Source organism: Hyperoodon ampullatus (genome assembly GCF_949752795.1).
Source record: "Hyperoodon ampullatus genome assembly, chromosome: 2".
NCBI classification, from domain to species: domain Eukaryota; kingdom Metazoa; phylum Chordata; class Mammalia; order Artiodactyla; family Ziphiidae; genus Hyperoodon; species Hyperoodon ampullatus.
Genome location: NC_136915.1, coordinates 136467964 through 136540052, shown reverse-complemented (window position 1 = coordinate 136540052; position 72089 = coordinate 136467964).

The window sequence follows — 72089 nt, the reverse complement described above, 5'->3', positions numbered from 1 at the left end:
TTAAAATTACATCAAAAGGAATAAAATGCCTAGGAATAAATCTAACTAAGGAGATAAAAGACCTGTACTAGGAAAACTATAAGACCCTGATGAAAGGAAATGAAGATGAAACAAATAAATGGAAAGATACACCATTCTCATGATTGGAAGAATTAATATTGTTAAAATGACTATACTACCCAGTGCAATCTACAGATTCAATGTAATCCCTATCAGAATTGCAATGGCATTTTTCACAGAACAAGAAATCATAATTCTAAAATTCATGTGGAAACACAAAAGACCTTGAGTAGCCAAAACAATACTGAGAAAGAAAATCAAAGCTGTAGGCATCATTTTTCCTAATTTCAAATTATACTACAAAGCTACAATCAACAAAATAGTGTTACTGGCATAAAATAGACACAAAGATCAATGGAACAGAATAGAGTCCAGAAATACACTGATATTTATATGGTCAGTTAATCTATGCAAAAGGAGGAAAGAACACACAATGGGGACAAGACAGCCTCTTTAATAAATGATCTTAGGAAAACTGAACAGCTACATGCAAAGGAATCAATCTGGACTACTTCCACACACCACACACAAAAATAAACTCAAAACTGATTAAAGACTTAAGTGTAAAACCTGAAATCATAGAACTCTTAGAAGAAAACATAGACAGTGAACTATTTGACATCTGTCTTAATATTTTTTGGTATTTGTTCCTCAGGCAAGGGCAACAAAAGCAAAAACTAAGCAAATGGAACTAATCAAACTAAAAAGCTTTTGCACAGTGAAGGAAACTATCAACAAAATGAAAAGGCATTCTACTGAATAGGAGAAGATATTACAAACAATACATCTAGTAAGGGGTTAATATCCAAAATATACAAAGAAGTCATACAACTCAATATCAAAAAAGAAACAACCTGATTAAAAAATTTTCAGAGGATCTGAATAGACATTCTTCCAAAGAAGACATAAAGAAGGCCACAAGCACGTGAAAAGATGCTCAACATCACTAATCATCAGTGAAATGCAAATCAAAACCACAATGAGATATCACATCATACCTGTCCGAATGGTGATTATCTGAAAGTCAACAAGTAACAATTGTTGGCCTGGATGTGGAGAAAAGGGAAACCTCATGCACTGTTGGTAGGAATTTAAATCCATTTAGCTTCTATGGAACACAGTTGAAGGTTCCCCAGAATATTAAAAATAGAACTACCATATGATCCAGCAATTCTACTTCTGGGTATTTTTCCAAAGGAAACAAAAACACCTATTAGAGAAGACATATGCCCCTGACCAATGTTCACTGCAGCATTATCTACAATAGCCAATAAATGGAAGCAAACTAGACTGTGTCTATGGATAGATGAATGGATAAAGAATAAGGATAGATGAATGGATAAGAATATTACTCAGGGGCTTCCCTGGTGGCGCAGTGGTTGAGAGTCCGCCTGCCGATGCAGGGGACACGGGTTCGTGCCCCGGTCTGGGAAGATCCCACATGCCGCGGAGCGGTTGGGCCCGTGAGCCATGGCCGTTGAGCCTGCGCGTCCGGAGCCTGTGCTCCGCAATGGGAGAGGCCACAACAGTGAGAGGCCCACGTACAGCAAAAAAAAAAAAAAAAAAAAAAAGAATATTACTCAGCAATAAAAAAAGAATGAAAACTTTCCATTTATTACAGCATGGATGGACCAAGAGGTTAATATGCTAAGTGAAATATCAGACAGAGAAAGACAAATACCATATTTCGCTTATGTGTGAAATCTAAAAAAAGGCAAATGAACAAACAACAAAACAGAAACAGACTCATATATGCAGAGAACAAATAGTAGTCGCCAGAATGGAGCGGGATAGAAAAATAAAAAGAAAAAAAAAAAAAGTGAGGTAGTGAATTCTAATTAGTTTGATTTTGGTGATCATTTCAGAATTTATATTTACATAAAACCATCACATTGTACACCTTAAATATTTACAATATTTGTCAGTCATACCTCAATAAAGCTGCAAAAAGGAAAAGAATAATTATCTCATGGCTTTTAGCTCATCCACAATATTGTGCAACCACCACCCTATACATACTTAGAAAGTATTTCTCACAATATTTTGATTTATTTGAAACATACAGTAGTCTATTTTCAATACTATCATTTTAGAATTTAAATAACAAGGAGAAAATTATGTTAAAATCATCACTGATTAAGATATGTTTCATAAATTTTTATTCTATTGATTATCATCACTTCTCATTAATATGTAGTAGCAAAAACTTTTTTAATTTGAAAGTAAACTAATTATATGCAATCAGTCAATTTAAGGAAGTACGTTTTCTCATGAAAAATACTTAAACATAAAATAAAAATGAATTTAGAAGTGAATCACTTGCATGTTATATCAACAGTATAGAAATATTAGCATTTATTTCAAATTTAAGATCAAATTCAATCATCAATATATTTACTCTAAAATATGGCATAGGAAGTTTTATTTCCAATGCATTTTGATCTCTATGACTTTTTGTTGCCTGTGCAATGTGTGATTACATTCTTGATACATTTTCTCTTTCAGTATCTGAGGAATTTGCCTCTGGGAAATCAAGTGTAGGGGGAAAGTGTCCAGGGATATTTGCTTTTGTACGATAAAGTAGGTAGACCATGACTTGAGTACATTGATTATAAAGTTGTAAGAAAGGAGTTAAGAAATAAAAGCAAAGTGGGGGTTAAAGGCTTTTGTTGGTGGTAGGTGTCTTTGCTCTGGAAGTTGATGTTTTCTGGCATTGGGTACAGGATGATATGGTTGGTTCATGATGATTATGTGCTTTGTTTCCTTTGTTGTTGTTGTTGGATGTGATCAAAAGATTATGGACAAAGGGAGAAAAGATAATACAAACTAGGAGAAAAAATAGGGTCTCTGGATAGCAAGAATGTTATAGACTTGGAAAATGAACTAAGGGCAACTGAAGGGATAGGAAAAATTGACTAAATTCTAGGTGGTTTGTAACCAAACATACATTATACAACTTCTATATAATTTAAGAAGTGGAGTTATAATTCAAGGAATGGATAAAACTAAAACAGGACTTGAAGGTGAGTCCCTCTTTTGCTGTATACAAGTATCTTAAACTAGGGCATCCTCCAGATGAGAAAAATATGTATATTAAAAGAGTACCAGGACTCCAAGCCAGCAACTGCATAGCATACACTTTTAGATTATAGTGTATTAAATATGGGAATACATTCTAAAATTAAGGGCAGCTATAGAAAAACTCACTATAAATAGTTGAAAAACTGTTCTAGTAACTTGCAATGTTAACTGCTGAATAAAGGACATTTTAAAATTTAATCTACATTTGCACACTTAGCACACCTCCTAGGAATAATAACGGCAATTGTTATATTATTTAAACAAAACTGAAGATAACTTTAATTTATTATAATCAAACCAAGTGTTGCTGCTGTTCAAGCTTTATTATGTAACTGGCTATTCATTATGCATTTTCTTATTCTGTAGAATAAAAGAGAGCACTCTTTGGGTGAATGAATTTTGCTTAGAGATGCCAATTTCGTTCTGCAGCAAAATTAAACTCTGCCAACACAGCAAAATCTGTGTTTTCTATTGCTGGGCTAAATGACCCACAATTCTAACTTTGATTTCACCAAAGTTCTTGTGACTTAAAAATGTTTTAAATGTTATTTAATTAATTTGAGGGTTTTTTTTAAAATAGTAGAGGTATATTTGTTTTGCTGAAATGAATAAAACCATGTCCTAAATAATATTTTTAGAAAATTGCTTTTATCATTTGACATGACCATGGTAAATTTCTAAGAGTATACTTAAAAATCTTCCTTGCTCATATTTAATGATATTATAGTATTTTACTTATTTATATTGCTTCACTTAATTTTAATAAGTTATTCCTTATGTGATATCTTATCTATATAAGTACACACACATACGTATACATATGCCCCACTCACACACTAACATGCTCAGCAATGGATCAGAAAGGAGAATAACTACCTCAAATTTGGGATAGAAGTAGTCTGTAAAACTGTCTGGGTCTGGATTCCTTTATGGTGGTCATCCTTGTAAATTTTTCCAGTTTATTTTCATTTAAACAGCCGGTTCAAGTTTTCTAAATGTTTATGAGTTACACTTTGCAATTTATATTTTGATAGAAAAAAATGCCCTCCATTGAATATACTTGTTGGGATACATTTTGGATTTTGTCTTTAAATTCCATTTATCTACTTTAGTGTTTACAGCCCTGTTGTTTTTCTTTGAACATTTTGTTTCATTGCAAAACTTTTAATTTAAATTGTTCAAAGATAATTCATTATGTAGGTTATCAAAATACTTTGGTATCCATGTTTAAAAATAAAGTTAAACTAAAATTTTTTTTTTAATTTCCTGCCACATGGAGCCTATGCTCTGACAACAAAAGATGGAAAATAAAAATCAGGTAAAACAGTAAATATATATTTTGTGGTTCATGTATATATATATTTACTTTTTTACCAGAAAGTTTTAGGGAAAAAAATCCAGAGCAATTACTTAGAAGAAAAACTGGATAGTCATTTCTAAAACCATGGTGAGTACGTACTATGTTGTTTATAAATTATGCCTAAACTAATTTGTATAAAAGTGTTCTAACCCCAAAGAGTGGGGTTATATTATTCTCATTCTCATTTTGTTACTATCCTTTGTTGGTTCTAAACTTCTGGGTGTTTCCAGAAGGTATCTCAGTGTACCTTTAGATATAGAAACTTAAAAAGCAAAAAATGAAGTTCTGTTATGGTGTCATCTGATTGGGCTAAAGCCGGGCATTTATCCACCTACATTCCCGGTAGCATTGCTTTGACCTAATGACTATCTTTTCTCCTTTATTCCTGACCAAGTATCTCAAAATTCTATAGTCCAATGATCTTCCTTATTTGTCTCCCTCAGTGTATTCTAGCTCCATCCAAACACTCGCCTCACAATAGCTAGAATTATCTCTTTATATACCCTTTGTCCCATAAACACTCAAGTAAAATGCTACTGAAAGCCCTCTTAGAGTTTCTTAAATCTCCTGATTTAGAGACCAGAATCTTGAAAGTGACCAACCAGGACCTGAGTAATAGTTTCCTTTTCAGCATCTCAAGCTTTATCTCCCGATTCTTTTCCTCTCTTTCTTCAATTTTATCAAGTGTTCCTTTCCAAATCCTTTGTACTTGCTGTTGCCCCTGCCTAGAATGTGTTTGCCTTCCCCTCTCTGCATTCTCCCATTATAACTTTTCAAACCATTGAAGTCTTCTTCCTAGCATTTACTGTATTAAATAATTATACATTGTATGTATGATTATTTGATTAATGCCTTTCTTCTACTAGACCATAAGCTCTCTGAGGGCAGAGGACATGGCTAATTCCTCTTCATCGTAACATAGCAGTTTTGTCACATCACAGCAGCCACTAATAAATTTTTGAGGAATGAATAAATGACCTCCTTGCAACTTCTAATTTGTTCACATCACTTTCTCTCATCTTGTAAGCCTTTTCTTGTCTTTACTTAGCTTCTTATCTAGTAGACTTTTTGAACATTACTGTAATTAGTTCTAAATTACTCAAATCCTTCCCTCCACCATGTTTTTCTGCCCAGTCTTCAGGGAACCTGCCTGCTCCATTCCTGCACATGTCCTGTAAGGCTTTCCTAGAGAAAAAACACAAGCCAGGCAGTTTAGCAAGACTATAAATTCAGCACCACCTACCTCAAGAGTTGCTGCAATCCTATTGCTCCCCTTTATGGGGATTGCTCTCTCGTGCTATATTGGAATGACTGTCGCTATGTGGTTATTGCCTGGACTTCTACTCAACTCCTGGGGTCTAACACATAAAGAATAAAAACAGGATTCACCAGTAAACTGAGAAGATCAGAAAGATCTCACTATTTCCCATCACAGGGTTCTCTGGTAAGCTGAGTGGAAAACTGAGTCCAGTGAGACTCTTCCTTCTTACTAGCTGAACTGGAGACAGTAGGACGTGTAGCACTGGAGTTGCCTGATTTATCCTCTCCTGCCCCCATCACAGGAGGGAAAGCTGAAACAAGGAGAGAAAGGAAGAACGGCTTTCCTCCCCACTAGTGCTCCTTATCCTCACCCTTTCTCTGCCTCATATTGAGAACTTAAGTCCAGTACATCATTCTACCGTGCAATTTTCTGTATGACCTTTATTATCAAACACAGTGCTGTATGCTTGCAAGCCTTTTTGAATAAATGTTAGTCTTTAATAAATTAAATTTCCTAAAGGGTGAAATACCTTTTTTTCATGATCACTTTTTGATGTGTTCTTCATCTATTAAAAAAATTAAAATCCTGAGTACATGGCTTTGCTGAGTAAAATATAAATAAGATACTAATTTTAAAAAAAGTAAATATATACTAGGTGAGGGAATGACAATATATACTGAGAAAATAGCTTGAAAGAGAAAAAACAAAACAAAACAAAACTCTTGAGGGTAGGTTGCAACCTTAAATAGTGTGGTCAGGGAAGACCTCAGTGAACTGTGTAGATATTAGCTGAAAATTTTCATAGTAGTATCCCTAGCACAAAAATTGGAGTCTAGGATTAGACCAATAATGATACTCTACATTTATGTTACTTAAATAACTGTGCTAATAGAAACAGTTCATTAACAATTTTTCTTTATAATAAAAAATAGTACCTTTATTTCTCAAATTTTGGCATCCTGTAACTTTGCTTTAATAAGGTTGTGTAATAACATAGTAACACTCATTAAATATAAAACTTATAGCAATAATACACATAATGCATTATTAACCAATACAGAGAAAACTAAGAAATGGGTAATGAGTTGTTAAATGCTAATTTATCAAAATAATTATAGGTGATGACAAGTAAATAGTGGAAAGAAGCAAGAGTAAAAGTATTTCAGGTCAGAAACTAAACATAAAACGCTGCGCTTAAATTAAACAAAAACTAATTCAGATGTTCCATTTCCTTTCCATAGTTTCTCCTGGACTTACTATAATTTTGAAGGGAATTATCACATCTATTTTTACACAGTTCTTCTACAAACAAAGTCCCGAAACATTATTCTTAATGTTATGTTTATGCTGATGTTTGTACACTTGTTAAATATTTTGGTTGGTTACACTGAATAAGCATTTAATGATATAAAAATGATCTAGAGAAGTAGTTTATTTTCCTGAAAGCTGCACTGAATATAAACCATTCTGATGACTATGACACTTCTTTTAAAGAAAGAGGAGGAATCCAGCATATTAAAGTGAATGAATCTGAAAAAATTTTTATCACAGAAACCAAATGTTCAGTTTTCAAAAGCCACAACAGAATGCAGGCATAGGAAAATCCACTGTGAACTAGCAACTCAATTTTGAAAGTTTTACTAATCAAGTACATTAAATATATATTTAGAAAACTGGTGTTGAAATGCATGTTAACTGCACTTATTGTGGTGACCATTTCAATATAAACAAATATTGAACCATTATGTGGTGCATCTGAAACTACTGTAATATGTCAATTATACTGCAATTAAAAAGAAAAAAGAGGGCTTCCCTGGTGGCGCAGTGGTTGAGAGTCCACCTGCCGATGCAGGGGACGCGGGTTCGTGCCCCGGTCTGGGAGGATCCCACATGCCGCGGAGCGGCTGGGCCCGTGAGCCGTGGCCGCTGAGCCTGTGCTCCGGAGCCTGTGCTCCGCAAGGGGAGAGGCCACAACAGTGAGAGGCCCGCCTACCGCAAAAAAAAAAAAAAAAAAAAAAAAAGAAAATTGATAATTTAATGATTTTCTCAAAGTTCTATTGAATGTATAAAATAATGCATGCATTTCCCTAAGCATCATGCTACATAAAATGTCAATTTTACTAATTATATTTCAAAGAAGTACAAATTGTAGATAAAATTAAAAATTCATTTAGAAACATCTGTTTATTTTAATAGGATATATCTTTGAAACTTAATTAAATTAATGAGTTTAATATAATAATCAATATATTTAAGCATTTGTCTATTTTTTAGGGGAAAAATATCCCTTCTCCAACATATTGAGACTTCTCCCAAGGGGATTATTGAGAAATATCCTGATTAATTTAATTTTAGGTGATTTTTTAATTCTTACAGATTTTTTAAATTGAAATTTGTAGTTTCACATAATTGTAAATTTACAGTTAATGGAAAAAAGTTATTCAGAAACTAATTCTGTGCACCTTTACAGTTTCCCCTAATAGTAACTTCTTGCAAATCTGTAACACAATTTCACAAACAGGAAGTTTACACTAATACAGTAAAGAGGGAGAACATTTCTATCACCACTAGGGCCCCTCACGCTGCCCTTTTATAATCACACCCACTTCCTTTCCACCCAACGCTTAATCCCACCCACCTCACTTAATCCCTGACAACCACTAATCTGTCCTCTATTTCTGTAATTAGGTTGTTTCAGGAATTTATATAAATGGAATCATGGAGGATGTAGCCTTTTGGGGTTGGATTTTTTTCACTTAGCCTAATTCTCTGGAGATTCATGCAGATTGTGGTGTGTATGAACAATGTGTTCCTTTTTATTGCTGAGTAATATTCAGTGTTAGGTTATGTGCCCGAATTGCTTTCATCATTTACCTGTTGAGACTATTTGGATTGTTTCCAGTTTTGGGCTATTTCAGTTGAAGCTGCTGTAAATATTTTTGTAATTTTTTTTGTGAACTTAAGTCTTTGTTTCTATGCAATAAAGACCCAGGATTTCAATTACTACATGTGTTAGCTGCAGGGTCAGTCTTTTCAGAAACTGCCAAAGTGGTTTCCAAAGTGTTTGTGCCATTTTACATTCCCACCAGCAATATTTTAAGTGATACTCACCAACAGCTAGTGGTATCAATTTTTTCTAGCCATTCTGATACGTGTGTTTTGGTATCTGATTGTGATTTAACTTTGTTTTCCTCTAATGGCTAATGATATTGAATATCTTTTAATGTACTTATTTGTCATCTGTATACCTTCTGTGAAATGTTGCTTCATTTCTTTGTCCATGTTGTAGTTGAACTGCATAGTTTGTTAAATTTTACTTTCAATTTTGAGAGTTATTATCTCCTAAATGCTAGGCCTTTGTTGTATATGCTGTGTGCCGATATTTTCTCCCAATCTGTATCTTTTCTATTCATTCCCTTAACAGGATCTTTCACAGAGGAAAAGTTATTTTGATGAAGTATAATTTATCAGATTTTTCTTTTATGGATCAGGCTTTCAGTATCAAGTCTAAGAGCTCTTTGTTGAACCCTAAATTTGTTCTTTTTTTTTTTCTAAAAAAGTTTCATAGTTTGACATTTTACACGTAACTCTGTGAACTATCAGGAGTTAATTGTTGTACAAGATAAGAGGCTTATGTTGAGGTTCAGTTATTTTTTATTTTTTTACCTATAGATGTTCAATTGCTCCACCACCTCTTGAAAAGGTTGAAAAGTCTATCTTTCATCAGGAATATTTTTGAAGGTCTATTTCCTATTTGGTTCCTTTAATCTATGTGTCTATCCCTCTCACATTATCAGAGCCTTGATTACTGTAGCTATATAGTAAGTCTTGAAAACAGGTAAAGTGATTCCTTACACTTAATTTTTATCAAAACTTTCTTAGCTAATCTAGTTCCTTAGCACTTCTATTAAAAATAGTATAATCTGTCTCTGTTTACAAAAACTCTTGGGAATTTTGATAGAAATTCCCTGTGATGATTAATTTTATGGTCAACTTGATATATATCTGTGTTATGTCTATGTATTGTGTACATCATATATATATATACATACCTTATAATAGTCTAAAAATGAATAAAAAATCATTTCAATTACAATTTAAAGAAAACTATGATTTTAAAATGTTTTATCTAAGATCACATAACTAGATATTGGCAGAACTGGGGCTGAACTCTAGATCTCTTTTATGTCAAAGTGCATGTGCTTAATCTCTACATTTGCCTGTCTAAAATATATCCCATACTGTTTCCCTGAGGTGGACATGGTCTCGTATGTGGTTGGCTGAATAATGTCCGCCAGCCAAAGATCTCTGTAACCCATTAAATGTATCACCTTATATGGTAAAGGGGACTTTATATGTGTGATTAAATTAAAGATCTTGAGAAGGGGATTACCCTGTTTTATCTGAATTGTTCCAATGTAATCAATCAAAAGGGTCACAAGGGAGGCAGAGGATCAGCATCAGGGACTATGTAAGCAGTGAGGCAGAAGTCAGAGAGGAGAGCAGATACAACACTGAAGGCTTTGAATGTTGAGGAAGAAGCCAGTAGCCAAAGAATGTAGGTGGCTGCTTGAAGCAGAAAAAGACCACTGTTCTCCCCTGGAGCCTCCAGAATGAAAACAGACCTGCAGACACTGATTTTAGTCCAGTTAGTCGGATTTTGCACTTCTGATTTCCAGAACTTTAAGATGATAATTTTTGTTGTTTTAAGCCAGTATGTTAGTGGCAATTTATTACAGCAGCAATAAGAAACTAATATATCATGGTAGCCCTCTTTTCTATTACATGAAGTTCAGCTTTCTTGGGCTGGCATCCAAATGCCACCACACTCTAGTATCATATGTATATGATGTTTTATCTTCTATAAAATGTTTTCAGTGATGCCTTCTATTCTAAGCCAGATTAAATATTCACCATTTCTCGAACTTTTTCAGTGGAGTCTTTGCTTACATTCATCCTTAACCTTACCAACAGCCCCATCTCTGTTTCATAATCATTCATCGAAGTCCCAGTTTATTTTTTTCCTTCCTTAGGTTTATTTTATTAGAAAAAAAATTTTTAGTTTATATTGGAGTATAGCTGATTAACGATGTTGTGTTAGTTTCAGGTGTATATATACACTACTATATTTAAAATAGATAACCAACAAGGATCTACACTATAGCACAGGGAACTCTGCTCAATATTCTGTAACAACCTAAATGGGAAAAGAATTTGAAAAAGAATAGATACATGTATATGTATAACTCAATCACTTTGCTGTACACCTGAAACTAGACTGGTTTAATTTATAATTCACACTGATTTTTTTTTCAAACACCCTGATGTTTTTATTTAATGTTTATTGATGTTATCTGTTTTTCCCATTCCAGTAATGAGTCTCATCACCCAGTTGCTTAGGCATCTGCTATAAATGGTTTTCTAGTAAAGTCTTCTGTGAACTTCTTGCATACCACTCTCAATATAAGATGAATTGCAAATGTTTGAGAGAAGTCTTTTTCCTAGTTTAGCTTTTAAGAACTTCAGCAATGCCTCCAAATACAGCGTGACTATTGTAAAGAACAGAAATCACTAAAATTATTTTGAGTAAAGGGGGATACTTATGTAAATAAATATTTGTTTAAATAAAATCCAAGTGAAAAAAGAAGGGAAAAAAATAGAGTAAGGACAAAAAGGAACTAAACTGAGCACTGGAATATTAGGAAACAAGAACATTTTCTTGAAACTCTGAAGTGTTTGCTTTGCTCTAACATTACCGGGTACACTATTCTCAACCTAACTTTAAAAGACCTTTTAGTTCAAGTGTATCTAATTGTAGGTTCTGTCTTTTAGTTCAAATTATCATAAGGTTAAGAATTGGACTGGTCGATAACTTGAGTGTTTACAATAACCTACCACCCTTGGTGCAATAGTTTTTCATATGGCTGGGGATGGGGCTAATACATAACATAGTACAAAGTTGTACATGAACTTGAGTAGCAAAGTTTAACAGAAAAGGAAGGTGTGAATACAGGGAATTAGGCAAATGTCTACTGCAAGGCACAAAATTAAATGAAATAAAAATAGCACCTGACCTTGTAAGACACTGTCATCCCTACTTTAAGGCTGTGTAAGTCTGTGCATCGGTTTTCAATTTAAGATGTTAAATAGGTGAAAATGTCTGTTCATGTTATCTTGCCTTTTTAGCCACCATGAAAAACTGTGCATATAAGGTTAGTGTATTTAAGCCAGAATTTAGCAGTATAATCTACGGAGTTATATGAGTTTATGACAGAAGTAACTGTACTTTTATTTGCTTTTTAGGTTTATTGGTTTAATGGTTTTATTGGTCTCTATTTGCATAGTTATTTTATATTACTGTGATATCAATAAGAAAATAGATTAATAGAAATTAATCTCATTCACAGGCATCCTTATAACTAAAATGTAACCAAAATCTATGAAAGGGTTTATGTGCATTTATTTAATTCAACTGCCTCCATTTACTACCCGTACATTGGATCATTTGGAACCTTTTTTAGGTTTATAAAAGATATGTGCAATACAAGTAACAGCTTTTAAAAATATAAAGGCACATTTTTCTCATAAATCAAGGGATGGAGGAGTCAGTTTGAGTTACAGAAATTTATTAAAAATAAAATATTTAAGATTTTTCTGAAATACTACGCTTAAGAACTTTTATTTCAAGTTGCAATGTATATCTTACTATCATTCATTTATTCTAATTTCAACAAATAGAATAAAACATCATTAAATTTGTACTGAATAAGTATCAAAATGAATTATAACTCCTATTTAAATATCAAAGTTCTGGCATTTGAATAAAGCTAAGAATGGGAATCCTGGTTTTGTCTTTAACTATCTTGCTAACTCACAATTGGGTTCCCATGCTCTTCTTCCTTTGTGCTTAAATATTAGTATTTGCCACAATATCATTAGTCTGTAGATTGTTCCTTGTTGAATTCACCTAAACCACAATGACAACTATTACATTTATAAATCTAAAATCTATACCTTCAGTCTAAGTTTCTCTGTTGAGATCTTGAACCATATCTACCTTCTTCTAGTTCATATACATTCACGACACTGCATAGTTAACTCTGAAACTAAGGTATTAAAATGGAACATATATGGCAATCCCCTGGCAGTCGAGTGGTTAGGACTCCATGTTTCCACTGCCAGGGGCGGGGGTTTGAGCCCTGGTCAGGAAAATAAGGTCCCTGCAAGCGTCGTGGCATGGTCAAAAAAAAAAAAAGAACACACACAATGAACATATAATATTTTCTCTTCTGCTTACATCAGCACTGTAGGTAATCTGTTAAACACTCCCCTTAACTCTCTCTGATGTGGATTATTTGATGCACCACCACATCTAGCACCAAGACTGAGAGTTTATTTCCTCCTGATCTGCAAGTATCGCTAGCGTCAGTTCTCCTTGGAAAATGCCTCCTCTGAAAAAAGCCATTTGATCAAATGTCACTTCTTCCTGGGAAGCCCACACCTACCACTGTTGGATCTGGGAGTGTGAATATCTGCCTCCTTACGGAAAGCAGGGTCATTCTAAATGGGTTTCTCAGCTCCAGAGCTCCCTGTGGTGTCAGCATAAGCCTTGTTTGGAATGATAACTTACTCCAGCTCCTCTCTCTGTCCAAACCTGTTCCCAACTCATCCTGCAGCAGGATGTGAAGGCAGATGCTAAGATGGGATGTTGGAGTTGCATCATCTACTAACTCACTGGCCATAAAGACTCCATCATCACTGACATAGAGAACATACTGTAGATAGGACCTGGTACAAGGAAGACTTGCAATTGTAATATTTTTAGCTGTGGTAAGGTGAGATGGAATTCCAGTGGAGGGCAGTGTGCTACTGGTACAATGTATTAGATTTTTGAAAAATATGGGGGAGATTGAGTAACTATAACCCTTATAACCCACTAAGGTAAAGTGAGTATGTATTATCAGTGTTCTACTGCTACTATAACACATTACCGTAAATGTAGTGTGTGAAACAACACTCATTTACTATTTCACAGTTCTGTAGGTCAGAAGTCTGGGATTGCATGGTGAGGTTCTCTGTTCAGCATATCATAAGACTGAAAATGAGGTGTAGGCTGAAGCTGCAGTTCTCATGTGGGGTTTGGAGTTCTTCTAACTTCACTGGTTGTTGTCCAAATCCAGTATTTTGCAGCTCTAGGTAGAAGGTCCCCATTTCCTTATTAACTGTCAGCCAGGCCACTCTCTGCCCCTAAGGGATGTCCACATTCCTCTCACCTGGCCTCCTCTATTATCAAAGCTGCATCAGTATGTGAACCCTTATCAAGCTCCTAATTTCTTTGGCTTTTTCTCCTGCTGCCAGCCAGAGAGATCTCTGCTGTTAAAAAGATTTCTGCAGTTAGATTTGGTCCACCTGGATAATCTATCTTAAGGTCAACTGTGATGCAAGAAGATTTCTTTCACAATTACAAAAACGTATATGTGTGTGTGTGTATATATATATACATATATATAACAACTTTATAGAGAGACATAATCTTGTATGGGAGAAAGAAAGTATAACTGTTAGAAACACAAGCTCTGAAGACAAACTGCATGGTTCAGTCTCAACCTCCCCTAAGAGAGAAATTATTTGTTTCATGTGCCTTGACTGTTCTCACCTATAACAGGAAAAAAATAACAGTACATATTTCACAGGGTGGTTTTGAGTACTTAATGAGCTAAAAATGCACTTAAAACATCATAGAGTAGCTTCAAATTAATTTGTTAAATGTAGTACAATTTTATTTGAAATTACAATGTGAACTTTGGGTCAACTGTCAAAGGTTATACTTTTTTGTGAAAAATTAAATGCCAAAGAATAATCAACAACCTTTTGAAAAGAAAAAAAATGTACTTCTGTTAGCAAAATACACTATCAAACACCAAATGACATAATTCTAGCAAAGAAAAAGACAAATTCATTCATTTATTCACTCTACAACAGGAACTTATGTAGGCACAACAAACAGATAAAGCAGTAACAGAAAAGACAAAAACCCCTGAATGGAACTTACATTTAGAATAAATGGAAAAATGTCATTTACAGCGTTCTAAAAGGACTCTGAGCCTGGCAATAATAATCACTGCTTTAGGTACAAAATAGACCACTAGTCATGACTTATTTTAATCTGAGAACATGATTTGGTGAGTTAATTCCTACATATGTCAATTGATGAACAAAATAGAGCATAAACTCTTTGAGAATAGTTGATTTACTCAGCTTTGTACCTTCTGTAGCATTTATCAAAGTAGCAGAGTATAGAGTACCTCATATTATCTGAATGCCTGAACAAAAGAATATGTGAGACAATAACTTTCTATAAATCTTTCCAAAACTATGAGTAAAAGGTAGGATTTTTAATTTATTTGCCCTTTTATTTATTTGTTTATTTTTTTGCGGTATGCGGGCCTCTCGCTGTTGTGGCCTCACCCATTGTGGAGCACAGGCTCCGGACGCGCAGGCTCAGCGGCCATGGCTCACGGGCCTAGCCGCTCCGCGGCATGTGGGATCTTCCCGGACCGGGGCACGGACCCATGTCCCCTGCATCGGCAGGTGGACTCTCAACCACTGCACCACCAGGGAAGACCCCTGCCCTTTTATTTTTAATCAATATTCACTGAATAAAGAAAGCATAGAGAAGCAATTTTCTTTCATTGTAATTGAAATACACAAAACAAAACTGCTTGCAAGAGTGTCAGAGAAATAATGAAGTGAAATAAACATTACATTAAGAGAAGAACTGGGGACTTCCCTGGTGGTTCACTGGTAAAGAATCCTCCTTACAATGCAGGGAACGTGGTTTAGATCCATGGTCAGGGAACTAAGATCCCACATGTGACAGAGCAACTAAGCTCATGTGCCAGAAATACTGAGTTCGTGTGCCTCAATGAGAGAGCCCACATGCTGCAAACTACAGAGCCCACACACTCTAGAACCTGTGTGCCACAACTAGAGAGAGAAAACTTGCAGGCCACAACTAAAGAGAAGCCCACACGCCACAATGAAAAACCCCTCATGCCTCAACGAAGATCCCGTGTGCCGCAACTAAAACCAGACTCAGCCAAAAATTATAAATAAATAAATAAATAATAAATCTTAAAAAACAAGAAGAATTTAATGAGAAACAATTATATATCCAAGTTCTTCTAATGAGTAACTATTATAAAGCAAGCAAATTCATATTGCCGATTTTTATATTAATGTGTTTAAATATTAGGGTGTAAATTGTCTAGAGTTCGCATAATTATATTTTTACACAATAATTCCAACATTGTTTTTATGGAATAAAAATAGTGATATCTGAAAGAGAAGTGTTGGCTCTTAGGTTGACACTATATTAGCAGCTCTATGTTCATTTTCTCCGTTCAACTTCAAAATACATTTTGAAGGAGTTCTAGTTCACCAAGGTCAAGCTATTGGCCCCAAACTACATATTTATGAAGTTCTGAGTTCTCACTGAATGCAAATTTGTATTTCTCTAAAGCCTATGCTTCTTAGCATATGTTTTTCATAATTGGAAAAGGAAGAGAGAAGAGAGGGTGGGAGAGAGGGAGGAAAGTCAAGTATAATTATTAAAATATTTTAATTTCATTGAAATTAAATTATATAGTTAATGGTTTACATATATATTTTATCTTTATATCATAGGTACTTTTAAAAAACTATGTCAATACGTTACACATTTTAAAATGTTATTTGAGTAGTTTCATATGGTCTCTATTCATAACATGTTGAATTCTCAGACCATATTAGTGAGGTTCATCTTTGCTGATATGCTTGGCTCTACTTCATTAATTTTTCTGGAGGCTAGGTTATTTTAAGTTTTGATATTAGAAAATACGGCTGCACTAAACATTGTTGTCCTGTGCCTCTTTGGGCACAGCATTAAGAGTCTCTGCAGGGTAAACAACGAGTGTAGAATTGCTGTGGAATAGGCTGTCTTTAGTTTTTTTTTTTTTTGGTACGCGGGCCTCTCACTGTTGTGGCCTCTCCCGTTGCGGAGCACAGGCTCCAGACGCGCAGGCTCAGCGGCCACAGCTCACGGGCCCAGCCGCTCCACGGCATGTGGGATCCTCCCAAACTGGGGCACGAACCCGTGTCCCCTGCATCGGCAGGCGGACTCTCAACCACTGCGCCACCAGGGAAGCCCGGCTGTCTTTAGTTTTGTGCAACTTAATTTTGTGAGGTATTGTCAAAATGAAATTAAGATTGTTTTGGCAGATTTGCACTCCCACCAGCATGCAGACGTTTCCTTTTTTCCACATTCTCAGCACCAGTTTGTAGTATCGGAATCTTATTCTTTTTCCAGTATGAGAACACACAGATTTGTGACATGTATTGATTTCTGCCAGTTGCCATTTCTACAGGATTCTTCACACACACCCAAAAGAGAGCATTCTATTTGGAGCTCTCCTTTCCCTGAGAAACAAAGATGAACCATTTTAAAGTCATGAAAGAATTAGATGAAAGGTTAAAAAGGGTCAACATACGAACATATGACTTTACTGGAGGCAATCCGCTAAAGGAAGCCTATTATCTAAACATAAATGGGGGAGGAGGTTCAAGATGGCAGAAAAGTAAGAAGACATAGAGATTACCTTCCTCCCCACAAATACAACAGAAATACATCTACATGTGGAACAACTCGTACAGAACACCTACTGAACGCTGGCAGAAGACCTCAGACCTCCCCAAAGGCAAGAAAATCCTCACGTACCTGGGTAGGGCAAAAGAAAAAAGAAAAAACACAGAAAAAAGAATAGGGACGGGACCTGCACCAGTGCGAGGGAGCTGTGAAGGAGGAAAGGTTTCCGCACATTAGGAAGGCCCTTCGCGGGCGGACACTGCGGGTGGCGGAGGAGGAAGCTTTGGAACCACGGAGGAGAACGCAGCAACAGGGGTGCAGAGGGCAAAGCGGAGAGATTCCCTCACAGAGGATCGGTGCCGACCAGCACTCACCAGCCCGAGCGGCTAGTCTGCTCACCCACCAGGATGGGTGGGGGCTGGAAGCTGACACTCGGGCTTCGGACATCGGATCCCAGGGAGAGGACTGGGGTTGGCTGCATGAACACAGCCTCAAGGGGGTAAGTGCGCCACGGCTAGCCAGGAGGGAGTCCAGGAAAAAGACTGGAGCTGCCGAAAAGGCAAGAGATTTTTTCTCGCCTCTTTGTTTCCTGGTGTGCGAAGAAAGGGGATTAAGAGCTCCAATAAAGGAGCTCCAGAGACCGGCGCGAGCTGCAGCTATCAGCACGGACCCCAGAGACAGGCATGAGTTGCTAAGGCTGCTGCTGCAGCCACCAAGAAGCCTGCGTGCAAGCACAGGTCACTGTCCACACCACCCCTCCTGGGAGCCTGTGAAGCCCGCCACTTCCAGGGTCCGGTGATCCAGGGACAACTTCAGGGAAAACACACGTTGCACCTCACACTGGTGCAACATTACACTGGCCTCTGCTGCCGCAGGCTCGCCCCGCATCGGTACCCCTCCCTCCCCCCGGCCTGAGTGAGCCAGAGCCCCCGAATCAGCTGCTCCTTTAGCCCCGGCCTGTCTGAGCGAAGAACAGACGCCCTCAGGCGACCTATACGCAGAGGCAGGGCAAAATCCAAAGCTGAACCCCAGGAGCTGTGCGAACAGAGCAAGGGAAATCTCTCCCAGCAGCCTCAGGAGCAGCGGATTAAATCTCCACAGTCAGCTTGATGTACCCTGAAGCGGTGGAATACCTGAATAGACAACGAATCATTCCAAATTGAGGAAGTGGACTTTGGGAGCAATGATATATATATTTTTGCCACTTTTTCCCTTTTTGTGAGTGTGTATGTGTATGCTTCTGTGTGTGATTTTGTCTGTATAGCTTTGCTTTTACCATTTGTCCTAGGGCTCTATCTATTCGTTTTGGGGGTTTTTTTTTCTTTCTTTTTAGTATAGTTTTTAGCACTGGTTATCATTGATGGATTTGTTTTTTCAATTGTTTGCTCGAATTTTGCTTTTTTTTATTACTTAAAATTTTTTTAATAATTATTTTTTATTTTAATAACTATTTCATTATTTTATTTTATTTTATTTTATCTTTTTCATTCTTTCTCTCTTTTTTCGCCCCTTTCTTCTGAGCCGTGTGGATAAAAGGCTCTTGGTGCTCCACCCAGGCATCTGGGCTGTGCCTCTGAGGTGGCAGAGCCAAGTTCAGGACATTGGTCGACCAGAGACCTCCCAGCTCCACGTACTATCACACGGTGAAAATATCACAGAGCTCTCCATCTCAGTGCCACGGCCCACATCCACTCAGTGACCAGCAAGCAACAGTGCTGGACACCCTATGCCAAACAACCAGCAAGACAGGAACACAACCCCACCCATTAGGAGAGAGGGTGTCTAAAATCATAATAAGGTCACAGACACCCCAAAACATATCACCAGACGTGGACATGCCCACCAGAAAGACAAAATCCAGCCTCATCCACCAAACACAGGCACTAGTCGCCTCCACCAGGAACCTTACACAGCCAATGGAACCAACCTTAGCCACTGGGAACAGACACCAAAAACCACGGAAACTAGGAACCTGCAGCCTGTGAAAAGGAGACCCCAAACACAGTAAGTTAAGCAAAATGAGAAGACAGAGAAACACACAGCAGATGAAGGAGCAAGGCAAAAGCCCACCACACCTAACAAATGAAGAGGAAAGCGGCAATCTACCTGAAAAAGAATTCAGAATAATGATAGTAAAGATGATCGAAAATCTTGGAAATAGAATGGAGAAAATACAAGAAACGTTTAACAAGGGCCTAGAAGAACTAAAAAGCAAAGAATGATGAACACCACAATATGAAATTAAAAATTCTCTAGAAAGGATCAGTAGCAGAATAATTGAGGCAGAAGAACAGATAAATGGCCTGGAAGATAAAATAGAAGAAATAACTACTGCAGAGCAGAATAAAGAAAAAAGAATGAAAAGAACTGAGGACAGTCTCAGAGACCTTGGGGACAACATTAAATGCACCAACATTAGAATTATAGGGGTCCCAGAAGAAGCAGAGAAAAAGAAAGGTACTGAGAAAATATTTGAAGAGATTATAGTTGAAAAATTCCCTAATATGGGAAACAAAATAGTTAAGTCTAGGAAGCACTGAGAGTTCCAAATAGGATAAATCCAAGGAGAAACACACCAAGACACATAGTAATCAAACTATCAAAAATTAAATACAAAGAAAAAATATCAAAAGCAGCAAGGGAAAAGCAACAGATAACATACAAGGGAATCCCCATAACATTAACAGCTGATCTTTCAGCAGAAACTCTGCAAGCCAGAAGGGAGTGGCAGGACATATTTAAAGTGATGAAAGGGAAAAACCTACAACCAAGACTACTCTGCCCAGCAAGGACTTCATTCAGATTTGACACAGAAATTAAACCCTTTGCAGACAAGCAAAAGTTAAGACAATTCAGCACGACCAAAGCAGCTTTACAACAAATACTAAAAATCTTTTCTAGGCAGGAAACACGAGAGAAGGAAAAGACCGACAAGAACAAACCAAAAACAATTCAGAAAATGGTAATAGGAACATACATATCGATAATTACCTTAAATGTAAATGAATTAAATGCTCCAACCGAAAGACATGCACTGGCTGAATGGATACAAAAACTAGACCAGTATATATGCTGTCTACAAGAGACCCACTTCAGAACTAGGGACACATACAGATTAAAAGAGAGGGAATGTAAAAACATACTCCATAAAAATGGAAATGAAAAGAAAGCTGTAGTAGTAATTCTCATATCAGACAAAATAGACTTTAAAACAAAGACTATTACATGAGACAAAGAAGGATACTACATAATGAACAAGGGATCAATCCAAGAACAAGATATAACAATTGTAAATATTTATATACCCAAAAAAGGAGCACTTCAATACATAAGGCAAATACTAACAGATACAAAAGGGGAAATTGACAGTAATACATTCATAGTAGGGGACTTTAACATCCCACTTTCACCAATGGACAGATCCAAAATGAAAATAAATAAGGAAACACAAGCTTTAAATGATACATTAAACAAGATAGACTTAATTGATGTTTCTAGGACATTCCATCCAAAAACAACAGAATACACATTCTTCTCAAGTGCTCATGGAACATTCTCCAGGATAGATCATATCTTGGGTCACAAATCAAGCCTTCCTAAATTTAAGAAAATTGAAATCGTATCAAGTATCTTTTCTGACCACAACGCTACAAGACCAGATATCAATTACAGGAAAAGATCTCTAAAAAATACAAACACATGGAGGCTAAACAATACACTACTTAATAACCAAGGGATCACTGAAGAAATCAAAGAGGAAATCAAAAAATACCTAGAAATAAATGGCAATGAAAACACAAGGACCCAAAACCTATGGGATGCAGCAAAAGCAGTTCTAAGAGGGAAGTTTAGAGCAATACAATCCTACCTTAAGAAACAAGAAACATCTCAAATAAACAACCTAACTTTACACCTAAAGCAACTGGAGAATGAAGAACAAAAAAACCCCAAAGTTAGCTGAAGGAAAGAAATCATAATGATCAGATCAGAAATAAATGAAAAAGAAATGAAGGAAACGATAACAAAGATCAATAAATCTAAAAGCTGTTACTCTGAGAAGAAAAGCAGAATTCATAAACCATTAGCCAGATTCATCAATAAAAAAAGGGAGAAGACTCATATCGATATAATTAGAAATGAAGGAGAAGGAACAACTGACATCGCAGAAATAGAAAGGATCATGAGAGATTACTACAAGCAACTCTATGCCAATAAAATGGACAACCTGGAAGAAATGGACAAATGCTTAGAAATGCACAAACTTCTGAGACTGAACCAGGAAGAAATAGAAAATATGAACAGACCAATCACAAGTAATGAAATTGAAACTGTGATAAAAAATCTTCCACCAAACAAAAGGCCAGGACCAGATGGCTCTAGAGGTAAATTATATCAAATATTTAGAGAAGAGCTAACACCTTTCCTTCTCAAACTCTTCCAAAATATAGCACAGAGAGGACACTCCCAAACTCATTCTGTGAGACCATCATCACCCTGCTACCAAAACCAGGCAAAGATTTACAAAGAAAGAAAACTACAGGCTAATACCACTGATGAACATAGATGCAAAAATCCTCAACAAAATACTAGCAAACAGAATCCAACAGCACATTAAAAGGATCATACACCAGGATCAAGTGGGGTTTATAGCAGAAATGCAAGGATTCTTCAATATACGCAAATCAATCAAGGTGATACACCATATTAACAAATTGAAGGAGAAAAACCATATGATCATCTCATTAGATGCAGAGAAACCTTTTGACAAAATTCTACACCCATTTATGATAAAAACCCTCCAGAAAGTAGGCATAGAGGGAACTTACCTCAAGGTAATAAAGGCCATATATGACAAACCCACAGCCAACATCCTCCTCAATGGTGAAAAACTGAAACCACTTCCACTAAGATCAGGAAGAAGACAAGTTTGCCCACTTTCACCACTGTTATTCAACATAGCTTTGGAAGTTTTAGCCACAGCAGTCAAAGAAGAAAAAGAAATAAAAGGAATCCAAATCAGAAAAGAAGAAGTAAAGCTGTCACTGTTTGCAGATGACATGATACTATACATAGAGAACCCTAAAGATGCTACCAGAAAACTATTAGAGCTAATCAATGAATTTGGTAAAGTAGCAGGATACAAAATTAATGTGCAGAAATCTCTTGCATTCGTATACACTAATGATGAAAAATCTCAAAGTGAAATTAAGAAAACACTCCCATTTACCATTGTAACAAAAATAATGGAATACCTAGGAATAAACCTACCTAAGGAAACAAAAGACCTCTATGCAGACAATTATAAGACACTAATGAAAGAAATTAAAGATGATACAAATAGATGGAGAGAACTACTATGTTCTTGGATTGGAAGAATCAATATTGTGAAAATGATTCTACTACCCAAAGCAATCTACAGATTCAATGCAATCCCTATCAAACTACCACTGGCATTTTTCACAGAACTGGAACAAAATATTTCACAATTTGTATGGAAACAAAAAAGGCTCCGAAGAGCCAAAGCAGTCTTGAGAAAGTAAAACGGAGTTGGAGCAATCAGGCTCCCTGACTTCAGACTATACTACAAAGCTACAGTAATCAAGATAGTATGGTACTGGCACAAAAACAGAAACATAGATCAATGGAACAGGATAGAAAGCCCAGAGATAAACCCATGCACATATGGTCACCTTATCTTTGATAAAGGAGGCAAACATATACAATGGAGAAAAGACAGTGTCTTCAATAAGTGGTGCCGGAAAAACTGGACAGCTACGTGTAAAAGAATGAAATTAGAACACTCCCTAACACCATACACAAAAATAAACTCAAAATGAATGAAAGACCTAAATGTAAGGCCAAACACTATCAAACTCCTAGAGGAAAACTTAGGCAGAACACTCTATGACATAAATCAAAGCAACATCCTTTTGGACCTACCTCCTGGAGAAATGGAAATAAAAACAAAAGGGACCTAATGAAACTTAAAACCTTTTTCACAGGAAAGGAAAACGGAAACAAGACGAAAAGACAACCCTCCGAATGGGAGAAAATATTTGCAAATGAAGCAACTGACAAAGGATTAATCTACAGAATGTACAAGCAGCTCATGCAGCTCAATATCTAAAAACAAAAAACCCAATCCAAAAATGGGCAGAAGACCTAAACAGACATTTGTCCAATGAAGATATACAGATTGCCAACAAACACATGAAAGAATGCTCAACATCATTAATCATTAGAGAAATGCAAATCAAAACTACAACGAGATATCATCTCATACTGGTCAGAATGGCCATCATCAAGAAATCTCCAAACAATAAATGCTGGAGAGGGTGTGGAGAAAAGGGAACCCTCTTCCACTGTTGGTGGGAATGTAAACTGATACAGCCACTATGGAGAACAGTATGGAGGTTCCTTAAAAGACTGAAAGTAGAACTACCACATGACCCAGCAATCCCACTACTGGGCATTTACCCTGAGAAAACCATAATTCAAAAAGAGTCATGAACCACAACGTTCATTGCAGCTCTATTTACAATAGCCTGGACATGGAAGCAACCTATGTGTCCATCGACAGATGAATGGATAAAGAAGATGTGGCACATATATACAATGGAATATTACTTGGCCATAAAAAGAAATGAAATTGAGTTATTTGTAGTGAGGTGGATGGACATAGGGTCTGTCATACAGAGTGAAGTAAGTTAGAAAGAGAAAAACAAATAGCGTATGCTAACATATATATATATATATATATATATATATATATATATATATATATATATATGGAATCTAAAAGAAAGAAAAAAAAAATCTGGCGATCCTCAGGGCAGGATAGGAATAAAGATGCAGATGTTGAAAATGGACTTGATTACACAGGGAGGGGGAAGGGTAAGCTGGGACGAAGTGAGGGAGTAGCATTGACATATATACATTACCAAATGTAAAATAGCTAGTGGGAAACAGCTGCATCACACAGGGAGATCACCTAGGTGTTTGTGACCACCTAGAGTGGTGGGATAGGGAGGGTGGGAAGGAGACACAGGTGAGAAGGGATATAGGGATATATGTATACATAAAGCTGATTCTCTTTGCTATACAGCAGAAACTATGACAACATTGTAAAGCAATTACACTCCAATAAGGATGTTTAAATATGAACTAAGGAAGATATTCAGCTGTCTTGGCATTATTGGCTGGTGTCTGGGGAGCAGCACCAGCTTTCTTCCAATTAATATATGACATAAATTCTTGTTTTATTTTAACCACCACCAAATGAATAAGAATAAATTGAGAATTTTGTTTTTACATAAATGGAAATCTCTCTCTCTCTTTTGAAATTATTCTTTATGTCTCTTCTGAGTGGTGGTTTATTCACAGCCCAAGAGAGGTGCACTGAATTTGAGCCATCAAATATAAAAAGCAAATCTTCTGGAGTCAAGTGAACTACTCATGATGTTAGTAGTTTGTGCTGTTATTATTTATGATATATTTACCACTTTTCCTTCTAAGAGTTCAGTAAGCCATTAAAACTACCCATCGTCTATCAACACATTTCCCAGAAATGAGCATTTAATATAAACTTGATTTCCCTTGTACCTTTTGAGCAATTTTGGACTCAATATGTTTTTCTGATGAAAATACCAAAGTATCTTATTTTAAATAATTTTTAATGAATATTAAAAATATCATTCCTCTATGGAATAATGAAATATATGTGTTATCTTCATGAAACAGGTAAAAACACAAAATGCCTCATGCAACTAATACTCAAACCCAACTATTTTATATAAAATTCATCTGGATTCTCAAAAAATGTCCATTTTAATCCATCTAATTTTATTTATTTATTTTTAGTTTCTGAATTTATTTTTTTATACAGCAGGTTCATATTTGTCATCAGTTTTATACACATCAGTGTATACATGTCAATCCCAATCGCCCAATTCATCACACCACTGTCACCATCCCCCTGCGACTTTCCCCCCTTAGTGTCCATACGTTAGTTCTCTATATCTGTGTCTCAACTTCTGCCCTGCTAACCAGTTCATCTGTACCATTTTTCTAGGTTCCACATACATGCGTTAGTACATGATATTTATTTTTCTCTTTCTGACTTAACTTCCCTCTGTATGACAGTCTCTAGATCAATCCACGTATCAACAAATGACCCAATTTCATTCCATTTTATGGCTGAGTAATATTCCATTCTATATATGTACCATATCTTCTTTATCCATTCTTCTGTTGATGGGCATTTAGGTTGCTTCCATGACCTGGCTATTGTAAATAGTGCTGCAATGAACACTGGGGTGCAAGTGTCTTTTTGAATTATGGTTTTCTCTGGATATATGCCCAGTAGTGGGATTGCTGGATCATATGGTAATTCTATTTTTAGTTTTTTAAGGAACCTCCAAACTGTTCTCCATAGTGGCTGTATCATTTTACATTCCCACCAACAGTGCAAGAGGGTTCCCTTTTCCCCACACCCTCTCCAGCATTTGTTGTTTGTAGATTTTCTGATGATGCCCATTCTAACTGGTGTGAGGTGATACCTCATTATAGTTTTGATTTGCATTTCTCTAATAATTAGTGATGTTGAGAAGCTTTTCATGTGCCTCTTGGCCATCTGTATGTCTTCTTTGGAGTAATGTCTGTTTAGGTCTTCTGCCCATTTTTGGATTGGGTTCTTTGTTTTTTTAATATTGAGCTGCATGAGCTATTTATATATTTTGGAGATTAATCCTTTGTCCATTGATTCATTTGTAAATATTTTCTCCCATTCTAAGGGTTGTCTGTTTGTCTGGTTTATGGTTTCCTTTGCTGTGCAAAAGCTTTGAAGTTTCATTAGGTCCCTTTTTTTTTTTTTTTTTTTTTTTTTTACTTCCATTACTCTAGGAGGTGGATCAAAAAAGAGCTTGCTGTGATTTATGTCAGAGTGTTCTGCCTATGTTTTCCTCTAAGAGTTTTATAGTGTCCGGTCTTACATTTAAGTCTCTAATCCATTTTGAGTTTATTTTTGTGTATGGTGTTAGGGAGTGTTCTAATTTCATTCTTTTACTTGTAGCTGTCCAGTTTTCCCAGCACCACTTATTGAAGAGATTGTCTTTTCTTCATTGTATATCCTTGCCTCCTTTGTCATAGATTAGTTGACCATAGGTGTGTGGGTTTATCTCTGGACTTTCTATCTTGTTCCATTTATCTATGTTTCTGTTTCTGTGCCAGTACCATATTGTCTTGATTACTGTAGCTTTGTAGTATAGTCTGAAGTCATGGAGTCTGATTCTTCCAACTCCGTTTTTTTTTCCCTCAAGACTGCTTTGGCTATTTGGGGTGTTTTGTGTCTTCATACAAATTTTAAGATTTTTTGTTCTAGTTCTGTAAAAAATGCCATTGGTAATTTGATAGGGATTCAATTGAATCTGTAGATTGCTTTGGGTAGTATAGTGTCATTTTCACAATATTGATTCTTCCAATCCAAGAACCTGGTATATCTCTCCATCTGTTTGTATCATCTTTAGTTTCTTTCATCAGTGTCTTATAGTTTTCTGCATATAGTTCTTTTGTCTCCCTAAGTAGGTTTATTCCTAGGTATTTTATTCTTTTTGTTGCAATGGTAAATGTGAGTGTTTCCTTAATTTCTCTTTCAGATTTTTCATCATTATTGTATAGGAATGAAAGAGATTTCTATGCATTAATTTTGTATCCTGCAACTTTATCAAATTCATTGATTAGCTCTAGTAGTTTCCTGGTGGCATCTTTAGGATTCTTTATCTATATTATTATGTCATCTGCAAACAGTGACAGTTTTACTTCCTCTTTTCCAATTTGTATTCCTTTTATTTCTTTTTCTTCTCTGATTTCTGTGGCTAGGATTTCCAAAACTATGTTAAATAATAGTCGTGAGAGTGGGTATCCTTGTCTTGTTCCTGGTCTTAGAAGAAATGCTTTCAGTTTTTCACCATTGAGGATGATGTTGGCTGTGGGTTTGTCATATATGGCCTTTATTATGTTGAGGTAGGTTCCTCTATGCCCACTTTCTGGAGAGTTTTTATCATAACTGGGTTTTGGATTTTGTCAAAAGTTTTTCCTGCATCTATTGAGATGATCATATGGTTTTTCTCCTTCAATTTGTTAATATGGTGTATCACATTGATTCATTTGTGTATACTGAAGAATCCTTGCATCCCTGGGATAAATCCCACTTGATCATGGAGTATGAAATCCATATAATTTTAAAAATTGAATGATGAGAAGCACATATGTAATCAGCTTCCCCATGAGAAATAAAGTCTTGAAAAATTACTTCTCTAAAACTAGCTTCTTTACATTTTGATGTCTACCAGCAGTTTTATTTCTCCTTTAAGGGGATAAAATACTAGAAGTTTATGTCCCTACAGCATAAAGCAGGTCTATTACTGGATTGGATTTTTTTAGATTGTATTATTAGATACTTTTGAGTGACAGTGTTGTGACCTAATGATGTAAATTAAGATATCTCAAATTTAAAATGTTGAAGCTCCTTAAGATGCATTATTAGAATCCAAGTTAGGGTTAAGTAAATTTAAGGTGATGTGCAATTGTAAAGAAAAATATATTAGGAATTTAGGAACTTCCAAATAGCATTATCTATATTGCATCACAAAAAAAAGCCACTTAAGACTGGAAAGTCTTTCTTATGTTTTATCAGATTCAAGTAAGCCAAGATGACTGACTGTCAGAATAAAACAACGCAACAAAATAGCCTTCTCAAGATAAATGACCTGTTGACAGTCTTAGAGAAACTAAATATGATGCTTGAAAACTATCAGTGCTTACTAAAATCTTCACTTTCATCATAAAGGCAATCATTGTATAACTGTTGATAGAATTATTCTGAGGGAATTGTCTATGCCCCTTTCACACATGAAATGTCTCAGTCAGTGAATGTTACTGATATTCACTTGTCAGTGGCAGGGTATTTCACTTGTGACTATGAGAAAATAAGAAGTGGGGACCACACTAAAATGCTATGATGCATCAAAACAGTATAAACCATGACTTGACTCATGTTAGTAGTGTTTTTGAAATAGAATATTTGATTAAGGGAGGTATGCTTCCCAGTATTTGGTCTGTACATGAACAATATTTTGGGGTGTTTATGAAACATTCATTTTAATTGGGAGAACTTGACGTTTCTTATTATTTTTCATTCATAATGTTGCTCTAGAAATGTGTAGAGAAAAAAAATGTTTCCTTCCATTCCAGTTCTACAAGGATCAATCCATTAACCACTGCAGTTGCCCAGGGACAGTGCACCCTGAGGGGAATTCATAATGGAGAAAAAAAAAAGGAAGCATTCTGTACATTACATATACTGGCCTCTGGATAGTTGAATATGCATATCTAGTGAAAAAAATTCAAACAACCCCAGATTCTTGCAACTTCCCATAAACAGAAAAGCACTGAAATCTTTAACTTGAGATGTCTGTTCTTTGAGATTAGAAGTAAACTTTTGAGGTTTGACTACATGGTTTTTCCAGCAAAAAAAAAAAAAAAAAAAAAAGTCATATACATCTTAGCTCCTCCTTTACCTCTGCGGAGCATATCCTGAGAGCTACCTGAGAGTCTTCCAGGTTATAGTGTTCAGTAAGGTCCCCAAATATAACTCAACTCACAACTTTTTCTTTGCACATTTTTATTTCAGTCAACGAATGCATTCCCAGTATCTTTGGTGAGATTTGTGGATGAATCTCAATTTACTAACACATAACATTCTGTGTTAAAATGTACATGTGGGGCTACCCTGGTGGCGCAGTGGTTGCGAGTACGCCTGCCGATGCAGGGGACACGGGTTTGTGCCCCGGTCCGGGAAGATCCCACATGCCGCAGAGCGGCTAGGCCCGTGAGCCATGGCTGCTGAGCCTGCATGTCCGGAGCCTGTGCTCCGCAACGGGAGAGGCCACAACAGTGAGAGGCCCACGTATCAAAAAAATAATAATAATAATACATGTGATGGGGAATTATTATTCACTTAGAACTAATTTTTTTAAAAGGAAATTAAAGAGAAAATGAGAACTTGAGTTTTAGTTTGTGAAAACTAAAATACCAGATTATACTTGAGTGACTGTAATCCAAACATAGGCATCATAATAACACACACACACCCCTACATTGTGACAACACACAAGAAATAGGCTTGATGTGGATTAAAATTATTGTATTGAAAACATATATTGACAACCTTATAGAAGAAAAATATTTCTCCTCAGAAGTAGTTACCACTTTAAACACTTAATTAGTTGATTAATTTATTTATTAAACAGATGTCTTCCTTTCGTATTAATGAAGTTAAAATTTGATCACTTGAGAACATTTTGGTACCTTAGTTCTCCCTCCTCATCTTTTTTTAAAACCTTTTATTTTGAAATAGTGTTACATTTGCAAGAAGTTGCAAAATAGTACAGATTTCCCATGTGTCTTCCATCCAGCTTTCCCTGTTGAAAAGTGCTGGTGTGAAGATTCAAATGAATGATTTTGTTCTTTTCCTTTTAACGAATTATGCATGAGTTGCTGGGATAGTAACAAAATTCGTTTTCAAATGATTCCAACAAGAACTCTCTGTGTCAGATTATATCAGAGCAAAGCAAAATAATCAGTTGGTAATTTTATTTCCAGTGCCAGCAGCTTCTGTACAATGCTTATCCAGTTACTTTGACTTCCTCTCAATGGGAATAGTTTTGGCGCAGTTACATACTAAATGTCTTTTTTTGTCTAACATTTTCCCAATGTAGTTCTTTGGTGAACTGTGTAGTAGGTTGCTACCTAAAATGACTGTCTAGTATCCCCTTTCCCGTGAAGGAGTCTAGCCAAAGACCCTCTAGAACAGATAAGAAAAATCCAATACAGAAATGTGTCAAATCGTATTAAATATACATTGTTAAGTGCCAAGTCTTACACAACTAATTCACAAGGAAAAATTAACTCTTTCTTTGTGGGACATAAAGAGTTCCTCTGTACACTTTAGTGAAGAATTAATTCTGAAGAGTTATATTTTTTACTCACTTTAATGTCATTTTTTCTTATTTTAACTTCTGTTTGAAAACATTTATGGACCATGATTTACTTTGCAGATACTATGCTACACTTGGTAGTGTAAAGCTAAATGACAATAATTTTACCTAATAGGAGCTCATAATTAAATGAAGTGATTTGGCCTCCAAGGATGTATGTTTTGTCATTACTGGGAACTACATGAAAATGACCTAAATAATGGTAAAATGGTAGAAATTGTACTGCTTTCTTACAGTTAAAATTATAAAATCAACACATTAGTAATAAGAACATAGATGTTGCAAAGTCGCCCTACATGACTGACTGCCTTTGGATTAAATTTATTAACACAGATAAAAATGAAGTGCAAGAATCCAATCAAGGATTATCGAACTTGACAACACAGGGAAAACAAAAAAGGATTTTCACTGCGCAAACTTTGTCAGTGTTCATCCCGGGGCTACTTAGAGGCCAGTGTAACACAATCTAAGAATCAACTAGCCTAGTTTCACAGTCAGCTGCTCTCCTATAATGGAGGTAGATGCATATAACTGTTCCATTTTTTGTATCATCCAGTCTAATCAACACTCTGATTATAATAATTTTAATATATGACATATTGAAAGAAAAACTAGCTTCTAAACTGACAATATAAGCTTGTAGGATTTCAACAGCTATGCTACGCTTGGCAAATTAAATGTGTAACTTTTAAAAATTAACTGATGATACTTTTTAGAGTTTTATATTTCCAAAGAGTTGTCATACAGTGCTTCCCTTGTCACAATTTTCCCTTTTTTAGCATTTTTCATTAGTGATACATTTGTTAGATTCGATGAACCAATACTGATGCATTACCATTAACGAAGTCCATAGTTTACATCATGGTTCACTCTTAGTGTTTTAAATTTCAATGGATTTTGACAAATGGATAATGCTGTGAATTCACCATTATGATATCACACAGAATAGATTCACTCACTGCTGTAAAAATGCCCTGTGCTTTACCTATTCCTCCTTCCCTGCCCTGATTTTACCTTATCTCTACAATTTTGCTTTTTCAAAAGTATCATATAGTTGGAATCATATAGAATGTAGCATTTTCAGACTGGCTTCTTTTGCTTAGCAATAATCATTTAAGATTCCTCCTGTGACTGAATCAAATTCAGGTCCAGTCACTTGATCCACAGCAAAGCCAATTTACAGATGCCAGGTTTTAGTGAAGGAAAGTATAGCATTTATTGCAGGGCACAAAGCAAGGTTAAATGGCAGCTCATGCTCAAAAGAGCCAAACTCCCCAATGGCTTTCAGGCAAGGGTTTTTAAAGACAGTGTTGGGGTAAGTGTGGTAGGATGCATTATCAGCTTGTGGACAATTTTCTGATTGGTTGGTGGTGAGGTAATAGGGTGATACTGCGGAGATCTAAGTCATCAGTCTTCTGGCACCAACCAGTTCAGAGTGTATGTGCTGTGGTCAGAAGTTTCCAATTGGTGGGGCCCTGGTTCCTGTAAAAACAACTCAAGAATGTGAGAGGGATTGTTATGTATATCCATCCAGGAGAAACAAAGGGTCCTGTGAGTCTGTTTTATGGTTGATATCGTTTTAGTTATTATTCCTTTTCTTGCTTGACTGCTTTTTCTTTGTTTCTGTTTTTTTCTCTTCTCTAATCATTAAATGCTTGAGTTTGTGCTTTAGAACACAGGGAAGGAAGGTCTAAGAGACTCAGGTTTTTTCCTACAAACAAGAGGTAGGGGACACAGAGGGGCTTGTGTCCAAGAGGCCCAGAAGGTCCTGGTCAGTTTTACTCCATGTCTTTTTGTGGCTTGACAGCTTATTCTGTTTTTGTTTTTGTTTTTTTTTTTATATAACCGAATAATATTCTAATGTATAGATTTATCACAGTTTTCTTATCTTTCAGTTTTCAGCAATTATGAATCAAGCTACTACTAACATTTTAATGCAGGTTTCTATGTGAATATAAATTTCAACTCATTCAGATTTGCTGAACCATATGATAAGACTGTTTAGCCTTGTCAGAAACTACCAAACTGTCTTCCAAAGCAGCTGTACCATTTGCATTCCTTCCAGTAATGAATGACAGTCCTGTGGTTTAATTGTCATCAGAATTTGGTATTGTCAGTTTTGAATTTTAGTCATTCTAATAGGTGTATAGTGATACTCATTGTTTTGATTTGTAATTTCCTAATGATATCTATTCTTTATTCCTAATTTGTAATTTCCTAATGATATCTATACTTTATTTATAAATTTATTTCTTTATTTCCTAATGACATATGTGTATGTATAACTGATTCACTTGGTTATAAAGCAGAAACTAACACACCACTGTAAAGCAATTATACTCCAATAAAGATGTTTAAAAAAAAGAGCAAGCCACAGTGAATCGTTAATGAACATTGAGAGGACAAAGGTGGCGCCCTCAGAATAAGTGAGATTATTGCAGGGACGTAAAATGTAGGTATCTTTGATTGAAGTTTAATGGAAACTATTGTTTAATTTAATAACAGAACTTTACGGCGATGAAGAGTGGCCCCCGCTCACCACAACTAGAGAAAGCCCTCGCACAGAAACAAAGACCCAACACAGCCAAAACTAAAATAAATAAATTTAAAAAATAATAATAACAGAACTTTATTGTTAGCTGAGATGTCCTTTAAAATCTGATGCCTATAAACTTCTGATTATGCTAATTCAAACTTGTATCTCTCTTTCTTGAGCTTTCTCACCCTGTGTGACAAAGAAGGAGGATATTTGAGTTTGAGGATCATACAACCTCATTTTCCAGAACAGTTTAAATTTAAAATTATCTTTCTTTTATTTTCATAAACATAATTAAGGAAAGTTTAAAACATTCTTAAATGTGCCAGTGATTCATGGCAGATGGAAATTCAGTCAGGAATGGATTCTTTTCCTTCTCGTTTCATGACGAGTTCTTTTGCGTAGCTGCTGTCTGTTTACAAGTTGTAGAGGGGACTATGTAACTTACTTCTATGCCTAAAGTGTTTTAACCCGTATGTATCTTTATAAAGTTGTATAAGTGTTGGTGAAGATAAGCAGTGAAGCAGAAGATCGGTTCAGGTAAACATGAAAAGGATTTGTATGTTGCAATAAAGAATAAGTTTTCACTGCCCTAAGTTGATATGTATATATCAGTGAAGATCTACATATTCTAAAAGGCAACATTACTTTATCAGTGAAAATACAGGGCCTTAGATTCTGACAGATCTGGTAGCAAACTTCAGCATCTTCACTTGACACTTTGTGTTCCTAGTCGACTGCAGTAAATTTTTGAGACTACCCTACTCATTTGTAAAATAGGGTTATTGATGCCTCCTGAACAGGGTATTAATGTGGTGTCATATTAATACGATATTGATAGTACACTGTAGATGCTCAATTGATGAGAGGAATTAATGTTACTATTTCAAGAAAAATGGAGTCGATGACATTTAAAAACCTGTTTTTGTTTGTTTTCATTTATATGTAAAATTTATCATTACTAAGATAGTATTCTAACTCATTAGGATAGAGTAATATAATTAGAGAGATTGAAATACAGAAATAAGCAAATGACTAAGAGATCATGAAGAAGAGATTAGATGATTTGGGACCTAGAATCTGAGCATTTAAGCCAGATCTTTAAAGATGAGCAAATCATATTTGGTTTGGAATGGTAACAACTAGACTTTTTGTTTGTTTGTTTGTTTTTTTGCGGTACGCGGGCCTCTCACTGTTGTGGTCTCTCCCATTGCGGAGCACAGGCTCCAGACGCGCAGGCTCAGCGGCCATGGCTCACGGGCCTAGCCGCTCCACGGCATGTGGGATCTTCCCGGACCGGGGCAAGAACCCGTGTCCCCTGCATCGGCAGGCGGACTCTCAACCACTGTGCCACCAGGGAAGCCCACAACTAGACTTTTTAATATGACCAGGGACGATATGATAGTTCCAGACGTATTCAACATAATGTCCTTTATGGACTTATAAAATCCTACATTTCATAATATACATACATCAATGTGATTTATATTACAAATGCATAGAAAAACAAACAAAATACTCTTGCTTCAAAAATATTTATATTTCTTAAAATTTGCCCATGACATTTAGTGACTCTAACCATGTAAATAAATTCCTATATCCTATTAATGCTGGTAAACACAAATGAAAAGAGAGAGATTAGTGCATTTAGTTGATGTGTGTTTCTGTGTTTATATACCATTATTAGGTACCATGAATTACCTGTGAAACTCATGAGCATTCTTTTCTACTTCAAGTAATATATATACATATGTCATTTTGTCTGGAGGCTTTTTTTTTTAAACTTTTCCCAATAAACAAGAGCCTTTGCAAACTAAGAGCCTTCAAAATGACCAGAGGGTCAAAGAATGTAACCCCTAACAGGTCATATGGTGCAACTATGATTTTCTCTTACAGGTGGCATTTAAACTATTATATTCCAATGACAAGAACCTCCTTGGAAACAGAGGAAAATGGCATAATGTAAGCTATTTCTGTGACCAGGATTTTGGCTCTAGAACGTGAAATAGTACATTTCTTCAATCTTAACTTACAATAAAATATGGTTTTGTTTGTGATAATAAAACAGACTACCCAGCAATAGTTGTTAAGGTTTTGGGAACATAGTTTATAGACTTATACCTAGCAGGTAATAAACTTTTTTATACAACCTGCTGTAATAAACTGGTAGATTCAATGGGGGTTAAGTCTAAACAAGCCAATATTTAATGAAATGTGATTCATAACATACGTGTAATATTTCAAATGGCTATTTCATTACTAGGTAGTTAAAATTAATTACAATTACACATTAATGTCTAGAATTATCTTAAAGGTTTGCTAGGCAGTACATTTACATATATGCCTGGAATTGGCATTTAAACAGGCATAACAATTTAATTCATTAACAGATTTTTAAGAATAAACCTTTTTGTCAAATATTATTCACTCATATAAAATCTGAACAGACATAATGGGGACATATTTTGTAATTGAGAGAAAGAAAAGGAAACACAGCTGAGATTAGCAATACTCACAACCTTTCCAAAAAAATGAGAAAATTTTGTCTTTCTGATAATAAGTAACTAACTGACAAAAAAACCATCCAGAGGTGTAGTATTTTATGGCAACTGAATGTCATTTTTGTTTGTGTCTGCTGATAGCTGTGTAAATTAAGTCCTATGTTGATCACCAATACAGAAGAATATATTAAGACACATTGTTAAAAGCCCCAAACTCTCTTCAAATCATTTAAATATTGTTACTCCTTTGAAAGTTGTTATATGCATTAGTTTTTTAAACAGGAAATGTGTGTGTGTGTGTGTGTGTGTGAGAGAGAGAGAGAGAAAGAGAGAGAGAGAGAGAGAGAGAGAGATATTAATTACAGTAAATAGCATTGGTAGTATTGTCCTAATTCACCTCTTTCTGTTTCCATGTCCTATAGCACGAGGTGTCCTATACCTTCCACTAGAGACTGGATTTACTTCCCACCTCTTGACGTTGAACTCACTCCTCTGACTTGCTTTATCCACAGGGATATTAGCACACATAACACAAGCATGTTTGTTCGGTAGACTTTCTCTTTTAGGCTTCTGTTCTTTCTATAAGAATATAAAAGTCACTTCAAGAAGAACAAGAATCATAAGAACCAAACTTGAATCCAAAACTAACCTACATCTCCCAAACACAAGCCAAACGAGATATGTGAGCGAGATAGACAAAAGTGGATTTTTTTGTTTGATTTTGGCTACAGAGTCTTATTATGAAGTATTATTGTGGCTATAGCTTACAACTCTGTTGTTTAGGTTCTGGTCATGCCCCAAGCCTTTGGTTCTGCGGCGGGGGGAGGGGGGGAAAACTTTGGTTCCAGGTGTTCTTCGAGGTAAAACTGCCTCCTTTGCTCATGCTTCAGCTGCAGGACTTGAGGTTTTGTTCTGTTGTCTCTGGAAAACGACTCATTATCTTGTTAGAAAGAGGAGAGGGCCAGTTTGGAGCTGGTTCTGAGGTTAGGTTACAGGTCTATCCATATTATTGCATGTATCATGTTTCATTACTGCCCAATAATATTCTATTGTTTGTGGGTCCTTTCAATAGTTGATGGACATTTGAGTTCTTTGAGCATTTTTTCTATTAAAAATAATGCTGCTATAAATATTAGTCTATACAAGATTTTGTGTGGGCATATGTTTTTATTTCTCTTAGGTATATACCTGGGAATGGAACTGTTGGATCATGTGGCAACTCTATGTTTAACCTTTGGAGAAACTGTCAGACTGTCAAAGCTGTTGCCTCATTTTACAGTCCATCAGCATTGTATGAAGGTTCACGTTTCTCCACTTGGTTGACCATCCTACTGACTGTAAAGTGGTATTTTGGTATGGTTTTGATCTGCATTTCCCTATGGGATAGTGATGTTTAATTGAATATCTTTTCATGTTTCTATTGGTCATTTCCACATCTTACAGAAATCTTTACTAAGATCTTTTGCTGATGTTTTATTTGGGTTGTCTTTTATTACTGAGTTGTAAGAGTTTTTATGCAATCTGGCTGGACACAGGTTCCTTTTTAGATACATGACTTGAAAACTGTTTCACCCATGCTCTGAGCTGCTTTTCAATGTCTTGGTGATGTCATTTGAAGAACAAAGTTGTTTTGTTTTTTTTGGTGAAGTCCAATAGATCTGTTTTTGTCTTTTGCAGCTTGTGCTTTTTTTTTCTTTTTTTTAAGGATAATCGCTTTACAACGTTGTGTTAGTTTTTGCTGTACAATGAAGTGAATCATCTATATGTATATATATATTCCCTCCCCTTGGACCTCCTTCCCATGCCCCCCATCCCACCCATGTAGGTCATCACAGAGCCCCGAGCTGAGCTGCCTGTGCTTTATAGCAGGTTCCCACTAGCTATCTATTTTACACATGGTAGTGTATATGTCTATCCTAATCTCCAAACTCAACCTACCCTCCCCTTCCTGCCACCCTGCACCATGTCCACATGTCTGTTCTCTACATCTGTGTCTCTATTCCTGCCCTGGAAATAGGTTCATCTGTACCATTTTTCTAGATTCCACATATATGTGTTAATATATGATATTTGTTTTTCTCTTTCTGACTTAGTTCACTCTGTATGACAGACTCTAGGTCCATCCACATCACTACAAATGACCCGATTTCTTTCCTTTTTATGGCTAATATTCCATTATATATATATATACCACATCTTCTTTATCCATTCATCTGTTGTTGGTGTCACACATAAAAGGCCTTTTTCTAGCCAAGTCCAGGAAGAGATACTCTGATATACAGGCATACTTCATTTTACTGCCTTTTGCAGACACAGTGTTTTCTACAAACAGCAGGTTTGTAGCTACCCTGTGTCAAGCAAGTCTACAGGCACCATTTTTCCAACAGCTTATTTTTAATAAAGGTAAGTACATTGTTTTTTCAGACATAACCCTATTGTACACTTAATAGACTATAGTGTAAACATAACTATTATATGCACTGGGAAACCAAAAATTGTGTGTGATACACTTTATTGCAGTATTTGCTTTGTTGTGGTGGTCTGAAACTGAACCTGCAATGTCTCTGAGTTCTGCCTGTACTTTCTGAAGTCATACAGTTTTAGCTCTTATATGTTGTTATTTTTCTCTTCTTGTTCTTTTGGCAATATGACAATGTACTTATTAAGAAAAGTTTATAAAATAAGTCCTACTATATGGAGATATAATCTCCCCTGCTTTGTTTATTTTCCTGATTTTTTTCTGCTATTGTTGGTTGATTATTTGTTTTCTATGAAACGTTTTAAATTAGTTTGATGAAGAACTCATAGGATTTTTATTTGAGATTGCAAGAAAATTAGAGATAAATTTGTGAGAAATTAGCATATTTAAGTTATTTAGTTTTTTTAATCTACGATAATAGGCTATGGACTTTTCACCATCTTTGACTTCTCTAAACAATGACTATACAATCTCTGTTAGATTCTTGCACATCTTTTCAAATATTTACTCACAAACAATGTATATTTTTGATGCTATTGTAAATGTCATTTGTACTTTTAAGACAGTTTCTAATTGTTTGGTAACAAAATACAGTTTTTTTAATATTGAACACATAGCCATAAACTTACCGAATTCACTTATTTATGTCAATAATTTTCCTGCAGGTTTCTTTGTATTTTTTATATACACAATCATCTCAAACAAAAATGAGGGCACTTATTTTTTTCTTTCTAATCATTATTCATTTTCTTTCTTTTTCTAGACTAATTTTGTGAGCTAGATCCTCAAGTACAATGATGAATGGCAACAGTGATAGTGACCTTTCTTGTTTCTAATATCAGTATTTCACAATTCTGTAGAGATTGGCAGAAAATCTTAAGTAATTAAGTTCCATTCTCTTCTAAATAAGCGTTGAGTTTTTCAAATACTTATTAAAGTGATAAGATCACATGATATTTCTACCTCATTCTTCTAATGGGGTGAATTGTACTTTATGGTTATAAAATGCTAAAACAAATTAAAAGAAAACATCACTTGTTCATGAGGTATCCTCCTTAATGTTTTATTTAATTTATTAACTGTTTTAAGATATCTGCATGTAAGTTTATGAGATCAGCCTATAATTATTCTTTCTTATAGTGTACTTGCCTGACCCACTTGAAACATATAATTGTCATTTCTTATAACAGTGAAAATGAATATGTTTAAAACATATATTTTAGGGTAGGAGTAGATGAGAAGTCTGTTTGGGGGCTTGTTAAGTCAAGTACTCTTATTACTCATCCAAGGGGAGGTGGCAAGTAGGAAATTGGATATATAAGTCTCAAGTTCAGACTTGGTGTGAGCATCAGTGTTTGAAATTGGGACTATTTGCAATTCGTAGGCATTTATGGTATTTAAAGGCAGGACACTCCATTCATACACCACTATTAAAGGAAAGAAGAAATTTAAGGACACATCCTTAATAAGATGACATGTAAAGTTCAATGAAAGGAGGAGGAACTATAAAATGAATTGCCAGTATGATAGGGAAAACCCAAAGGATGGAGACCTCAAAGTCAAGTAAAGAAATTGCCAGGTGCTGCTGAAAGGCTCATGTAGATGAGGTCTGAATTGACCTAGGAACTGGGAGTATCCTGGTCAGCAGTAACTTTGAAGAAAATTGTTGAAGTCTAGTTATGGGAAATAGAACAGAAAATATAATTAGATTTCAGTTGAGATGTTTGAAATAAAGTAACTGAAGTAATTAGTAAAGAAATGCTTTGAGGAGCTTTGCTGTAAAGATAAGGAGATAAACGATGATATCTCTGAAGGAAGATCTGAAAATAATAAAAGCTTTGTTTTGATTTGCTTTACTTTATGATTATAGTTAACATATCTGTATTTGTATATCAGTGAGTCAGTATGGAGGGAAAATTGTAAGATTAGTGACAGAAGGGGGGCAATTGTTGGTTTGATGTCCCTGAGTGCTGAGGAGTAGATGGAAATGGGGTTATTAAAATGTCAAGTTAACATAGTATTCAACTCATCCCTAAATTCTGTATGAACTGCGCTATGTTTGATATTCTACGCTAAATTCAAGCAAAAGGGACCACAAACATATCTCTATAATTTCTGTTTCTGGGATTTCCTCGTGGTCCAGTGGTGAAGAATCTGCCTTCCAATGCAGGGGATAGGGGCTCGATCCTGGGTCAGGAACAAATATCCCACGTGCCACGTGGCAACTAAGCCTGCACACCACAACTACTGAGCTCACGGGCCTCAATAGGAGAGCCTGTAAGCCGCAAACTACAGAGCCCATGTGCCCTGGAGTCTGTGCATCACAACTAGAGACAGAAAACCCACATGCCACAACTAGAGAGAAGTCCATGCGCCGCAACGAAGATCCTGCATGTGGCAACTAAGACCCGACACAGCCAAAATAAATAAAAAATAAATAAAATAAACATAAAAACAAATTTCTGTTTCTGCTGAGGTCATTGATTATGCCATGTTTCAAACTTTTCTATATGCAACTGCAAGTAAGATACTTATCTCAGGATTTATTGTAGAAGAAAGGTCTCCTTTCAAAAATTTGTTCCCCTTTTCCTTGGAAATTCTTATTCTCAAAAAGAGAAATTTTTATAGGTAACTATATATTTTTCTCCTAATACCATGTTCTCCTTTTACTTTTAAAAATCTCCTGTGTGTATATATATATATATATATTTATTTAATAAGTTAAATTAGGCAGGAATATACTTTTTAAATGAATGGAAGCAGCATGATTAAATAACATGATGAGCTAGAATTCTAATGAATAGCTTTATCATGTCAAGCAGAAAAGTAAGAGTAGCTTTCAAAATGTTTCACTATCGAAGAACCATTTTATTATTTTTCTAAAATAAACCTCCTATTTATAGATACTATGCTTAGTAACTATACATTTGAGTGAACTTAACTGTCAAAGCCTCCCCAGTCACTACTGCCATAGGGCTTACAGTCCAATTAGTTCTGCCGTGGAATGTTTTGGGGGCAGTCATGGGGGCATATACAGAATTCTAAGGGATCCCAAGGGCAGATTTATGTATATACTACACTAAATAAGATGAAAGAAGACATCTAAGAAAAGTGATGATTAGCCTAAATTTTGAAGAATGAGTGTAGGAGTAGGTAAATAACTAAGGGAAAATGAATGTAACTCACCAGGGAATGCCTTTATATTCCCTCAAAGTGAGTATTTTACAATTAAATTCATTTTAACTAAATCATTCATAGTGTAAGTAGAGACATAAAAGAACCCCAAATTGATTTTGTGACATCTCAAATATACAAAACTTTAGACGTTGGAAAGTGTGTAGATATTCCAAGAAAAAAGCTGAGGGATTAAATATCTCCTAAAAGAATGTAGGTACTGCATAGGAAAAGGACAGTGGTATTTGGCAAATGTGTATAAATACAGAAAAAAAAATTAAAACACAGCACCAGTAACTTAAAATAAAAACTCCATAGTTTTTTGTGTAACTGTTTACAAAGCATATTAAATCGTATTTAACCACATGATCATATGTAATTGATAACAATTATTCTTCCTTGTATGTAATAGCCACACAGTTTTACTCAGAGATTTCTAAAACCTATTTTAAAATAAAATCTATTGCATTTATCTTGTTTAAATAAAAGTAAATGTTTAAACATGCTTAGTCTCATGCAAAACTATTACAATTTTTTATCATTTTGTAAGTACCCAATAATGCAGGTCTGATTAGAATGCTAGATGTGTGGAAAATGTGGAAATGAATGAGACAATTGCTATAAAGGAGATTTAATAAACCATAATGTGTGTGTGTGTGTGTGTGTGTGTGTGTGAGCACACACATGGCGAACGCTCAAAGGTATATATTATATTTGTTAATTCTTCTAAGCAAGACTATAAACAAGTTCTTATGGTGATAATCACTTTGGGTTTTCATGGAGGAAAAGATTACAGCAGGTGGTAGAGAAATTTAGAAGAAGCTTCAGAAAAGAAAAATAATTTGAGATTGATCCTGTTGATTTGATTTTGATAAACAATAAACGAGTGGATGAGAGAGGAGAGGAAAGCAGACTGGTATGTGGAGTCATGTGATTGATGTCACAGGGGAGAGGTCAAGCAAGTGTCCTCAGGGAGCAGAGAGTCCAATTCTGCCAGTAATTGGATCATGTGAACTGTCAAGTTTTAATCCCTCTCACAAATATACTGTTTCATTTCCATAATTCTATTCACTCACTAATTCCACAAGCATTTATTGATTTATTATATTCCAGAAAGGGCAGTACAGTCTGAGATGAAAAAGGTAAAGAAGATATAATTTATCACAAAGAAACAGAAATTAGTAGGAAAAAATGACTCATTAACAATTTATTGATCTGTGATAATTCCCATGCAATAACAATATTGCAAGTTAAAATGGTATTTGGATTAAAAGAATAGAGAGGGTGGCATTGGAAAACACATCCTGATTTTGGGTTCTGAAGTTGAACTACAGGAGTATACTGGAAAGGACACTGAACTGGAATTTATAAACCTACAGTTCAGATACTAGCTTGTTTATTCATTAGTTAAATCAATTCAGCCTGCTGAATTGACTGAGACGTGAACAGATCCAAGAAGAATTTATGTTTTATTAAATCAGCAATTGGAGTATTAGGGCCCTGTGGTTAACAAAGCCACATTTTGTTAATATGGCAGCCTAGGCATATTTAACACATTTTCAGAATTCCTGACGGCATAGCAAATATCATCCAGATATGTGTGTTACCTTTAATTATATCACATGTGACATTCATGGTTTCAAATATTTTACAGAGTCTTAATTTTAATCTGTATAGTTTTAAATTGTGTGAGAAAATCAAGAGTTATTTTTATGACAGTTCAAATTTTGCAGACATTGAATTTTAGGGCTATTTCAGGAATTTTTAATACTGATTAATAGTTTTAAAACAGCACTTTTATTTTCATGTTCAATGCCATTATATTTTTATTTGTTTTTTTCCTAAGAGTTCAAATATTAATGCAAATAAATTTTTAAAAACTATTGAATAATATTCTATAAAAGAATTGAAGTCTAATATTCCTCAGTTAATTTTATATTTCAAAAGTATGTCCTAGAAATACTATTGTATGGAGTCATTTTGTGTTAAAATTCTTTCCACCTTCAGATCTATTATGAGTCTATGAAATATATATTTTATTTAAGAACAAGTGGTTATATTAAAAAATTATATATTTTATGTTTAAAAACCTATAGAATAAAAATGTTTTTTGCCATCACTTTTATTATATTAAATTATATTATATTTTATATTATATTTTATATTTTAATCCTCATCATTCAAATTTGTGCAAGTTATTTTCCCACTACACTTTAGAACAAGTCATTAACACTGACTATAAAATAAATAAGGAGAAGAACAAAGTCACCTATATAGTCTCAGAATATGTAGACACGCAAAAAGTCATAATTAGAACTATATCATAAATCACCAACTTATGCAAAATGTAATCTATTTATTGTCAGCCTTTAATGTTTCTTTAGTAACATAATTATTAATTATAAAACTGATATCAAAATGGATTTCTTTTCTAGTTATCTTCTTTATTGTTAAAACATAAATTTTCGGGCTTCCCTTGTGGTGCAGGGGTTAAGAATCCACCTGCCAATGCAGGGGGCACGGGTTCGAGCCCTGGTCCGGGAGGATCCCACATGCTGCAGAGCAGCTGGGCCTGTACACCATAGCTGCTGAGCCTGCACTCTGGAGCCCGCGAGCCACAGCTGCTGAGCCCATGTGCCACAACTGCTGAGGCCTGCGGCACCTGGAGCCTGTGCTCCGCAACGGGAAAGGCCACCGCGATGGGAGGCCCGTGCACCATGGCAGGGAGTGACTCCCGCTCGCCGCAACCGAAGAGGGCCCGCCTGCAGCAGCGAAGACCCAACACAGCCAAAAATAAATAAGTAAATAAATAAATTAATTTAAAAAACCACTAGAGTTTAAAATAATAAATAAATAAATTTTCCTGCTCAGTTCTCTATAAATCAATGGATTATTTTACTGGTTTCAGAACCTTTCTCTAAAGGAGGTAACATTCTAAACTGACTGCCACTGACTTTCAAAGTTTTTTATCTGCCACACAAAAATGTTACATCTCTCTGTTTCTGTATATATGTCCCTAGAGGTTCTCTGCAACATCTGATCAACTTGGTCCCTAACCAAAAGGTGACATGAAGTACATTTGTGTTGTTACTTCAGTTTTTCACCCATGGGGCATAGAAAGAGCAATACAAATCCCATTTGTAACCTTATTCAATTGTGAGAATCAAATGAAATAATATTTGAAAGTGCTTTGAAAACTAGAAAGCACTGTGAAAATATAAGGCATTGTTATTGGTATTAGGAGAACGACATTTTTCGGTCTGCATTATTTTTCCCTTCATCCTTGAAAAGTTATTACTTCAAATTGTATTCTCACAACCTCTGATTTCAATTCATCTTTGAAAATGTACACTGGATTGAAAGCAAGTTCTAGAAGAAGAGACACAATCAATGGGCTCCTTTATTTCCAGTTTCAGAGGTATTTACAGATGTTTTGCATATTGCAGTAGAGGAAAGGGAATAGAAATTTTACTCATTTTGATTGATTTGACTTAGCAGTCTCCACAGAAAGTGTGCATTGGTTATCACCTGGGTGTTCGCTATAATATAGAATCCTGGGCCCCCAGAAGATCTACTGAATCAAATTCTCAGGAGATAGGGCCAAGAAATAAATGTTTCTTAAGGTCCCAAGATGATTTTTTTAATACTAAGTTTGACAACTTTTGTGCTAGGGAAAGTTAGTATTGGATAGTATGAGAATAGTAAGCATTTGGTACAAGCCCAGATTTTAATAAACTGTAGCTATATTCTAATCAAACACGTTTTTAGTGGAAAAACATATTGAAGTAAGTTTTGTGATTTCAAGATTAAGCAATTAAAAAATATTTTCACTGAAAACAGATTTCAACATACTAAACTAACTAAAAAAGTTACAATTCCCCAGGTTTTATTATGCTTATTTCTTGTTTGAAATATAGCCACTGGTATAACAAATCATATTTGAAGGTCAAATTTTAAGGATTGTCTAAATAACAGGGGATACAGAATGATTAAGCAGTAAAATCCTGGCATGCAGGAGCCAGAGGGACATTTAATATAATTTTTTAAAATATCTTTATGGGAGTATAATTGCTTTACAATGTTGTGTTAGTTTCTGCTGTATAACAAAGTGAATCAGCTATATGTATACATATATCACCATATCTCTTCCCTCTTGCGTCTCCCTCCCGCCTACCCTCCCTATCCCACCCCTCTAGGTGGTCACAAACACTGAGCTGATCTCCCCGTGTGATGCAGCTGCTTCCCACTAGCTATCTATTTTACATTTGGTAGTGTATATGTCAATGCTACTCTCTCACTTTGTCCCAGCTTACCCTTCTCCCTCCCCATGCTCTCAAGTCCATTCTCTATGTCTGCGCCTTTATTCCTGTCCTGCCCCTAGGTTCATCAGAACCATTTTTTCCTTTTTTTTTTAGATTCCATATATAGGTGTTAGCATACAGTATTTTTCTCTTTCTGACTTACTTCACTCTTTATGACAGACTCTAGGTCCATCCACCTCACTACAAATAACTCAATTTCATTTCTTTTTATGGCTGAGTAATATTCCATTGTATATATGTGCCACATGTTCTTTATCCATTCATCTGTCAATGGACACTTAGGTTGCTTCCATGTCCTGCCTATTGTAAATAGTGCTGCAATATCATTTTAATAGTAGTATCATAATATTCATGATTACAGCATGAAATAGACTCATCCTGGAAACTTATTCTTTTTCATAAAAGGTAGAGCAGAATTAATCTGTATATGTCCTCCCCTTTTCTACCCACTGCAAAGACACATGATTATGAAATTCAGAGATGAGATGCCATAGAAAACTGGTGACAGAGAAGTTGAATTTGGGGATGTTGGTTGGTGTTTGATCAGAGAATTAGAACCACTTAGACTGATAGGGAATAAAGAATGTATTTCATATAATATGCCTTATATAATTACAGAAGTTGGTTAAGTAATCTATGTAAGGATGTTGCTTCTGTATCTGGTGTTGGGCTTGAACCAAACAGAGCCAGTAGGTGAAAAGGGAAGATGGAAATAAAAACCAGAAGAGTAAAGACACACCAGAACTCACAATGACAATCTGGAAACAAAAAGAACAGACTGAAATATGCATCTGTCACTCATCATCTTCAACCGCAGTGGTACAGGTGACCCATAAACTAAATTGGTAACCTTCACCACTGCATTGCCCATGTGGTTGGCCAGGATTTTGGAGAAGCCAAAGAAAGAGATCTGCTGGGATCTATGGATTTGTGAGTATGGCAGGTACCCCATAGCAAAAGTTTAGCCAGCAGATGAATGACAATGCATGGGAACCAATGTAGGATCTGGCCTTCACCAATTTTTAGAATGCAAACATGCTGCTACTTCAGGTCCACATTCTAAATCTCATACAAGCTTCTTTTTAGCCAATTCTAATACTGAGACTTGTGAGGGGAGAATTCTGGAAAATGTGTTTCCAGCTTGGCTAACTTGACAAAGTACAAAGCCAGAAAAGTCCATACTTGTCAACCTGGCACCAATACCCACCAGTTTTAAATATAACTTAATGTTCAAAGGAGAAAATAGAAGAATTATGCTTCTGCTTAATATTACACAGCTTGGCTACACATAACCAAAACATAGAAACCCACTCCTCACAAAAAATACAAATTCCCATTCTTTTCTTTAGGTGATAGTCAGATGTTCATTTCTCTGCTGAGTTACATTTTCCCTTTTAATAGCCTATAAGTTCAATGCTTGATATAAAATTACCTAACATTTACAGTTTTAAATTAACTGGTCAATGGAAAGAAAAGAAAAAAGGGGGGTGGTTAGAATAAATACATTCAAATCACAATAAAGAGGAAATATTCATAACAATTACTGTCCTCATCCTGCAACTGGACATATGATCATATCTGATATTTATGACATTCTTCTTTTACTACTCTATATATTCCTTCTGTTCACAGCAAGGAACTCAGTGGTCATGAATACTTGCTTGGTGGGCTGACCCAAAGCTTCATTCCTAAAGAGTCTGGGCCATTATCTGTACTCCTGGTATTGGTTTGTTGTAGTTTACCATTTTCTCTAATCACAGGGCATGGTATTTTTTTAGAGACATTCTATGGATCTTCTGAATTCCAGACATACTCCTTCTCATTTCTGATGTGTAATAGCAACCATTGCCCTTTAGTTGGGATAAGTCACTCTGCCCAGTACAGTAGTCAACGTTTTGCCTGCTGATTCCCTGTCAAGAGAAGGCCAAATTGGCCAGATGGTATCTTGTCTTCAAGTTTAATGGAACTCTTGCTGGATTCCCTGATGAAATCATTTTCCTTTTGGGAACTAAGATCTTTAGACCAACAGACTTCAGATGACATCATCAATAAAGATAGTGGTGAAAAGATGCACTCCAATTTCTCCTCTTTGACTCATGGACATTGAATCCTGGCTCTGAGGAAGACATCACATACATTGGTACACCCGAAAGGACATTACCTCATGCCAGCCAGGTTTTGCCACCCAGCTGATGTATAATATTAGAAAAGCTGTCCTACTGTTTTATCAGGACAAATACTGCATGGTCATGGGAACATAATAAGACCAGTGAACTCCATAATTATCAATCTCATTGTCATGTTTCACTTGCTTGGAGGTTGGTATTTTGGTCAGAAGTTATACTGTGTGTAATACTTTGATGGTGTTTTGTAAGTCCACTGATTTGGGTTTCAGCAGAAGGATTAGGTCAGAGAAGGCAAATCTATAACCAGAGTAAGTGTCTATTCCAGGAGGAACAAAGTCATGGCCCTTCCATGATAAAACTCGTCAACAATTATTAAGCTGCCATTAGGAAGCGGGCTGGTTCTACCAGGGAATAGTGGGATATGGAAACTTAGCATTGTGTTCTAATATTGGTAGGTTGAACACAGAGCAGTGGTTGTAGCTGGGCAGGCCTTGGGTGATTTGAAGTCATTTTGCTTAGTCCACATATAATATACATCCCTGCCACCAGGGCCATTTTGTATATGAACCCTACAGGCAAGAAAAGGATAGCTGGAAAAAAATCTGACTTTTATCTACAGGATAATTTACCTTGTTTAATCATTAAACCTTCTTCAGCATTTATATGGAATGCAAATATCTTTCTATTCTCTGCTCCTTCCAAATGGCCTACGCACATACTTCTCGCCAGACCTCCTTGTTACCAAGTTTCCTCCACGTCCCGGCCAGACCACTAGATCTATACCTCTGGCCATCTCGCCTTTCAGGCAAGTGAACAACCAGATGCATTCCTCGAGTCTGTTGGCAGGGACAAGCTGGTGCCCTTCATTGTGGAGCTTCACACATGCCTGGCTCAGGACTCAGAGGAGCTGACGTAGAAGGTCTGGCCATTCTGGAGAAGCTGCAGACCAGCTGCTGCCCCACCGCCAACAAGGAGAGCTAGCAGATCAGTAATAATGCGTAAGTCAAAAGCATTTGGCCTAACACTGACCTTCAGAGCGTAAGAAAAGGATGTTTTCCATTTCTGCTTTCCAAATATCACAGAAATTTCTCTTGTAGGCAAAACCTACTTGTAAACTTTCAGTGAATGTAATTTTGTGAAATAAAGTTTAGCTTACTTAGCAAATTGAGCAGAAAGCAGTCACAGAGGGCAATGTTATGGATGGGAAAATGGAAGACACTTGAAAAATGTGAATAAATTGAGAGTGGTGGTAAGGAAAGCAGTTGCCAGTGTGCTTTTCGTTCAAGTGACTGGGTGAATGGTTGAATCACCAACTGATAGAGATAATAAAGATGATAGGAATGACTATCTTATCTCTAACAATTAAGTTTCCATTACAACTTAAAAATCCAATTCTTCCCACTGAAATCAGAGAGTAATTCCATTGCAGCATCCTCACCACCTTCTCTACTATAAAAGTATAGCACCTTCATAGCTTTTGAAGGGTCACAGTGTTCCTACGACTAATTAACTCTCAATGTCTTGGTCAAAGGAATGTTCTAGGGGCCCAGCCATAATAGTAAGAGGGTGGCTGAGCAATCTATTATTTGCTTATAATAGATTTATTTCAAAACTTCTATCTCCCTGAACATTCAGACTTATTTTTTACACAGAATGTCAAGGTATTAGTATTCTATTCTGTGTAACAATATTGCTACAAACTTAGTGGCTTAATACAATAAAATTCATTATTTCACAGTTTCTGTGGGACAGGAATGCTGCCATGGATTAATTTGTTCCTCTGCTGAGGGTTTCACAAGCTTCCAGTCAGGGCTGCAACATAAACTGAGGCTCCACTGAAAAAGAAACCACTTCCAAGATCACTGAGGTTGGCAGAGTTCAGATCCTTGCAGTTGTAGGACAGAGAGATTCAATTCCTTACTTCCTACTGGTCAGAGGCTACCCTCAGCTCCTAGAGGTCGCCCACATTTCTTTGTCACATGGGGTTCCCCCAAATAGACATTTGCTTATTCAAAACCAGCAAGGGAGAGAAAGACAGAGAGAGAGAGAGAGACTCTCTCCAGCAATATCGACAATAAATTCCCATGTAACATAATGAAACCATATGCGTATAATCCTGCACATCCTGTCACTTTTGCCACATTCTACTGATTAATACATCACAGGTTTCACCTATATTCAAGAAGTGGGAGATCACAGAAGGGCATGAACCAGAGAAGTCAGTGATCACAAGGCCACTTTCAGAGTCCACCTTCCACACCAACGTATTTCCGAAACTTCAACTTCAGTGACTATAGGCCCCCCTGAGCTGTTTTTATTAGACAACCTAGAAAATTAATAACACTCTTAGGTGCTCAAACCAAAATATTAAATCCCTAATCCTATGTTAACATCATAGTGGGTATCCAGCTATATTTTTATTCAGATGCAGACATGTATATAGGGGTTTGCTTGCTGGTGACATTTGTTTTTGTAAAAAATGGGAGTCTGAAATAAATAAATAAATTATATATATATATATATATATATATATATATATATACACATACACACACACACACATACACACACACACACATAAATTACAGTCTTAAACAATTTTTTAAAAATCCCTAATCTTGAAAAGCCATTTCCAAATTGGTAAATTCAGCCCAATAAAGCCTTATATTTGATATGCTATGAGTCTATGTCCTTAGGCTATACTACGGTTGTGTGTATATACTCCAGAGTTTTCCTATTACTGTTAGCTGATGTCCTGTAATGTAATCTGCATAACAATACAAACACATAAGGCTACATATGAACATATTTGATACACAGACTATCTTCCCCTAGAGCAGGCCTTAGACTTCCTTGAAGGAGAGTGAAGTTGGAGTCTGAAGAAAATTACCATCAGCTTATGAAAGTATCTGTCCTAAGTTTGACCAGTGAGAGGCTTTTATTTATTAGTTTCAAATAATTAACTAATCAGTTTGTTTTTAATTAATGTCAGAGACAGCTAAAACTACAATGATGTACAGAGGATGGTTTCCTTTTCCAGTAGGGAGGTCAGTGAAATTTGATTAAAATTTCTTAATCATACTGTTGATTGACACTTCTCAATCACATCCCTCCCATTAGAGAGTTCCAGTCCTATCCGCCACTGTGGTCATGTTACCTGGCAAGGCTGAGATGTAATTCTGCAATTCTCAAAATCACATTTTAGGCTTTGTCATCAGTTACTTACTTGAGTTTTAATAAGAGAAATGGGAATGCTCTTTCAAAATGCCATAGAGGGTTTCTGATTTCTCTTTCAGGCTTTGATTTGTTCATTTTAGAATTTAAAGTTTTCCGTTTATCTCTAAGACCATTAGAAGAAGCCAGCTTACATCAGCTGTTGTAATCCCTGTTTTAGTGTGGTAACTAGGCACCAGGTTCCATTTTGTCCACCAAGGCCCTGCCTTCCACCTGCATTTTATCCTGTAAAACCACAGATAACAAGTTTGAGAAATATTACTAAATCACACAGATTACTAGTGTTTTATTCACAGCTGGCAAGGAGATTTCTATGTGAACCCCAGATGTGTAAATTCCATTTTAAGGTTATGTTTCTTACGGACAATCCTGGTGTTAATTATTATATTTATTACCTTGGACCCTTCAGAAAAGAAATACACACTCAAATGGAAAATTTGCAGAGTTTAAGAAGGAAACAACTTGCAAAGCTGTGAGGGAGGTTTAAGGATAACAACAACAACAAAAAAATGAAACGCCAGTGTTAATATCAAAGAACCATCACCATCTTGTGATGGCCACTTGTATGTGTCAATTTTGTAGAGCTAAGGGGTATCCAGATAACTGGTAAAACATTATTTCTGGCTGTATCTGTGAGAGTATTACTGAAGAAGATTGGATTTGTGTAAAGTTCGTCGTCACCAATGCAGGTGGGCATCATCCAATCTGTTGAGGGACTGAATAGAACAAAATTGTGGAAGAAGGGCCAATTTTCCCTCTGCTTGAGCTGAGATGTATATCTTCTGCCCTCGTACACCAGTGCTTCTGGTTTGAGAGCCTTGGGACTCAAACTGCTACTTACACCATCAGCTACCCTGGTTTTTAGACCTTCAGACTTACCACTGGCTTCTCTGGTTCTCCAGTTTGCAGATGGTAGCTCATGGGATTCCCTGACCTCTAAATCGTGTAAACCAATTCTTCCAATAAATCTTTACATAGCTAGAAAACTAATATATGTCTATGTATATATATATATATATAATATATATATATATACATTATATATATATATATATATACACATTATATATATATATATATACATATAGCTACCTAGCTCTATCTATCTATCTATCTATCTATCTATCTATCTATCTATCTCCTATTGGTCCTGTTTCTCTCAGGAACCCTGACTAATGCACAGTCTAAGCCTAAAATAATAGCTCTCAAAAGGGGAAGATTTTTGTCACCAGGAGAGCCGTGGCATCTGGAGACACTTTTGCTCACCCAACTTTGGGGTTGTTGTTGGAATTTAATGTGTAGAGCCCAGGTATGTGTGTTCACAGAACAACCACCTTTCAGAGAAAGGGATTATCTGTTCCAAGTGTCAATAATGCCAAGTTTGAGATCTGGCCTAAAGAGTTAAAAAGTAGGGAAATTAAGAAAGTCAGAGAAAGTTACCTCTGAAGAGGGGTGACTGAAAAGGTGCTGTCATTCCAAAGTAATCTGGCAGAGCCAGAGACAGGGAATAAAAACCTGGTGTAACTTCTGCTTTTCTGACCTACTTACGCTTCCAAAAGGGTGAACCCAACTGTATATCGGATGAGAAAAAAAGCTGCACTGACACGGACTACAGAAATTCAGCCTCTTAGGGCACAGAGAAGAAAAAAGTGAGGTTAAGGATGAATCAGGAGTGGCAAATGGAACATATCTACCAGATTTATATGACTTGAGAGTATACATGACTATCTAGGAAAGGACTCTGAATAGAAAAAAAAAAATCTAGAAAAAAGCGTTGAAAAACAACATGCATGTGATGTGGAGAGGAAAAGAACTTTAGAAAATATCAAATAATAAAGCAAAGAGATAGGAAATACAAATGACTTTCTCTAATGCTGACACCACAAATCTAGACGCATAGTCCAAATGGGGGCCAATGAATTTCATTTTTCTTTTCTTTTTGGTTTGTAGAGTTTGGATGTATATATCACCCAATAAGCATCAGACATCTTGCCTTGCTCAGATATTTGGCTTCCTATAAATTAGTAGCTTTTGAACTGTTTTCCCTAGATAACAAAACAGTTTGTATGGAGCATTCAAACTGCACTCCCTCCAAAACCAAATCAAAAAATATATATATATCAATAAGCTCTACCTTATTTAATTTGTAAGACTTACATGGGAAGAAATTTCTTAAGGCTAAATTTAAAAGACTACAATATGTACATTATTTTCTTTATTTTTTAGTCTTTGACCAAGAGTTTTAAAACCGTAAAGAGACATCATATGAGTAACATCTGAGTAAAGCACATGTGGCTTTTGATTTTAATCTCCTTGGGAGCACTGAATATGCCACAGACATATGAAGAAAGAAGAGAGCTGTGTGCAAAGCAAATTTTCTTTCTATATGCACACCTTGAGAGTAATAAAGCAACTATCAAAAGTAAAAATTTAAGGACCTTTAGATCATTTTAAAAAATGTGACAATAACAAACATCTTTTTAATATCCCTGAGAAGTTAAAGGCATTATTTCAAAATCAACTTTATTAACATTTTAGTAGTATTGATTTTGTGTTATGTGCACACACTTTGCACTTGTTCATGATGTTGAGCAATTTTTGTGAAACTGTCTCATTTACTTGTCCACCAGTTGCTTGCAAATATGAACTGAGGAGTTTCATAAACATCTGAACTCTACATTCAGGGAAAAGAAACATCTGTTTAAAAGAAAAAGAAAAGTTTCACAAATGTTTCAAGGGACTTACGATTAGATTGTCTTATGGTATTTTGCAGACTCAGCAGTTAAAATATATGTGTATGAATGCGGAATATTATTTATACGTTCTTAATGTCATAGAAGGAGAGGGTGGGGTGGGAGAGAGAGAGGAAGAGAGAGACATAGAGAGTACTCTCATAAAAAAAAGGAAAACCACTATATTTGTTTGTTATTAATAAAGCATGATAATTGGGAAGCACTGAGACATAAAAAGAGTACTGAGATTTCTAGAATTAGCCAATTACTATAAATTATTTAGCTAAGAACTCAGATGTATGTAGAAATTTTAATGGTATTAATTCACCAAGGAACAGTCTCTCAATAATTCTGATTATGCTGAGAATTTAGGCTGCGTATATGAAACATGTACTTTTTCCAAGAAATTCTTGCCCAGGAGGATTCGACTGTAACTTCATTGCTTACTTTGGGAACTTCCTGAAAAGTGTCAATTTATCTGACTCTTCAAATAGTCACATTCTCAGAGCAACAATTTGATGGTGCAGACAGATAAAACACTGCTAGCAACAACAGGCTACTTACCTGGGCAAACCATTGACTTCTCAAGAACAATTTACTTAAACAAGAGTCACGGGACTTCCCTGGTGGCACAGTTGTTAAGAATCCGCCTGCCAATGCAGGGGACATGGGTTCAAGCCCTGGTCCGGGAAGATCCCACATACCGCGGAGCAACTAAGCCCGTGCGCCACACTACTGAAGCCCGCATGCCTAGAGCCTATGTTCCACAACAAAGAGAAGCCACCACAATGAGAGGCCCGTGCACCACAATGAAGGGCAGCCGCCGCTCACCGTGACTAGAGAAAGCCCGTGCGCAGCAAGAAGACCCAATGCAGCCAAACAAAACAAAGCAAACAAACAAAATAGTCACTTTTAAGCCCTCTACATCACTGTGTCCAGCAGCCCTAAATTCTTAGGAGAGGCTGCCTCCTAGGCTATAGTCCTCAGTAAGGTCCCTGAATAAAGCTTAACTCACAACTTCTATGTTGTGTGTTTTTATTTCATTCAACAATAGCAAAGTCTTTAATCACAATCACAGCCCCATATTAAAATAACAAGACTAAAAGCACCTGTACACAGAACCTAAAACCCTGTACTGCAAACTGCTGATATTCCCCTTCAGACTCACCATACCACTCTGTCAAGTTGATGGTCTTCCATACAGCAGGAGGTAAACTCAGTTTTTCTGATCAACATGTTATTCTTCTCATCTGTCAGGGAATTAACATTTGAGAAAGTGGAGGTGGTATTTGCACAGTAGTGTAGTATTTATACATATTTGTCTCTATGCTCTTGAAACACACTATAAGATTATCAGTTATGCATCACTGAATCATCTGTTTCTAATGGGAAAATCTGGGAATGAATTCCCCTTACTCATGATAGACTTCAAAATTGTGACAATCACTCATGCAACTGCCTTATGTTCAGGAAAAATATTACCTAAGTTTAAGCACAATTAGGACTAAGAAACTCTTACCAAAAAGTCAAATGAAAGTCTTTTGTGGATTATGACCCATTTTAGGTTATATGGGAAACTATGACCTTCCTCTGTAGTATGGGGAAACTGCAACTCACGCCTAGATTTTGGGAAACACATGGAGGTCCAGAAATCATAAAGCAAAAAGGAATAAAAAAGTGTGAATACATAGAAAATGAAGGTACCTTCAAGGAAAATACACTTTAGGGAAGCAACTTGGTATGTGTAAATGACTGTATGTAATGTTTGAATGTAGCAATTTGAACTTAAAACATGTGTTAACAAAGTCAGACTATAGAATCCTCTACTACCTCTGAGCAGGACCACAGCAACCTTAAAGTTCCTCTTAACTAAACTTTAGATAGGTTTCTTCCTGACTATCAGCCTGACTTCCTTTCCTTAGAGCACTTACTTCAAATAACTTGCAGTTGGAATTTTTTTCTTTGTGCCTTTGAGAAATAAATCTCCTTCCAGCCCCACATCCGTTTTAAAACCCTTGTCTTCCTCAGTGGTCTGGGAGTCATCCCTTTTAAGTGTAATCATCAAGGAAGGAAGCTCCCCAATCTTCTAGTTTCTATGGGAGGGTAAGACCCTAACATCCATAAGCCACAATTTGCGGATATGGATGGCTTAGTCACAGAGGAAAACATTTGCAAACTCAGGAATAATAGCAAGATTAACGGCAAGTCAGTGTTTTTATTTTGTTGAGTTGATAAAATTCTACAAGAGGAAATTTTCTAAAATAAATACAACCTGTAGAAAACCAAGGCTCTGCAAGGCATGGTAAACATTCAAAAGAAACCCAAACTAACATCCAAAATATTCTAAAAAAATTAAGATTACTCAGTCAATGCATCCCAAGGAGACAGTAGATGAAGGAGTTGGATTGTGTAACATTTCTTACAAGTTCGCTGTAAATACATTGCCATCTTTCCAATTTTCCCCTGGAAATTCTTTTTCTTAAAAACTGTCCCAATTCTCCCCTTCCTGGCTCTCTTTCCAACTCCTGTACCCTCACCCTCAGTTCATTAGAAATAATTACTTACAGAGCACAAAATGCTTTCTTATGTAAATTTAAGAATGTGCTGCTTTGCCTTTCCTTTATTCTACTGATGAGGCCAACATGGTGCAAGACTAAAACACGTTAAATATCTACCTTGGAAGACTCTGGACTCACAACACTGTGAATAATTGTTCTTAATAGTTATTACTGTATCAGATGAATAATTTCTCCTTACTGAGTGTTCACTGAAAAGGTTCTTATAAATAGCATTATTCACATTTATGGTACTAAAGTTGATTAATGGATTACAGTATTAACATCTCTTTCTTTGACAGTATAGTGAAAATAAGGAGATACCAAAATTAGGGAGAAATTCTGGCTGTAAGTAAGATTATAATTAAAAAGACTATGAGGAAATAAATATGGATAAGGCTGTATGTTATATATCTTAATCAGTTTAGATCTTCATTTACCATAACTGTGAGTAACCTAGTGATCTCAGGCACACAAATCTTTCTTCATTGCAAGACATCTCCTGGACTCCTGACAGTGATGTTTACTAAGCAACACAGATACCAAGATTTTTAATTAAAAAAAAAAAAGTTATGATGCATCAAGATGACAGAATGCTATATTTTAAAATTCACATTTAACAGAATATTTATTAGCAGGAAATATGGTGCTAATATAAATCACATAACTAAAAAAAGCAAGATAACAATAGTATATTTAGTACTATGACATTTTGCAACGTAAGAAAAGTCTATAAATATACACAAAAATAAATAGCAGTTACCTTTGTTTAGCAATATTTTGAGTGATATTTATGTTACTCTTTATTCTTAAATGGGCTTTCATTTTTTTTATAGTGATCATATCTTTTATGACCAGAAACTTCCTTTTCACAGGCAATCAAAATCTCAGTACACACTATTAAAATGAAGCAACACAAAAGCAAACCAACAACAAACCAAACCAAACAAAACAAAAATTTTGGTGACAATAAGAAAACAAATATTAAAGCATCAATGCTTTTAAAAGCTTGTTAGAAATTCTCATATTCATACAGAATGTTTACGTCTAAATTACAGGTTTTATAACCCACACATGGCATTGGATATAAATGGGGCCATATCAAAAATAGTTGTGTGTGTATATGTTGTGGAAATAAAGACAACCAAAATGAGAAAAACAAACAAGCTATGTGTATAGAAGTTGCTTTAGTAAGGTAGCCAGCCATAGCCACTGTCACTTGAGCTTGGCAAAGACTCAAAGACAGGCAGGAGGTGGAACAGCTTTACAAAGAATAGATTAAAGAAGAAATAGCTTCAGATATGTTCTGATAGGAGATTGTTCGCCTGGGGAAGCCAGAGGTGGCTAACTATGTGATTAGTTTGAAGAGCCTATTTGGATTTTTCTGGTTGGTCCTGAGTTGGAAGCAGGGGCAAAATTAAGCAAGTTGGCAATCATTGACCAAATCCTCACCATTTCAGTCATTTGCTACAGAGGTAGTGGGTTAGAGTTCTATTGTCATATATCATCTGCCATTGGCTGTTTGTATATTCAATCTCTCAGTCCCCCCCCTTTAGGTCATTCACTGTCTTATGAGATGTTTCTTGAGATCCAGATCTTTGCTACTTGGGAATTGTTCAGCTGTCATCATAGTCAACTGTATTACCAATCTTATTGTTATTGTTATTATGCCACCATGACAATCATCTGATGAAAGAGTGGATGAAAGAGGCACAGAAGCATTTAAAATTCTGGACTGAATGAACAGATGAGTATCATGATCACTATGATAAAAAGAAGAACAACTAAGCCTCTGTAAGATGCCTCAAAACCAGGAACCCTATTTTCCCAACCTAGGTGTACAGAATAAATCCCATAGTCCATGAAGATCAACCTTAGAGAGCCAATTATCTTTGTCCTTAAGGTAATATATAGCCTGTTCCACCTGCCTGTTGCATTGATCCAAGTACGGAAAGAAGTATTAACAACGACACAGACACCACGACTAGCCAACAAGAAATACACAGCAATGTGATCGTCCTTTACTACTCATGCCAATGAATTAAGACTGATTTGTGTTCCACCTATGGCAGAAATGGTATTGTTAATAAATTCATCTAAAATTAGTGATAAGTTTCTTACAGTCTTTTCTATTTATATTATTCCCACTAATGGGAACATCCTTCTTACTGTTACCAGTAATTCCTCTGGTAGAGTGCATGAATAAGGGTAGCTTCATCTGGGACTTGTGTCTGAATTGGACGTTCTAGCTTTGGTGATTTATAAACTTAGGGCTACTGTGTAAAGAAAAGTCTTTAAATACTATCTGTAAACTGCACGATGTATCCATCTGAGGCAAACAGGACCATGCATCCTGGCCACAAAGAAAACAGTACTGGTAGAGGTAAATGGAAATTCAGGGGAAAAAGGAATTGTTCAGGACACAAGGTGGAAATCAAGGCCTTGAATTAGCTAGGTTACATATTGGGATCTATATTTGTAGTTTTTACATTGCAAATGTTTGACCCATCATCCTGTGAAGGTTGTTGAATGAAAATTTAGAATTATTTAGGGTTTGATTAATAGATTGTAATGATTGGTTCTTTCTCTGATAGAGAACACAGGCTTATTTGTTTGAGGTCATTTGCCCATGCAGGTGCAAATGGAAACTCCACTGCTTATAATTCCCTATAGTCTCATTTGATGAAATTAGACTTACCCAGAGGTTTTTATCAGAGGATCTAGCGATGGATGGCATATCCAGCCATCAGTAAAAATAGAGCAGCGGCTACTGTTTGGGATAATCTAAGAATGTGTTAGAATGAGAATGTTCTGAAATAACAATTATGAGAAGGAGTAAAAAGGGCCATTTATAGATGGACAAAAACAAGGAGTTTATAGGAAATGAAAATTATTATTATAACAAGCAGTTAAAAAACAAAATGAGTATTAGGCAGGAGTCTTGGTTCTACATCTTGGGCAGAAGCCGTCTCCTTAGGCCATCCACCTGTTCCAAAGATCCTAAGGCAGTTGCCTGCTTCTATGAATCGGCTGCTTCTAGAGGAATTCTGAGAATTCTCAATTTAAGGTTCTCCACTGGAGTAACCTTTTAATTGTGCAGAATTCTAAGTTACTTCTTTAGTTCCAAAACAAGGACCCAAGGGGTGGCTCCCTGAAATTTCACTGCTAAATTAGCTGTCATCAGTACCTGATAAAGTCCCTTACAGTGAATTTCAAGAGCAGATTTTTTTTTTGTTTTTTTAGTGTCACTTTAATAGACAGAATTTTGCTATTTAGGAATATGTTTTGAGAAGAAAGCTTTATTCTGTTTGTGGTTAGACTGAGTATATGAGTCCCTTGCGATATTTTGCCACATCTGCATGAATGCAGGGTCTAGTATTGGAGATGAAACCTATAAGCACGTGGACTTCTACTTAACAAAATTTCACGGAGGGGCAACCAATGTTTCCCTGAGGGAGCAGACCATGTGGCCATAAGTCCTAGTGGAAGAACCTTTGGCCAAGGGAGTTGATGGGTTTCTGAACATGTTGATAATTTTAATTTTATGATGACATCGATTCTTTCATCCTTTTTAGAAGACTGGGGTGGCAAGAACAGTGTAGTTTTTAAGTGGTGAAGCCTTACAGAATTCTTTATAATGGTTCCTGGCCATTTCCCACCTTTACAGTTTTTCCAGGATTGTGTTGTTGACAAGGGACACATGACCCTAAAATAACTTCAGATGTCTTTTTAAAAGTTCCCTCACCAATGTTGATTTAAGACAATAATCAATTTGTATATACTACAATAAGTAGTGTCATGAAGAAAGTTAGATAACATACATTTGAAATCTACTGGTGCCACCAAAAAGCCATCTTGGGAGTGCCAGAAGTTACCTGAATGAAGGGTTCAACTAGATCTTTTCCATTCTTCCTTCTCAAAATCTGGGGATAAGCATTGATATTTTTTAATGATACCTTTGAATTCTTTCAAAGGTTATCCTTTTAGGGCTTAAATAGGATCATAATGTTGGTTTAAGTTACTTGTTTGGCATAATTATCTTCTAGAACCTTTTTGTTTTTGGCATGGCTCTCAATCTTCATAATAGCTACCTTTTGGTGTTATGTTTAGTATTGCATCTGAAAGTTTCTTAGCTTGTCCAATATTGATGGGGGTTCCTGCAGAGGTGAGAAACCTCCTGTGTTTCCAAAGCATTCCAAAGTTCTGTAATCCTCCAAAAGTGTACCTGACATCTGTATATATTGGTCTTCTAGGGCTACCATAACAAAATACCATGGACTGGGTGATTTAAACAACAGAAATTAATTTTCTCATAGGTTTAGCGGCTGGGAGTCCCTTCAAGGTGTCAGCATGGTTGGTTTCTCCTAAGACTTCTGTCTTTGGCTTGTAGATGGCTGTCTTCTCACTGTGTCCTCATATGATCTCTCTTCCCTGTGCTGTATTCCCTGCTGGAAGAACTGGTGTGTCTTCCCCATCATATAAGAACACCAGTTCTATTAGGTTAGGGCTCCACTCTTATAACCTTAGCTAACCTTAATTAACTCTGACGTAGCCCTGTCGCCCAACACAGTTACACTGAAGGTTAGAGTTTTAGCATAGCAATGGAGGGGGGCACATTTCAGTCTATAACACTGTATTTATGATTACTCTGTAGTCTTCAGCTGGTTGACAATCTCTGGTAAATGCAATAAATTCTTCCATCTGGGCTGACCTTCCCTCAGATAGAAGACTATATTCTAAGGGAGAGCTGGAATGAGCCTGTCCTGCTTGATAACCTCCAGTTTCAGTTTTAAGGAAGGATGCATCAATAAATAACACTAGATCAAGTTTCTCATGAGAGTCTCTAGTAAAACTGAGTGCAGTGCAGAAAAATCCCTGAGGTCAGAGAATCATAAAGTTCCCCCTCTCCTGGTGGGGGAGGGTAGTGGCAAGATTTAGGGTGTTATGATTGCGAATGGTAGTGAGAGGGAGGAAGCAGCAATCTCATAAGAGGTTAATTAGCTGGCTGAAAATTGTTAAAGCTTCTCAGTCAGTAGTAATGTCTGTACTAAAGAGAAACCATGAGGTCAAGCAGGGAACCTAGAACTAGTTCACCAGAAGTATCAATAATTTCTACAGCAGCACTTCTTGCCCGAAGACAAGGGGGCTAAGCCTTTGAACCCAGGTGAGGTTGAGGCTATAGCAAGTGAAGGATATTTTATGGTTTAGTTGAAATTGAGTTAAAACTCCAAGGCTTGCCAAGATTTCTCATGCACGAATATACAAAAGGACTTTTTGTCATGTGGACAGGGTACTAAAGGAGGCTATATAACATTTTTCTTTGGGTTATAGAAGCTCTGGTCCTGTTTGGGCTCCCAGAGGAGAGAGAGTCTTCCTGAGGACTAGTCAAATCATAAAGTAGTGATGCTGTCTCAGAAAAACTTGACATCTATTGTCTGTAATATTCAGTTAAACCCAGAAATCGTACTGATTGGTGTGTTGTAAGGGATCTGGGATAAATTTGGATGGGCTTTAGTCTTTCAGGAGAGAGGGTTTTTCTTTCCTTGGATAAGTCACACACTAAATAATGGACTGTCTTGGAAAAATTGTCATTTTTCTTTTGAGATTTATGTCCTTTTTCTGCTAAGGCTGAGAAGCAAGTAAACAGATTCCTTTTTATAGGCTTCCTTGTTCTTTGAACAAAGTAGGAGATGGTGTACATGTTATATCAGAACTGAATTCCCCCACAATTTAGATTTTTCATTTTTGATATGGGACCTAGGAAAAATAAGAGGATATTTCAGTGAACCCTTGGGTCCTGACTGTCCAGGTGTATTGCTGTCCTTCCCAGGTGAAGACAACAAAGTATTGGCTGTCCTGTTCTAGAGGCACACTGAAAAATCCTGAGCAAAAATTTATGAGTGAAGCAAATAGCTTCAGGTAGAATGGACATTAGGATGGTGCTTGGGTTAAGTAGTACAAGTGAGCAAGAGATTATGGGTTTTTTGATGGCCCTGAGGTCTTGAAAAATAATTAACATCCTTGTCTGTTTGGTTTCTTTCCTAGAAGGACAGGAGTGTAACAAATCCTAACACTAGATATGAGAATATCTTTGAATATAATGCCTTCAGCTGTAGGTTTGATCCCTTCCTTTGCTTCTGACTTCAAGAGATATTAGGAAGGTTTGGATAATTGCTTGGTAGGATTCATCTGACCTTTAATAAATTCTGCTTAAATTATTTTTCCCATGTCAATGACTTTTAAACAATAATTTATTTTCTTAGAGCACCTTCAGGTTTACAACAAAACTGAGAGGAAGGGACAGATTTTCCGATATCCCCCTGCTTCCACACACGTATGGCTTGCCCCCTTATCAACATTACTCACCAGAATGGTACAATTTACCAACAATGAACTATATTGACATCTTAAACACCTAAAGTGCATAGTCAACCTTAGGGTTTCACCTTTCTGTTGTATATTCTATATGGGTTTGGACAAAAGTATAATGACATATACCCACCATTATAACATAGAGTGTTTTCACTACCCTAAAAATTCTCTGTGTTCTGCCTATCCATGTCCCCCACACCCCAAACCTTGGCGTGTGGGTGATCTTTCTACTGTCTCCATAGTTTTACCTTTTCATAAAGGTAATGTCATATAGTTGGAATCATACAATATGTAACCTTTTCAGATTGGCTTCTTTCACTTAGCAATATGCATTTCAGTTTTCTCCATGTCTTTTCATGGCTTGATAAATAATTTATTTTTATGATTGAATAATATTCAATTGTCTGGGTGTACCACAGTTTATTTATCAATTCACCATTTTGACATTTTGAAAGACATCTTTGTTGCTTCTGAGTTTTGACAATTAAAAATGAAGCTGCTATAAACATCTATGTGCAGCTTTTTGTGTGGAAATAAGTTTCTAATTCCTTTGGGTAAATATCAAGGAGCAAGATGGCTGAATCATATGACAAGAGTATGTTTCATTGTGTAAGAATCCATCAAATTGTTTTCCAACTGAACTGTCTTCCATTTTGCATTTCAGCAAGCATTGTAAGAGACTTCCTGTTGGTCTACAACCTCACCAGCATTTGGTGTTGTCAGTGTTCCAGGCTCTGGACATTCCAATAGGTATGTAGAGGTATGTTATTGTTGTTTCAATTTGCATTTCCCTGATAACATGTGATATGGAGCATCTTTTCATATGCTTATTTGACAATTGTATGTCTTCTTTGGTGAGGTATCTGTTAAGATCTTTAGCCCATTTTTTAAACAATTTTGCTTATTTTCTTATAGTTGAGTTTTAAGAGTTCTTTGTGTATTTTGGATAACAGTCCTTTATCAGATGAGTATTTCTCTCAGTCTGTGGCTTATCTTCCAATCTTTTTGACATTGTCTTTTGCATAGCAGACCTTTTTAATTGTAATGAAGTCCAGTTTATCAATTATTTCTTTCATAGATCATGTCTTTTGTGTTGTATCTAAAAAGGCATCACCACATGCAAGGTCATCTGGGTTTTCTCCATGTTATCTTCTAGGAGTTTTACAGTTTTGTGCATTTCATTTTCATGATCCATTTTGAGTTAATTTTTGTAAAAGGTGTAAGGTCAGGATCTAGTTTTTTCCTTCTTTCCTTCCTTCCTTTCTTTTTTTTTTTCCTGCATGTGGATGTCTAGTTGCTCAAGCACCATTTGTTGAAGACACATATTTATTGCATTGTATTGCTTTTGTACTTTATCAAAGATCAGTTGACTATATTTAGAAGGGTCTATATCTGGGCTTTCTTTTCTGTTCCATTGATCTATTTGTCTATTATTTCACCAAAACTACACTGTTTTGACTATTGTGCCTTTACAGTAAATCTTAAAGTCAGGCAGCACCAGTCCTCAAACTTTGTTCTTCTCTTTCAACATTGTGTTGGCTATTCTGAGTTTTTGTCAGTAGTTTTTTTAGTCCATAGAATGTCAGGTACATTGTCAACTTTATCTAGACTGTGCATCAATTATAATGGAGAAGGCAGTGATGTATCCAAGGGAGACACAACTGGGTTAGGAAGAGAGGAATTACTTGGAATCTCAAAAAATTGTTCCACTGCTGTGCATTTAATATTACAATTCCACTTGCAAAGTAAGTCTCCCTCTATTAAATTTTCAGCGGTGATAACACAAGCAGGAAGAAATGTATTTTTGCCAAGACCTCAAGCATTTCAATTAAGGGCTGTGAGAGAGGGAAACTCTGAGCTATTTAAAATACCTAAGACCTGTAGGGTATGTTTACTCTGAGTACAAGGTTAAGCAAAGGTGGCACTGTAAAGTATGGCCAGTAGCACCCATATCTACTGATAAGTGATGAGGTTGCCTTTCTACATTTATAGCTAATTTACCTTGTGTGTTTAAAAGTTAGGCAGGGTATTGGGCTTTTATTTTCCCTTCCTTGCATCACCCTCATTGATTTTAATTGAGGCATTTTTCTTTGTTTCTTTTTTTTTTTAAGATGGGCAATATTTTTTGAAGTGCCCCTTCTCCTTACAATGTCTCTAAGAGTCTTTGCCAATAGGTGGTTGTTAAGAAGTGCAACACCTGGCTATTGGATCAGCAGGACCACAGTCTGTTTAGAGCCATGTTTGATTTTCTTTTAAAGTTCTTTTAAAATGTCATGCCAATTGATGTGGTTCAGGTAAAGAGCTATTTCTCATTCTAATTCTGTTTGTGAATTAGGGAAACTATTGACAAAATAAGATGAAAGTACTACTGTTACAGTAGTACTTCCTTTAACTTCCAAATATCATTGGAAAGTATTTTCCAGTCTATCTTGAAAATCTTTAATTTTGACTTTTCTGTTTGCATAATTGAATTAATTGGTTCAATCTACTGTCAGTGAAAATCAATTAACTTGAGATGTCTATGGAATTATAGACTGGGACTCTAATAAGAGCTACACTTATATCCTTAAATATTATGTACTACATGTGGGTTTTCAGGAGTTAGTTTTCGAGTTGTAACTCCAGAATCAATTTATGTTTCTGTTGAGAAATCACACAAAGATGTACATGTCTATTATATCTCCCATGAAACTTCTCCCTTAAATAAAGACCTTCTGGATTTGATGCCAAAACATAAAATTCTCTCCTCTGTTAGACTGAAAACTAAGTTTTGATTTATAAAGACAGAAATAAGAAATTCCTTGGAGATGTCTCTTGAATAAGTTAATTTTAGTGAATTTCTCCTATCAAGGATACAGGGAAATAAAAGCTACACAATCCTGATCATACTTTTTATGCTTAATCGATCTAATATGAAATGAAATAATGGTCTGGTAAAATTTTACAAATTGGAAAAAAAAGTTGGCAGGGGTGCTAGAATCTTGCAATAGACTGTTTCACTAAGGAAAGGAAGAATGAACAACCATTTTTTTGTAGGAATTACTAATCAGATATGGATACCCTCCAAAAAGGGTTTATAGCTACTCCTTTTTCTTTCAGTATGCTGTTTGGGGTCAGGAGGATGTATGTCATTTTCCCTTTCCATCTTTCTGCTCTCGAGTTTAAAGAATACTCTTCTCCATGTTTGACGCAAAAAATTCAAACTCTTCTTTACATGTTCCATAAGACTGATATGTAGGCATAATATATGACAACACTGAAAATAGCAAGGAGGAATGGGAAAGAGGAGAGATTAAAATGAGTCCTTTTCGTGATCCCCCAACCCCACATCCATCACATGCTTCAGTCTCTTGACAACATTTTTTGCTCAGTGACTTACATTTGTTACTACGCAGGTATTTACAAAGAATTCATTGATACACTCTAGCTACTCTCTAAAATGTAGATGAATTGTGCCTTTTTAAGTATACCCAAATGCACTATGATTACCATTTAGACATTTCCCTTTAGAGTCCAAAATAAATAAAAGAGAAGCAAAGAGGAATATGAGAGTGAACAGATTTGCTGTCTGTGCATCATATCCACAGCCCTGATCTCTTTCATAAGTTTCAGTGGCCCGTGTGCAACTACTCTATCTGACATCTTCATCCCATTGGCTAAAAGGTTTCTCAAAATCTACATGCCTCAAATCTAAATCTTTATTTTCCTAAAGGAATACTTAGTTCAATTTTTCCCTTCCCACGAAATGCCTGGACACAGTACACAAGCTAAAAGTTGAAAATCATAATTGGCTTCTCCTTTTGTTTCCTCCTCTCTATGCAGAGATGTTTAGTACAAATGGCAAGGACACCTTAGAGAAAGGATGCTGGACTTTCTGATGATTAAGACACTAATGCTTCCTTGATGAAATATAGAGACATCTGGAGCGTTCTGGAGGAGAGAGTATGAGCGGAGGCACTTAGGAAGCTAAAGACGGTGATTATATACGAGCTGGTATAGATGTACTTTACTGTTTAAAAAAAGCAACATAATTCTGGTGATAAGTAAGGGGTGAATGCATGTTATTGCTAAGTGTCATTTATCTAAAGCCCTTCTGCCCTTACCTGTACAGTACATTGTGAATCTCTACTGCTCTCCACCATTATGGACACCACCCTGGCCAACCCCATTCTTCTCTGTCACTGCTGCAATCCTTGTCTACCACATGGATAGTTACTACAGAGTACCAAGAAGAGTCTCCTCAATGAACAAATCGGATCACGCCGTTCTCCTGATCAAAACCTTACTATGGCTTTCCTTTGAAATCAAAGTGAAATGCAAACTTTCACCTTTGCCAACAAATTCCTACATTATTTCAACATTGTTATGTTCCACACTTCACATTCTACCACCCCCGCTGCCTTGTTCATTATTACTCAATCACACTAACCTTATTTCTCTTTCTAGACCAAACCAAATCCACTCTTACTTCATGACCTTCTACACTTCCTCAGGCCCTTTAATGAGCCAGCTGTTCTCTACTTTGTAGTCTTACCTAAAATGTCGCTGCCCTAAAGGACATATTTCTGACCAACTCATGAGGTATTTTCTATCACATTAAGCTGTTTATTTCATTCTTGGCATTTATCAAAATTTGATTTCTTTTTTAGTTTTGTATTTTCATTTTTATTGTCTGTGTTTTTCAAGAACACATAGACAAATTTATGTGAGGGAACTTGCTTTATTTTCATAGCTGGTGACTGGTCATACTGGTGACTACTCCCAGTATCAACACACAGTAGAACCTCAATAAACTCTTGCTTAATAATAAAATAATCACTGTTGCCAACAGTATGACAAACAAATCTTCTCACAATCAAATGATATAATAATGACATATTACCAGACAGTAAAAATTGCTATCTTCATTATTTTTATTTTTGTTAGAAATTCTAGCAAGTTTCTCTTTGTAATAAAGTTAACTTTTGAGAAACAAATGAATATTTGCAGGAAGAAGTGAGATGAAAATTAGGACCCCTGAAATCTATACACAACATTGATTTTTAAATGGTGCCTAAACTACAGCAATTCTCCTTCACAGGATAATTATTCAGACTGAGTGATTGTCATTGAATCAAAGTCTTTTCACCTGTTCTGAACTCACTGACTTTAGAAATGAGTTTGAATGTAGTTACTGAGAGTTATGGGGAGAAAGAAAGATTTCTCTCATAATGTTCAAAGCACTTGTAGCTCTACCTTTGCCCTGCCCCTGCCTGTGCTGGATTTAAAAGGAAAAGAAAAAGGATTCACCAGGTTAGAAATAAACATTTTCATTACTCTACAGCAACCAACTGAAACATTTAAAAATCAATTTTGGTTGATTTTTTTCTGCATAAAAGAAGTTGATAAATTTTATAGATTGATTTTTGTATTGCTTTTGAATAATTTGCAAACGCAACATGTGGTAGAGCTACCATATATTTAGGACTTACTTTGGACCACTATATTTTCTCATTTAATCCTAACAATTATTTAATGACATTGATTAGAATAATCAGTTTTACAAATGAGACCCTTAAGTATAAAAAATTTAGGCAACTCATTCAAGTTTATATAGCTCTGAGTAATAGTGATGGAACTTATTCCTAGGTTTGTCTGACTATAAAGCCTCTGACTTATCCATAAGCAGCTGTCTCATATTTTTCCATCTACAGATACAGGGTAACAAAAAGACCCTTTAGGACTTATTTATCGACTCCTTTTCTCTTTTTAATATTAAGCATTACTATCATATTCTATTATTTTGAGAGGTTATTATAGTTGTTTCTCAAGTATTTATTTTAGAATAAAAAATGTTAGAGTTGAAAATGGACCTTCAAAATAGTCTCATTACAGTCTATTGATGGGAGTATACATTGGTAGGATCTATCTGGAGAACAATATATTTTAAAAGACATCACAATATATCTACTTCTAGAAATGTAATCTTACAGAAAAAACCTTAGGGAAAATTAAATCTAATTTTATTATCTCTCTCTTTATGAAAGAATTATGAAAACCTAAGTACAATCAAGTAATTAATAGAAGATAAGTTAAGTAAATGATGGAACATTATGTAGCCATGAAAACTGTGCTATGAAGAGTAACATTTACATGGAAAAAAAGTTAACCTAATATTTGATTAAATAGGAATACAAAAATTGAACATAGGTTAAAGTCCCAATTTCAGCACTATATATGGAACTATGCATTAGAATGGAGAGAAATAAACAACATATGTCTGTTAAAGATGAATTTTTTTAATCCAAAAGAAGAGTCTAAAGTGGTGGGTATTTTTTGTGTTTGTTTCCCAGATGAATGAACCTTTATACAGAATCACAGATTGATGGAATTTGAAAAAAAAAACACAAAGAAACAAATATAGGTAGGCTCTAATGTTGCCTTGAGTATACTGAGATAAAGTGAGAAAGACTTGGGGCAGGCCCTCAGCCAAAGAGAAGAGTTGAGTTACTAATTCTATACTAAGCAGATTCTAGTACTTTCTAACGGCTGAGACAGAGGATGGGGTATTGTTGCTATTTGAGTAACATGGGCATGTTTAGAATGATAAATTCTCTCTCTCTGGTTAAATCAAGGACAGGTACTCCACTGGAAGTATCAGTAGCAAAGTCTGCTCTAGATAAAAGGGAAAGGTATTGTGTCCTCATCTCATTCTCACTCTTTCCCAAACACAGAAAAAACAAACTAAATGGGCAAACTGAGTGTACTCTTATCCTTTCCACAATATCAAGGAATTTGGCAGTAGACATCTTAATCTTATAGAGGGTGACCATTTCCACACACACACACATACACACATGACAGGGGCTGTGTCATTATCTCAGTGTTTGTTGGGTTCTGATGATGACAGGACATAACACAATGATCCCAAGATAGATGAAAGGCAGAATTTTTTATTATCGAATACTTACAGGTTTGGAGGGGGAGAAGGCTGCCACACAGGGCCAGGCAGTGGGTAATCCCAAAGAAAGGATTAACAGCAAGCTGTAACTGTAGGAGTTAGTTTATCTATGGCAAGCTGCCTTCCATGTATGGCAAGCTGGCTTCCATGTATGGCAAGCTGCACTGGTTATTTTGAATATTTCCATAGGTTTAAGAAAGAAGTACCTACCCCTAGATTTTTGGCATCTGGCATTTCTGGCAGCTGGGGGTGCATGCTATAATTTAGGAGTTAGTGTCCAGTAAGGGAAGTGGTCGGAGTTCAGGTTTAGCAAACCTGCTAAGCAGAATGAGAGTTTTAGCTATGATCTCAAAACTGTGTCAAGACAGCACCTGTGAAATGTGACATTACAACCTCTCCAGGAGAACATATATTTTAAAACACAGTCTATAATATATTAAACATAGCTTAGATTCCTAAGTTCAAATTGAAACTGTAGCACTGCAAGAAAGTTGATCTGTAGATCTGCAGATGTGTGTGTCTGTGTGTGAGATCCTTCAGTCTTTAACTGCTTTAGAGGCAGTTACCAAAAGGAAGCAATTTGTTTTCCAAAGAAGCTATTGGGAAGAAATAGGCAATGCCCCCCAAAATGGATTATCTCAAAGCCTCTTTAAGAAGACATTCACTGATATTGTAAAAATGTTACTATTGGCTATCTTGAATGGTTTTTGTTTCCTTTTTTATACATACTTATTTTTATGAAGTTTCCTGTAATGTACATGTTTATTTTTTATAATATGCCAAAATAATCATTGTAGCTAATATCAGCCAATTTAAAAGATTATGATATTCAGATATACTCTAGATAAAGAATGTACTAAATATTAGCTTCCTATCACATTAAAATGTTAATGTTTTTGTCCTCAATGGTGAAAAACTGAAACCATTTCCACTAAGATCAGGAACAAGACAAGGCTGCCCACTCTCACCACTCTTATTCAACATAGTTTTGGAAGTTTTAGCCACAGCAATCAGAGAAGAAAAGGAAATAAAAGGAATCCAAATTGGAAAAGAAGAAGTAAAGCTGTCACCGTTTGCAGATGACATGATACTATACATAGAGAATCCTAAAGATGCTACCGAAAAACTACTAGAGCTAATCAATGAATTTGGTAAAGTAGCAGGATACAAAATTAATGTACAGAAATCTCTGGCATTCCTGTACACTAGTGATGAAAAATCTGAAAATGAAATCAAGTAAACACTCCCATTTACCATTGCAACAAAAAGAATAAAATATCTAGGAATAAACCTACCTAAGGAGACAAAAGACCTGTATGCAGAAAATTATAAGACACTGATGAAAGAAATTAAAGATGATACAAATAGATGGAGAGATATACCATGCTCCTGGATTGGAAGAATCAATATTGTGAAAATGACTCTACTACCCAAAGCAATCTACAGATTCAATGCAATCCCTATCAAACTACCACTGGCATTTTTCACAGAACTAGAACAAAAAATTGCAAAATTTGTTTGGAAAAACAAAAGACCCCGAATAGCCAAAGCAATCTTGAGAACGAAAAACAGAGCTGGAGGAATCAGGCTCCCTGACTTCAGACTATACTACAAAGCTACAGTAATTAAGACAGTGTGGTACTGGCATAAAAACAGAAAGATAGATCAGTGGATCAGGATAGAAAGCCCAGAGATAAACCCACGCACATATGGCCAACTTATCTTTGATAAAGGAGGCGGGAATGTACAGTGGAGAAAGGACAGCCTCTTCAATAAGTGGTGCTGGGAAAACTGGACAGGGACATGTAGAAGTTTGAGATTAGATCATTCCCTAACACCATACACAAAAATAAGCTCAAAATGGATTAAAGACCTAAATGTAAGGCCAGACACTATCAAACTCTTAGAGGAAAACATAGGTAGAACACTCTATGACATAAATCACAGCAAGATCCTTTTGGACCCACCTCCTAGAGAAATGGAAATAAAAACAAAGATAAACAAATGGGACCTAATGAAACTTCAAAGCTTTTGCACAGCAAAGGAAACCATAAACAAGACCAAAAGACAACCCTCAGAATGGGAGAAAATATTTGCAAATGAAGCAACTGACAAAGGATTAATCTCCAAAATTTATAAGCAGCTCATGCAGCTCAATAGCAAAAAAACAAACAACCCAATCCAAAAATGGGCAGAAGATTTAAATAGGCATTTCTCCAAAGAAGATATACAGACTGCCAACAAACACATGAAAGAATGCTCAACATCATTAATCATTAGAGAAATGCAAAGCAAAACTACAATGAGTTATCATCTCACACCAGTCAGAATGGCCATCATCAAGAAATCTAGAAACAATAAATGCTGGAGAGGGTGAGGAGAAAAGGGAACACTCTTGCACTGCTGGTGGGAATGTGAATTGGTACAGCCACTATGGAGAACAGTATGGAGGTTCCTTAAAAAACTACAAATAGAACTACCATATGACCCAGCAATCCCACTACTAGGCATATACCCTGAGAAAACCATAATTCAAAAAGAGACATGTACCAAAATGTTCATTGCAGCTCTATTCACAATAGCCCAGAGCTGGAAACAACCTAAGTGTCCATCATCGGATGAATGGATAAAGAAGATGTGGCACATATATACAATGGAATATTACTCAGCCATAAAAA